The following is a 72,089-nucleotide window of genomic DNA, read 5'->3' as shown; positions in this document are numbered from 1 at the left end:
GCATTCTTCATCAAACATGAATATAGAGTCCTTCTCCAGTAATTTGCATAAGGGTTTAGCAACTTTGGAAAGTCCTTGATAAATATTCGATAAAAACCGGCATGGCCCAAAAAGCTCCTAACACCCTTTATAGATGTTGGAGGTGGGAGTTTCTCAATAACATGTACCTTTGTTTTGTCTACCTTGATCCCATGTCTCGTTATCCGATGGCCTATAACAACTCCATCTCGTACCATAAAATGACACTTTTCCCAATTGAGTACGAGATTCGTTTCTTTGCATCGCCTTACTACCTTAGTTAGATTGGCTAAGCAATCATCGTAAGTATCTCCGAATACTGAAAAATTGTCCATAAAAACTTCCAAATATTTATCAACCATGTCAGTAAAAATAGACATCATACATCTTTGAAATGTAACAGGTGCATTACATAAACTAAATGGCATGCGTCTAAATGCAAATGTATCGTACGGGCAGATGAATGTCATTTTGTGTTGATCTTTCGGTGCTACTGTAATCTGATTATACCTTGAGTAACCATCGAGAAAACAATAGTAATCTTGTCCAGCGAGTCTATCCAGCATTTGGTCCAAGAATGGCAAAGGAAAGTGATCTTTCCTAGTCGCCTTGTTGAACTTCCAGTAATCGATGCAGATTCTCCATCTCGTAACCATTCTAGTTGGTATCAACTCATTCTTCTCATTCTCTATGATCATGATACCTCCTTTTTTGGCACGCACTGGCCCGGGCTTACCCATGAACTGTATGAGACGGGATAGATGATACTTGCATCTAACCACTTGATGATCTCTTTTTTTACTACGTCCTTCATGATGGGGTTCAGTCTCCGTTTTCCATCGATCGTCCCTTTTTTGCCATCTTCCAGGATAATCTTGTGCATGCATACAGATGGACTAATACCGCGAATATCGGCTATGGTCCATCTGATGGCCTTCTTGAATTGTTTCAGAACTAAGATAAGTTTCTCTTCTTGCTTAGTGGTCAATTCTGCTGAAATAATCACAAGCAGAGTAGAAACATTATCTAAATAACTGTATTTTAAATGAGAAGGTAATACCTTAAGTTCTAATTTAGATGGCTCCTTGATCGACGCTTTTAGTTGATAATAGTCCCTCTTTTCTAACTCCAAAGATTTAAAACAAGATTGTGGATTAAATCCCCTTTGATTAGCTTCTAGCAAAGCAAAGTATTCATCCTCCTCTTCATCATTTGGAGGATCCGATGTCAAAATTCTTTCCAGTGGGTCCTCAACACAGTTGAGTTCCTTCTCCACTATTAAATCCTCTAAATCAGACACTACAGAGCAATCATCCACTGTGTAAGGAAATTGAATAGACTTAAAGACGTTAAATGTTACCTGATTATCCTGAACACGCATAGTGAGCTCGCTCTTCTACACATCAATAAGGGTCCTTTCAGTTGCTAGGAACAGCCTTTTTAGGATGATTGGTACTTTTTTTCTGCTTCAAAATCTAGAATTACAAAGTCAGCAGGGAAAATAAACTTATCTACACGTACCAATACACCCTCCATTTTTCTTTCTGGATATGCTAAGGATCGATCTACTAGTTGAAGCATAACTGTAGTTGGTCTAACTTCTCCTATCCCCAACTTCCAAAATACTGACATAGGCATCAAGTTGATACTTGCACCTAAGTCACATAATGCCTTACCACAATATGTTGCTCCAATGTTGTACGATATGGTAAAACATCCAGGATCCTTCAATTTTAGGGGTAGTTTGTCTTGAAGATATGCACTGCATTCCTTCGTCAGAGCTACCGTCTCAAATTCTCCAAGTCTTCATTTCTTAGACAAGATATCTTTCATGCACTGGACGTAGTTCGGCATTTGCTCAAGTGCTTCAACCAACAGGATGTTGATGTGAAGTTGCTTGAGTACGTCAAGGAACTTCTTGAATTGAATCTCCTGCTTCTGTTTCTAAAGTCTTTGAGGCTAGGGTAGTGGTGGTTTCATTACTGGGACTGATTCAGGTTGATTCATCTTTGGCGGCAATTCTGCATCTAACAACGTTGTTAGTTGTTCAGAATTAGCTAGTCTTGAGGTTACTTTGTCGGGTTTTGTAGATTTGGTTCTGGTGAAACTAGAATTTCAACACTTGGTTGAACTTCTTTTGAATCTTGAGTGCAACTGGCTCCTTTTCAACTTCAACAGTGTTGGGCTCTGTAACACCCCTTACCCGCATTCCCGATCAGAACAGAGTATAAGGTATTACTAAATTTTTAAAAAAAAATTAGACAACATTTCTGCTTATTTTTGCTTAAACCTCCTGCAAGTTTTCAAACACAATTCAATATTCCAACCAAGTTCAGTTGTATAAACATACACAATTTAACCATTAATAAACACTACATTTTAAATCGAACCATAACATATATTTACATGGTGACGCCCCATTACATAAGTCGTCTATACATGCCATAATTTCCGGAATACTAGTAGCAAAATACCCAAACGTGGATGATAGTGTAGATGATTGTCTGACTCCGTCCCAATTCCGAGTTGATGGAAATCACTATAATCAAGGGAAAAATAAAAATGAGTAAGCATATAGCTTAGTAAGTAAACATATGACAAATAAATAAATTTCTCACATGACTACACCATAGTATAAATTTATTCACAAATAAATTTCATTGTTTGTGTAATTTCCAGCAAGCTGGTTTTCTGCATCATGACCACTAATTTATTTTTATCTGGAGGTACAAGGCTCAAAATTGAATTCCGTAAATTTTCCCTGAACCTAGACCCATATATCTTTCTATCATAAAATTTTCAGAATTTTTGGTTGAGCCAATTAGTACAGATTATTCTTTAGATCTTCCCCTGTTTCACTTCCTGATAGTCCTGACCTCCCCTTACAAAAATTCACATAACTCTCTGTAAAAGTTTCAAAAAATGTTCTAGCTTGTTTCTATTAAAAATATACTCAAAAAGGAATCCAGGCATATATATTGCAAGCCATAATTATTTTTTTATAATTTTTGGTGATTTTCCAAAGTTGGAACAGGGGATTTCGAAATCAATCCAGCCCTGTCTCAGTAAAATTCAAATATCTCCAAAAATACAACTCTTTTGCTTGCTCTATTTCTTTCATATGAAAATAGACTCATTCAGCTTAAATTTTATATATTGTTTAACCTCTAATTCATTTTTCACCATTTATGGTGATTTTTCATATTTTCCCAACTGTTGTCATTCAAAACAATTTTGCATTCAAATTGTCTCTTCTTGTATTTTTGATTTTCCTCTCATCTTATACATGGGTTGATTAAGTATCAAACCAATATTCCTCCCATAAACTTGTCCACCACATATATGAATATTCACCTTCCCAATTTAGTCGTTGAACACTCAGAATGTTAACCGTTATCGGTGGATTCCGCACTTAGCAACCACCAATGAATCGGGAAATCAGCACACAGCAACCCCTTGGGGGAATCAGCACTTAGCAACCCCCTTAACATTTCAGATGCGGTGGAATCAGCACTTAGCAACCACCAATGAATAGGGAATCAGCACTTAGCAACCCCTCGGGGGAATCAGCACTTAGCAACCCCCTTTCACATTTAAAATACGGTGGAATCAGCACTTAGCAACCACCAATGAATCGGGGAATCATCACACAGCAACCCCTTTATATGCAATATGCTCCGGCCTATTCCGAGTGTTCAACCAAAAACCGTGTTTTGCAAACCCTTACCACCTTTCCCAATTTAACAACATTTTTGGAATCTTGCCAAACATTTATTTTATATTCAAATAAATCTCAACACATATCAAATAATATCAAAATAATACATTAAGTCACATGTTTACTTACCTCGGTGCAAAATATCGTAATTTTGCAATTCAGTCCACTATCTTTTCTTTTCCTCGTTTAAGATAATCTTCCCGTCTCTCTTGATCTATAATAGCAAATTTAACTCGTTTAATGTTCACATTTATTAAAATAATCCTCTACCCAACTTTTTGAATATTTACAATTTTGCCCCCAAACTTTTACATATTTACATTTTTGTCCCTAAGCTCGGAAATTAAACTTCATCACTTATTCTTAGGTTTTATGACACGCTGAACATTTTCCCCTTCTATGGCAACATCAAATTCTCACTCTAACACATACTTTTGAACATTAACTATTTTTACCGATTATGTCAATTTACCCGTTGTCGTTTAAAATCGCTTAGAAAAAGTTGTTTAACATAATTTCTAGCTTCATATTCCACCATAAAACAGCAAAATAAACATATTTCACCTATGGGTATTTTTCCAAATATGAACCATAACACGAATTATTGATAGAATAAGCTAAATTAAGTTACTGAGACTCCAAAAACGTAAAGAACATTAAAAACGGGGCTTGGAATCACTTACTATTGAGCTTGGAAGCTTAAAACCCTAACTATGGCTTCCCCCTTGCTGATTTTGTTCACCATGAAGAAGATAAGCACATTTTGCCATCTTTTTCCCTTTTTAATTCTTCTTATTACTAAATGACTAAAATGCCCCCATTTAAAAAAAATCTATTTCACCCATTTCTTATGTCTATTTTTGTCCATCAATTAACTAATGGTCTAATTACCATATAAGGACCCCAAATTTATAATTTTATAACAATTAGACACTTCTAACATGTAGAACTCAACTTTTGTACTTTTTACAATTTAGTCCTTTTGACTAAATTGAGTGCCCAAACGTCGAAATTTTCGAACGAAATTTTTACGAAATTTTTCCGTAAAATTTTAGACCATGAAAATATAATAATAATCATATTTTCTCTTGTCAGATTTGTGGTCCCGAAACCACTATTCCGACTAGACCTAGAATCGGGCTGTTACAACTCTCCCCCCCTTAGGGATTTTCGTCCCCGAAAATCTTACCGGAAAAGAGGTTTGGGTACTATTTCCTCATAATTTCCTCCGGTTCCTACGTAGCCTCTTCCATTCCATGTTTTTGCCACAACACTTTCACTAAGGCTACACTTTTATTCCTTAACTGTTTGACCTCCCGAGCCAGAATTTTTATCGGTTCCTCCTCATAAGTCATATCTGGTCGAACCTCAATCTCTGTAGGAGAAACTATATGTGAAGGATCTGAACGATAACGTCGCAACATCGACACATGAATTACATTATGTATCTTTTCCAACTCCGGTGGTAATGCTAACCGATAAGCTACAGGGACAACTCTTTCAATAACTTTATATGGTCCAATAAAACGTGGACTCAATTTGCCTTTACGACCAAATCTCAGAATCTTCTTCCATGGAGATACTTTCAAGAACACTTTATCACCTAGTTGAAACTCAATATATTTCCTCTTTAAATTCGCATACGACTTTTGCCGATCTGAAGCAGCCTTTAAGCAGTCACGAATTATTTTCACCTTTTCTTCAGTTTCTTTCACCAAGTCGACTCCATGAATCCGGTTCTCACCGAGCTCAGTCCAATATAAAGGAGTTCTACACTTACGCCCATATAATGCTTCATACGGTGCCATTCGTATACTTGACTGATAGCTATTGTTATAAGCAAATTCAACCAATGGTAGATATTTCTCCCAACTGCCTTCCAATTCTAAAATACAACACCGGAGCATGTCTTGAAGAACTTGAATCACTCTTTCTGATTGTCCGTCAGTTTGCGGATGAAACGCAGTACCGAAATTCAATTTCGTACCCAAGGCTTTCTGCAACTTTATCCAAAACCTCAAAGTAAATCTCGGATCTCTATCCGATATAATAGATTTAGGCACCCCGTGTAATCTCACTATATCAGCAACATATAATTCCGCCAACCTGTCAAGTGAGTAATCAATGCGTATCAGAATAAAATGGGCTGACTTTGTCAATCTATCAACAATTACCCAAATAGCATCTTTCTTCTTTGGAGTTAAAGGCAATCCTGTCACAAAATCCATCGTAATATTGTCCCACTTCCACTCTGGAACCGTTACCAGCTGAAGTAAACCCGATGGTACTTGATGCTCAGCCTTCACTTGTTGACAGATTAAACACTTTGATACAAATTCTGAGATATCCGTTTTCATTCCCGACCACCAATACAACTTCTTCAAATCATTATACATTTTCACACTACCTGGATGAACTGATAAATCACCACTGTGTGCCTCACATAAAATGGTCCGAATTAGCTCATCATTTCTCGGTACATATTCTGTCCCGGAACATTAGGCAGTCATCTGAACCAATTTGAAAATCTGAATCAATGCCTGCTTCACACTGAGCTCTTCTGGCTTGCAATTTATTGTCTTTCTTTTGAGCTTCCCGAATCTGCTGAAGAAATAACGGTCTAACTCTCAATTCAGCCAAAATTGAACCATCATCAGATAAAGTTAATCTCGTACTCATAGCTCTCAAAGCAAATAAAGATTTTCTGCTCAAGGCATCAGCAACCACATTAGCTTTCCCGGGGTGATAATCAATCACTAGCTCATAGTCTTTAATTAGCTCGAGCCATCTTCGTTGCCGCAAATTCAAGTCTTTTTGGCTCATCAAATACTTCAAACTCTTATGATCAGTGAAGATTCGGTACTTTTCACCATACAAATAATGGCGCCAAATTTTTAAAGCAAAAACAATAGCAGCCAATTCTAAATCATGCGTCGGATAATTCTTCTTATGCGGTTTCAGCTGTCTTGAAGCATAAGCTATTACTTTGCCCTCTTGCATTAACACACACCAAAGACCATTCAACGATGCATCACTGTAAATTACAAACTCTTTCCCTGATTCAGGTTGCACCAGCACTGGCGCCTCAGTCAACAATGCCTTCAATTTCTCGAAACTTTGCTGACATTTATCGGTCCATTCAAATTTGACATTCTTCTGTAGTAACTTAGTCATAGGAGAAGCAATCATCGAAAATCCCTTGACAAAGCGTCTGTAATACCCAGCTAAGCCTAGAAAGCTTCTAACCTCGGTCACATTCTTTGGTGGTTCCCAATCAACAATTGCTGAAATTTTGCTTGGATCAACTCGAATACCTTCACTTGAAACTATATGTCCCAAGAATCCAACCTCACAAAGCCAAAACTCACTTTTGCTGAATTTAGCATACAATTTCTTTTCTCTCAGAATCTGCAATACAGTTCTCAAATGTTCTGCATGCTCAGATTCATCCCGAGAATAGATTAAAATATCATCTATGAACACCACCACGAACTTATCCAAGTACGGCCGAAAAATTCGGTTCATCAAGTCCATAGAAATAGCCGGAGCATTAGTCAACCCAAAAGGCATGACCAGAAATTCATAGTGTCCATACCTCGTTCTAAAGGTGGTTTTCGGCACATCAGACTCTTTAACTCTCAACTGATAGTAACCAGACCTCAGATCGATCTTGGAAAACACTGTTGCCCCTTTTAATTGGTCAAATAAATCATCAATTCTCGGCAAAGGATACTTGTTCTTTATAGTCACCTTATTGAGCTGACGATAGTCAATACAAAGTCTCACAGAGTCGTCCTTCTTTTTCACAAATAACATAGGAGCACCCCAAGGAGAAAAACTCGGTCTCACAAATCCTTTATCTGTCAACTCTTGTAACTGAGCTTTTAATTCTTTCAACTCAGTCAGAGCCATCCGATACGGTGCAATAGAAATTGGTGCAGTACCAGGTAACAAGTCAATAGAAAACTCAACTTCTCTATTCGGAGGTAACCCAGGCAATTCCTCTGGAAATACGTCTGGAAATTCACAGGCTACCGGCACTGATTCAAGCTTCGACCCAGTTATATCAATATTCAGCACATAAGCAAGATAAGCTTCACATCCTTTTCTCAAGTATTTCTGAGCAGACATGTGCGAAATCATCATAGGCAATTTATTCGGCTCCTCTGTTTCAACCCAGAGAATTTCACCATTTTCATGCTTTAATTCAAGGATTTTTTGTCTACAATTTACCTTGGCATCATGCAATATCAACCAATCCATCCCCAAAATAACATCAAACTCATCAAATGGTAACAACATCAAATTAGCCGGGAAACAGTGACCTTGAATCATCAGGGGACAATTCTTGCAAACCTTATCGACTAAGACACATTTGCCTAAAGGATTTGATACTTTAACTACAAATTCAGTGTTTTCAATAGGAAATTTCTTACTAGATACCAAATTCACGCATACATATGAATGAGTAGAGTCAGGGTCAATCAAAGCAATAACATCAATATCATGAAGAGAAAATGTACCAGTAATCACGTCGGGAGATGAGGCATCCTCTCGAGTGCGTATGGCATAAGTCCTGGCAGGCGCTCTAGTTTCTGATCTTCCAGCTGCATCTTTTACCACACTTTTACCACTAGTTTTGCTCCCCACGTTTCTCGGTGGTCTGCCTCTACTGACAATATCACCCGATCCAGTTCTTTGTAATTTTTCTTCCTCTATTCTTTCAGGGAAATCTTTTACATAATGCTCTTGAGAACCACACCTGAAACAAGCTCGTTTAAATCCCCAACACTCACCAGTATGTCGTCTGCCACACTGTTGACATTCAGGTCTGGTGTTTCCTACATTGCCCACACTTGCCACTGAGGTAGCTCGAGTTTTAACTCCGGAATATGACCTCCCTTGGTCTCTGCGTGAATACCCAACTGAACCAGTTGGTCGTGGATCCATCCCTTTAAACTTCTTCGGTTGGGATTTAAATATCCTGCCCATTGACCTCTTTCTTACATCTCGAGCTTCCATCTCCGCCCTTCTCTTTTCTCTACTCAACTCTTCAGCCTTGCAGGCCCGATCAACTAATACCACAAATTCTTTTAACTCTAAAACCCCAACATGCAATCTGATATCTTCGTTTAGCCCCTCTTCAAATCTTTTACACATAATAACCTCTGTAGGTACACATTCCTGGGCATATTTACTAAGCCGAACAAACTCCCGTTCATATTCTGCCACTGACATTCGGCCCTGTTTCAATTCGAGAAACTCCTTGCGTTTCTGATCAATAAACCGCTGGCTTATATGTTTCTTTCTGAATTCCTCTTGGAAGAAGTCCCAGGTAACTCTTTCTTTTGGAACCACCGATATTAATGTTTTCCACCAACGGTATACCGAATCCTTCAATAAAGACACAGTACATTTCAAACATTCCTCAGGAGTACAAGATAATTCATCAAATACCCGAATAGTATTTTCAAGCCAAAACTCAGCTTTTTCCGGATCATCATCAACATTAGCCCTGAAATCTTCAGCCTATGCTTTCGAATTCTGTCAACGGGTGGTTTACTTGATCTCACCAATTCAGCAATTCGTGGAGCTACGGGGACCGGTTGAGGAATAGGAAGGGGTGGAGAAGGTGGAACATTCAGATTTACACGGACATATTCTGTATACCAATCACTCATCATCCGGAGGAAGGCTTCCCGAGCCTCATCCTGTCCATGTGTCTCATGTCTACTCTCTTCATGCGCGGTCGCTTGTGCGGGAGTCGGCGCGTTACTTTCAACATCATCTGCCACACTTCGGTCAAAGTCCATTTACTATATAAAATAAAATTTTAAATAGTCAGAAATCATCACACTATCACAATATATTTATGGCATGTATAGACTGACTTTCACACATATTTTATTGGTCCGAGAATCGACTAAACTGTAGCTCTGATACCACTAAAATGTAACACCCCTTACCCGCATTCCCGATCAGAACAGAGTATGAGGTATTACTAAATTTTAAAAAAAAAATTCGACAGCATTTCTGCTTATTTTTGCTTAAACCTCCTGCAAGTTTTCAAACATAATTCAATATTCCAACCAAGTTCAGTTGTATAAACAAACAAAATTTAACCATTAATAAACACTACATTTTAAATCGAACCATAACATATATTTACATGGTGACGCCCCATTACATAAGTCGTCTATACATGCCATAATTTCCGGAATACTAGTAGCAAAATACCCAAACGTGGATGATAGTGTAGATGATTGTCTGACTCCGTCCCAATTCCGAGTTGATGGAAATCACTATAATCAAGGGAAAAATAAAACGAGTAAGCATATAGCTTAGTAATTAAACATATGACAAATAAATAAATTTCTCACATGACTACACCATAGTATAAATTTATTCACAAATAAATTTCATTGTTTGTGTAATTTCCAGCAAGCTGGTTTTCTACGTCATGACCATTAATTTATTTTTATCCGGAGGTACAGGGCTCAAAATTGAATTCCGTAAATTTTCCCTAAAAATAGACCCATATATATTTCTATCATAAAATTTTAAGAATTTTTGGTCGAGCCAATTAGTACAGTTCATTCTTTAAATCTTCCCCTGTTTCACTGCCCGACAGTCCTGACCTCCCCTTACAAAAATTCACATAACTCTCTGTAAAAGTTTCAAAAAAAGTTCTAGTTTGTTTCTATTAAAAATAGACTCAAAAAGGAATCCAGGAATATAGATTTCAATCCATAATTAGTTTTCTATAATTTTTGGTAATTTTCCAAAGTTGGAACAGGGGATTTCGAAATCAATCCAGCCATGTCTTAGTAAAATTCAAATATCTCCAAAAATACAACTCTTTTGTTTGCTCTATTTCTTTCATATGAAAATAGACTCATTCAGCTTCAATTTCATATATTATTCAACCTCTAATTCATTTTCCACCATTTATGATGATTTTTCATAGTTGCACAACTGCTGTCAGTCAAAACAGTTTTGCATTCAAATTGTCTCTTGTTGTATTTTTGATTTTCCTCCCATCTTATACATGGGTTGTTTAAGTATCAAACCCAATATTCCTCCCATAAACTTGTCCACCACATATATGAATATTCACCTTCCCAATTTACTCGTTGAACACTCGGAATGTTAACCGTTATCGGTGGATTTCGCACTTAGCAACCACCAATGAATCGGGGAATCAACACACAGCAACCCCTTGGGGGAATCATCACTTAGCAACCCCCTTCACATTTCAGATGCGGTGGAATCAGCACTTAGCAACCACCAATGAATAGGGGAATCAGCACTTAGCAACCCCTCGGGGGAATCAGCACTTAGCAACCCCCTTTCACATTTAAAATACGGTGGAATCAGCACTTAGCAACCACCAATGAATCGGGGAATCAGCACACAGCAACCCCTTTATATGCAATATGCTCTGGCCAATTCCGAGTGTTCAACCAAAAATCGTGTTTTGCAACCCCTTACCACCTTTCCCAATTTAACAACATTTTTGGAATCTTGCCAAACATTTATTTTATATTCAAATAAATCTCAACACATATCAAATAATATCAAAATAATACATTAAGTCACATGTTTACTTACCTCGGTGCAAAATATCGTAATTTTGCAATTCACTCCACTATCTTTTCTTTTCCTAGTTTAAGATAATCTTCCCGTCTCTCTTGATCTATAATAGCAAATTTAACTCGTTTAATGTTCACATTTATTAAAGTAATCCTCCACCCAACTTTTTGAATATTTACAATTTTGCCCCCAAACTTTTACATATTTACACTTTTGTCCCTAAGCTCGGAAATGAAACTTCATCAGTTATTCTTAGGTTTTATGACATGCTGAACATTTTTACCTTCTATGGCAACATCAAATTCTCACTCTAACACATACTTTTGAACATTAACTATTTTACCAATTATGTCAATTTACCCGTTTTCGTTTAAAATCGCTTAGCAAAAGTTATTTAACATAATTTCTAGCTTCATATTCCACCATAAAACAACAAAATAAACATATTTCACCTATGGGTATTTTTCCAAATATGAACCATAACACGAATTATTGATAGAATAAGCTAAATTAAGTTACCGGGACTCCAAAAACGTAAAGAACATTGAAAGCGGGGCTTGGAATCACTTACTATTGAGCTTGGAAGCTTAAAAACCCTAACTATGGCTTCCCCCTTACTGATTCCGTTCACCATGAAGAAGATGAGCACATTTTGCCATCTTTTTCCCTTTTTAATTCTTTTTATTACTAAATGACTAAAATGCCCCCATTTAAAAAAAAATCTATTTCACCCATTTCTTATGTCTATTTTTGTCCATCAATTAACTAATGGTCTAATTACCATATACGGACCCCAAATTTATAATTTCATAACAATTAGACACTTCTAACATGTAGAACTCAATTTTTGCACTTTTTACAATTTAGTCCTTTTGACTAAATTGAGTGCCCAAACGTCAAAATTTTCGAACGAAATTTTTAAAAAATTATTTCGTAAAATTGTAGACCATGAAAATATAATAATAATCATATTTTCTCTCGTCAGATTTGTGGTCCCGAAACCACTATTCTGACTACACCCAGAATCGGGCTGTTACAGGCTCTATTTCCTTTCCACTCCTCAATGCCAACGCTTTAAAATGTTCTTTCCCCAGATTTCTTGGATTCTCCGTGTCACTAGGTAGAGCACCTTATGGTCAGTTCCTAGGTTCAGTAGCAAGCTGGCCCACTTGATTCTCCAAATTCCTTAGAGTAGCGTCGTTTTTCGCCATGTATGCCTTCAATAGATTCTCTAAGCTATTGGATGGTTTTGCTTGGGTTGGTTTCTGAACTTATTGGGGAAACTAGGATGCTGAGTTGGTCTAGGTTAGGCGTGAGTGTTACTGGTTCTAGAGCCTTGGTTACTCCAGGAAAAAAATGGGTGATTTCGCCACGATGAGTTATCAAAATTGGATTGTAGTCCTTGCCTCCCTTGGTTTTGGTTTTGGTTCCCATGTAATAAATGGATTCGGGGTTCGATGGACATTCTTCAAACAAATGTCCTTCCCCATAATACACACAGGCTATATTCTCAAATTGGTTAGGTGGTTGGGTTGTAAAACTGTTAGACCCATTAGTGGTAGGATTCTTAAGCATTGAGGATATTGAAGATACCTGAGATGCAAGTGAAGTGAGAGTGTCCACTTCATGTATTCCAACGACTCGTCTGCCTGACGCTGCTCGATTGGTTGGCCATTGATAATTGCTACTGGCAATCCTCTCAATAATTTCATAAGCCTCATTATAAGACTTAGAAAGAAGAGCACCATTATAAAAGGCGTCCACTACCATCTTCATGTGAGTGTTGAGACCACTATAGAATGTCTCAAGTTGAATGCAATGTGGGTCTCCATGATGAGGGCACTTTCATAATAACTCTTTGTACCTTTCGCATGCTTTATACAGGGACTCATCATCCATTTGTTGAAGGAAGTGATCTCATTCCTCAACTTGACATTCTTGCTCGACGGGAAATACTTCATGAGGAATCAATTGGCTAACTCTTGCATGTAGAAATAGAGTTCGGTGGTAATGAGTTCAACCAGGCACGAGCTCTGTCCCTTAGCGAATATGGGAACAGCTTCAGTCGTAATGCATCTTCGAGTACTCTGGCTAACTTGAAAGAATCGCTCACTTCCATAAATAGTCTTAAGTGAAGATAAAGATCTTCAGTAGGCATTCCACTGAATTGGCCCACAGTCTGAAGCATTCTGAATATGACTGGCTTCAGCTCAAATTGTTGTGCCTTGATTTCAGGTCTCATAATACCCAGATTAAGATCATTAAATACTGGCACGTCATATTGTCGTAAAGCTCTATCCCTATCAACAGCAATAATGATTATATTCTTAGCAAGGTTTGCTCCATTTCCTTGATTCATATTCTCAAAGTTTATATCTTCAGTCCTTCTCTGGTTCGCTTGTCTTCTTCGCTGTCGAAAGGTTCATTCTATTTCATGGTCCACGGGGAGTAAGTCGATAATCTGGTCAATACTCATAAACACCTGAAATAATCATAGAAAGATTAAGTAAAGATTTAAACAGGAAAATAAATAAACCAAAATGTAAAAACAGATTCACAAATAATGGCTATTTTTTTAAAATAGTCCCCGACAACGGCGCCAAAAACTTGGAATGACGAAAATGTGAGTGTGTACACAGTCGCAACAAGTAATAAAGTGACAAGTAAATGTCGAGTTATCGTACCCACAGAGACTATAAAAGAATTATTTATGAGAGTAAGTTTAAACAATTTGGTGAAAGAAAAATATTTGGATTTGGGAAATGATTAAAAACTAGAAACAAAGTAAATAAAATAAAATAAAGTTCTAATACACGATCTCAAAAGCTGATTTTAATCAAGATGATATAATTGTATTGGATTAATTACATTTCCTTACCTGATAATCATTAAATTTATGCTTATACTTATTACTAATAAATCACAGCAACTCGGTAATTCACTAACTTATGAACATATTTACAAATCAAAAATCCATTCATCTCTTGCACATATTCCTATGTCAATTCGATCGATAAAACAGATTTATAAAGATAAACATGTTATTGCACACATATACTTATTAGATTAAACAATCTCTTGCATATTCCTATGTCGATTCAAACGATTAATTCAACCTAATAAGCATATAAAAGACTATGTGAGGTAACATAGTATCCTTACCTTGAAACAGTTTAATCACAATAATCTTGCAAGTTATGCAAGGCATATGTATCGCCAAATACAATGCTAATCTAATCTTCAGCTACCTTAGAAGAATTAAACATGCACTGATTAAGTATTGTGTCCATTAATTACAATTTAAATATGTTTAAATAATTAATTCTTTAGTTATCTTACAACTGTAATGCAAAAATAACTTAATCATGGTTTTACTTAATCAAACATTTTACCGAGGCCTATAATAGCATGAACATAAATTTAACAAATCAAGAGGACGGAATGAAATCAACCCAACACGAATCAAATTCAAGCTAAGTTGATTAAATTAACCATTCAAATAGCATAAATATTCATATATATTTTCATCATAAAAACAAAAAAAAAAATTAAAGAGATACGGAACAAGAATCAAATCCGGTGATTATTCGTGGCTTAACAAGATTGCTCCGTTCTTCCTTCTTTGTTGTCCTTGTTGGTAAAGGCTATTATGAACACTCAATTGCTGCTCCAAATTGGCTGAATGAGACCTCTTTCCCAAGAGGAGAAATCGACACAAGAGCAAGGAACTTTGAATGGGAAAATGGGAGAAAAAATTGAGAGAGGAGAGAAAAGTTGTGAGAGAAGAGATGAGAATGAGGGATGATTTGAATGGGCAGCAAAGAGGGTTTATATAGTTGAGGATGGCTGCTAAAAATAGAAAATTTCAGCAGCCAAAGAGCTCCCTCATGGCCGGCCATCCTACATGGCAAAGTTGAGACTTTCAACTTTGCTAAAATTAGCTTGGGGCAAATCCGGAAAGGCTTAATTTAAGGTGAGGTTTGAATGCAATTTGGAATTCTTGCAAGGGCCTTTTTGCTGCTCATTTAATCAGCTAAAAATGCTGATTTGGCATTTGAACGGTTCTGGGCTGCCCAATTGGTGGCTGGTTCGGTTTACTCAATTTGGTTCAACTGGGCCCTTTTTCCATAATTAATTAAAATTAATTTATTTAGCCCAAATTAAATTGGGAATAAATTAAAATTAATTATATTATGAATTAATACACATATTTGGACCGTCTTAGGTTGGATATTATTTTTCCTTGTTACTTCGAATTGCTTCTCGGTTTTGTTATTCTAACGGTGTCTGTCGAGTCAATTTTCTCCCTTTGTACGAATCTGTCAAAAATAAAAAAAATTGTAAAATTTACTAAAAATTAACATGTTCAAATTTTTAATACAATTTAATTATTTTATAAAAAATAATTATTTTATGACAAAAATTATATGGAAAATGCATGGTTTTAAGTAAAACTTGGCATGTAAAAACACATAAATTTTCGTGTCTCCAATTAGCTCACTTCGGTAATCCCTATCAACTGTCGCTTCAGGTTCATCGTCAATCAACTAGCTACTATCCCAGCAGAATCTTTTGATCTTCCACTCAAATAAGGAGTCGGCAAAGACTACTTATCTTTTGATCTCATAGTCAAGACCGATTGGGGGTGAAGGTGTTCACGGATAGGTCATACCAATTTTGGGTTAATTCCCACCTTTATCACTTCCTAAGGTTGTCAGGCCTAGGGTTTTAGGTTTTTCCTTTCCCAAACAGCTGATCTGTGGAGTAAAGCTAAAGAATAGTTAACAGTTTATACCTCTACTCGGTAATCCCCCATAGAAGGATTAGTTACTCATGGTTTTCATAAACAATATAGAAACGATATAAAGATTGAACACGCAGAATGAATCGAAGTATAAAGTTTAAGAAAACGTCTAATTTGTATTAACAATTGAGTCCACAAGTTTAATTTTTTCCACAAATCATATCTCTTGAGATAAACAAAAAAACAACTTTAAAAACAAATCTAAAAACCCAAGAATAAAGAAAAGCCAAACTGAAATTAAAAGAGAAATTCTAAACTAAGTAATCGGTGTTCATAACATGTGACAAATGAGCCTATTTATAGATTTCAGGTGGTCGTTGTCCTTAACGCTAGCTTAGTTGACGTTCCCGAGCTTTAATTTTGATTGTGTAGACTAAAATGCCCCTGGCTTGTGTTTAATTCCTGTCCAGAGTCAATTTCACAACACACTAGGACTTGTGCCGCCACATAGAAGTCAGTATATTTCTCTTGGGATATCTTTAGGGGTATGTCGCGACACCCTTAGCCTGTGTCGTGACATCGAAGGCAGTTTCATGATTTCTCCATTTTGCTCCTTATGTTCCGACATTGATCATTCTGTGTTGCAACATAGCCGCCAGTATCAGTTTATTACGCCTTCTAGTAGTCTCCTACGCACTTGCAAAGTTTATTAGCTCACCTTTAGGCCTCGTTCGGCTCCTAAAGTCAATAAAATACCCAATTTGCACATTTTATTAACTTTAACGAAAACTTGCAAAAACATAATTAATACCCAATGAAAATTCCTGCTTTCAAGCTCCTAAAGTGCGAAAATTAGTTTAATCTACTACACCGAATTATGATAGATAATTTTCTAGGGTATTATTGCCTCGAACTTCCTCTTCTCCATGCTACGTGAAGTTTTGGTCACTTGAGCTTTGTTGCCTTGTTTAGATGAGAATGAGTCAAACTTATCAATTTCTTTGGCTAGTACCTTCTCTTCTATAGTCAGAAAGTGTATTGGCTCTACTACAATTTCATTCAAAATCGATTTAAGCTCCATGTTAGTGGTTACTTCTACTGTTATGATTGTTTCTACGTCAATTGGATTGGAGATCACTTCAGCCATATTCAATTCATCCCCATGATCTCTTGTTCCAAACTCTTGTTGACTATTATTCTCTAATTTAGGGTGGTCAACAATAAAACAAGGGTCCTCTGAATTAAGGTTGGGAACATCATGCACGACCTCTTCCCTTGGAGGTAGCCCTTCAGATTTCTCTTGGAGCATTTTCCTCATCTGTTCCATTATGTCTGACATGTTTGATAATCTTTTGAAATTGGATGGCTTAGTAGTTTCACATGAAGAAATCTTATGCATATGACAAAGAGATTCATCTAAGTGTTTGGATATATCATTGTCTTTTTTGTATGATTGGCTGTCTCTAGCATACCAACATTCGGAGTAGAAATCCTGCACAAAAGATGTGGAAAAGTGGTATCTGCAAGTATATAGGTCAAGTTGTAATATGGTTATAACGGAGTAGGTGAGTACTCTGAGGATCATATCCAAAGGAGGCAAGCACTAAATTAATTATAATTTAAACATAAACAAATCTATTTAATACTTTAATCAAATTAAAGTACGAATAATTAAAAGAAGGGTTTTTGTATAAATTATAGTAAAATTAATAAGAAAGGAAATAAAAGTAAATAAATGAATGAAAAACAAGAAATCAAAATACGTAAGTACATATCAAATCTGGACATTGGTGATTAGCTCGCCTGGAAATCTTATTCTACTATCGTCTCGAACTTTCTTATTCAATCAACTAGTCAATACCTTAACAAGATCTTCCGATACGTCCACTAAAATACTGAGTTGGTAAGAACTACTTATTTTCCACCTCACAGTCCAGACCGATTCAGGGTTAAGGTGTTCATGGATAGGTCGTACCAATTTTGGGTTAATTCTCACATTGATGACTTCCTAGGGTTGTCAGGCGTAGGGTTTAGGCTCTCCCTTTCTTGAATAATTGATCTGTTAAGAAATCCCTACAAAATATTTAATTATTCATACCTCCACTTGCTAATCCCCAAAAGGAGGATTAGTTCCTCATTAGATAACACAATTTATTGAATTTAAATAAATGTAAGAAAACATAACTACATTCTACTAAAATAATCATATTCAAGCTCTTCAAATGTGAAAACTAGTTTAATCTGCTACACCGAATTACAGTAGATCAAACTACCCCACACCTAAGTCACTGCTTGTCCTCAAGCAAAACAAAAAAAAAAAACAATAATTGAAAAGACAACCCTTAAGTAAGTATAGTACAAGTGTTAGCTTTGGAGCACATGAATAGGCGTTTTATATTCGAGCATAATCCTGGCATGAGATATAACTAACTTACCATTTTTTATATCAAACACCTAAGTTTAGTACATCACAAAGCATACAAACATTAAGGGTCTCTAATGTATGAATCCATAAAAAAACTATGCAAGTAATTTGATTATCCTAGCAGAATACAAACAGTTATGAATGCAATTATTCATTATGATTTCGAATTGTTAATAAATCTACCTAGATCACATAGGGCTTTTCGACTTGTAACATCCTGGAGCTTAGGAAAGGTATGAATTTCAAGAATAGGAAACATCAAATATTTTCAAGCACGAAAATAGTTTGGCACATCATATTGTCCCCTATTCTCCCCCTTAGTAACATTTTCCCACTCACCGCCTTATAACTCATTCTCTCACCTTCCTTATTTCTCCACATAGGAATTCACAACCTAATATAACAATCATAGTTAGCTCAGAAGTTTTTGTGCACTAATAAATGAGATTTTCTTCTTTTGTGACTGCCACATTTCTTTTCTTTTTCAATACATCTCGTTCACAAATGGTTTTAATTTTCAAGTACTTTTTCTACTCATTTTTATTTTCTTCATGAATTTTTCTTTTTTTGCACATATTGGCTAACCTATAATTACTATATCACACTGATCCCTCTTATTTCACTTTATTTTTACAAAATCCACCGCAATGTATCTACTTATCCCTCAATAGTATGGCCAGACATCTATAGTCGTGCAGTTCAGGACCATCAAAAAAGGATAAGTACTACAACACTTCTAATCCGCATCCATCGCCAGAATAGGGTTATGGAGCATTACCATAAAATTTTAACTTACAACATTCATTTCCAAACATTAGATAAAACATACCATAATTCATTCAAATACATGCATATCGTCCCTTTTTCGAGCCATCAGGGCTTTAAAAACACGTTATAAACGACTGGGGACTAAATTAGAAAAAATCAAAAAGTTTAGGAAAAAGTCAAAAAATTTGAATTATTAGGGGTCACACCATGTGGACATTCGAAATAGGGACACACGACCATGTTCTAGCCTGTGTCCGTGCCCGTGTAACTCTCTGACTTGGGTCACACGGCCAAGCCACATGCCGATGTGCTAGGCTGTGTAACTCTCCAAATACAACCTTTAAAAACCTACAAGGGACACACGGCCATGTCACTTGGCCCTGTGTCACACACGGCTGAGACACACGCCCCTGCCTTAGGCCTTGTGAACAAGAAATAGGCTAAATTCAAGTCATTTCATTCACCCAATTCAAGCACATCCTTACAAGCCATTTGTACATATGACCAAGGTATTAAAACATGTTCAAACATACATAAAATGAACAATTTCAAATGACCAAATTTCAATTCAACAAATATAGACACCTCAAACACATACATTAAACATAGCTACAAATGTGCATATTTAACCATTTATCCATTAACTTGTTTCCATATCAAAACATATCAAAATGACCTTACCCTTCGGACCACTTCTCACATGCATCAAAATCATTTAAATGTTACCAATCTAGCCATTTCAGAATGGTTCTAACAACCAACATATATACATACCAAATTAATGTCCAAATGGTCATAATTCAACCAAACATATTTGATTAAATTCTATATCAAAATATGACATAAATGATCATTTTGCAACCATACCAACACTTACCACTTTGGCCACAAACCATACATCAATTTGACCTTATAAACACCAACCATTAAGTATTAAAGTGCGAAAAGCACACCAACCATCAAAGCATCAAAATAGCATAAGTTTCACAAATTCAAAACAACATTTCATGTGAATATCACACACAAGCATACCAATTTGGCCATTCAAAACATATCATCACTAAAACATTTCAACATTAGCCATCAAGTCCAAAAATGACAAAATGTCATCTATCATAAACCATATTTACGAGCCAAACATAATGGCCATATCATCAAGCACAAAACACCTATACATGCCATTATAACCATGACTTAAAAACATTAAAATCTACCGGTAAAATCGATGATAGTGTGATGGATCTCCGACTAGCTTCCAACTCGATTCGGCTTCTGATAATCTGTAAAGTAAGAGAAAGATAACTATGTAAGCAATGAATGCTTAGTAGGATCGTATAAACCATAAACATAATATTACATTTCAATAATGAGATTTATAGGTTAAATATAAACCTTTTTAACTCTCAATTTAGTGTATTTATCCACGACATATGTAGATTCATCCATAGCATAAGTAATTTGCTCACATATAAATACATCATTTATCACATTAAACCTTTTATAACATCATATTACATCCCAATTACATACTTACCATTTCATTCCCTTTTCTTACCCGTTTCATATGCATAGTACGAGAATAATTATAAACATTAATCATATCCACAAGCTTGGCATAAGCCTACGCACATCAACAACACATGTTAGTTCATTTAAACATGATTCATATGAATTTGACATGGATAACCATTATACTTGAGCATGATCCAATTGGATTTATCATCCATCTCAGCATAACATATTTTCCATGTAGCTCACGATTTTAAAGTCTTTCATACATACATGTCTTGGTTCATATAGAAATCTTATCATATCCTTGTAAATTCATGCCTGTTGAACCGTTTAGAATACCGTTGGATACGTGGGATAGCTCACACAAAGTGTGTTAAACATATAACCATAGTTTTCCTTTCCTTTACATATATGCTCACACGAGCTGTGAAATGGGCCTGTTCACATGAGCTGCCGACCGAAACGTAGCTACATGATACTACTCCACAAGCTATCGAGTTTCCGCAACAAATGTCAGAACTCAGCCACCAATAGGACATTCAAGACTAGCACTCGAAATATAGTAACCTGGGTCTGCTCACATAAGCTGTCGGTTGGAACGTAGCTACATGGTGCTGCTCCACAAGCTGTTAAATATCCACAACAAATGTCGGAACTCAGCCACCAATAGGAAATTCAAGACCAACACCCAAAACATGGAAAACCCTAATGACATGTCATTTGTATCCTACAAATTTCTAAGGTTCAAATGGGGCTTGATAATCGTCACACGTCATTGGACTTACGTCGTTTCATGACATGATAAATTGTATAATAACATATACATATATTGATTCATTTTCAATAGAATCATATATTAACATTCAATTTAATCAACATTATACATAATATAGTTCATACGAATTTACCTGGCTAAATTGCAGAAATGTTAAAGTACAGGGGTATTTTGGTAATTTTTCATTTTCCTCGATTTTCCACTCGGTCTTGATCTAAACTAATAATTTCATTAAATTTATTAATTTAGACAGTAAAATAATGTATTTTATGAAATTTAGTTATTTTTGACATTTTTTATAGAATTACCCCTAACATTTTACTTTTATTCAATTTAGTCTATGAGCCTAAATCATTAAAATTAACCATTTTTATTGCCAATTCATATCAGTTGTATATTCTTTGCACCATTTCAACCAATTTTTGCAACAATTTCACATCAAATTCTTGTACTTTTATTATTTTAATAATTTAGTCCCTAATCAATAAATTCATCAAATATCACTTAACAAAATACTTTTAAATAACAACTAATATTTCAAATTCATCATTTGGCATAAATAATCACTAGATTCATCAATGGCAACATTCAAAATCTTTAACAGTTTCAAAATCGAATGTATGGTCTAGTTGGACCTAGTTGGAACGATCTTAAAAACATAAAAATTAAAAGAAATGGATGAAAAATGGATTACAATGAAAAGTTATAGCCATATTCGAACCTTGACGCATTTCCATGGTGAACTCAGTGGTAAAAAAATTCAAAATGAAGAAGAAAACCTAATGTTTTCTTATTTTAACATTATTATATTATTTTAATATTAAAAATACTGTATAAAACATATAAAATTAAAAAAAATTAAAACTTAAATTTCCCACCATCTTAATAATGGGTAACTTTTAAACTAATAGCGATTGACTTTTTCAACTTTTATGATTTAATCATTTTCGCTTAATTAACTATCGAAATGTTAAAATTTCTTAACGAAACTTTAATACCATGTAACACCCCTAACCCGTATCTGTCGCCGGATTAGGGTTACGAGGCATTATCAAACATAGCACGATTAACACAAATATAGAATATTCTTAATTACTCAAGAACAATGCTACTTTTATAACTTTGACAAATTTAACTATTCACAATTAGATTTAATTACGAAATCATAATTTACAAAATCAACACTAATAATTTATATATTTTTTTCAAACAACTTACATTGAAACAACAGAACATATTCCATACTTGTCAAATTCAAATAATACGAGTACAGCTTATAAATTTAATCTTATAAATAACATCATGATATGGCATATACATACTTTAGTTTTCACAATGCAATGCACAAAATGTTCTGTTCACATTTAATATTTAAATGCGCAAATAGAAAATTATGTTATATCAAATTTGCATTGTTTTACTTTAAATGCTAAATGCACATACTGAACCATTTCTATTAAAACAAGTGCATTACTTATTAACTCAACCAAATTTAATTGATCTAGATGTATTTGAATATATATATTCATCTATTATTAAACTTATGTTTTCATATTTTCAATTTACAAATACCTATTCCGCACATATCGTATTCGTAATTAACCTATGCACAAATTCAAAACTCAATAATCCAATGTTCTCTTTTCATTAACCACACATAAACATTCAATTTTTCCATTCTCATGTCATATAATTATCAAGCCAAATATGTTCACATACAAGCTTTATTATTTATCACTAATCACCAAATCACTATAGCCAAACATATTAGTAAATCTCCATTATATGTATACGAAAACCGAATGCGTATACACCTAATTATTTATACTTAAATCACTACCAAAGGTTTATATTTCATTGCCTTACAAAATAAATATTTCATATCCTATTTTATACTTATATACTATCAATTAAATTTAACCCGTGCATAACATTCATTTATATAATATATTTCATGAAATGCTAAACCACAACCAAAATATGCATAATCTATAATTCAAACCAAAACCGAGCAAAGCAAACTAATTAAGCCATATTCGCATGGCTTTAATACATACACATTTAAATTTAAACAAAGTTAAATACCGTAGTTATTTGATAGTGTGACAAACATTACTAACGAATCCCCGAGCTCGTAACAACCTTCAAAATCTATAAAACCAAAGTAAACAAAAATACAAAGTAAGCTACCTTAGCTTAGTAAGTCTTTAGCAATTCATAAATAAAATATAAATCATATCATTCCTTAAATAAATTTACTAAACCGCAATTACCACTTATAAATACTATCGAAACTTTTATTAACCTCAATACCTTTTATTCATAACAATTAAACATGATATAAACTTACAAATTTGTACCTACCATTCGCACATAACCGAATATGTATACTCATCAAATACATATATATACATCAATATCCTTTACTTTATTTACATTCAATCAATGTACTTACCTAATATCAAAAAAGATGTAAATAACACATACCTGATTATTATAATTTCATAATCCATTTGTTGTTATATTAACAAAGAACTTACTAAACACATATTTTAAAATGATTCACCGACATGTAACCTGCTAGGCTTGAAGCCTGATTCAGAACACCGGTATTAAGCCTGTGATGCGATCCCGGCCTGGGATAATCGAGTCGTTTCACAAGTTTGCCCGATCGTCGACGAGGAGAAGTTCTAGCAGCCAAAAAGGTGTAAATTTGTTTTAAAATTTACGGAAGCTTACAAAGTGAATTTTGAAATGATAGAAGGTTTAGAAAGATGTACGTTCTGTTTAATAAAGGAATCAAAAGATAGTTAATTTGGGATAATTTGTAGGAATGGAAAAATGGACTTAACTCCAGAAACAATTCAACACTAAAGAGTGTCACCCCAGTTTCTATTTGGTTAAGGTGGATTTGCGAAATTGTAGAAGGGTTGAACGCCACACCAAAATAAAGTGATAAGTTCAAGAAGAGAACGATAGACGCCACTAGCTCGCTAGATAAGTCAGATCGAAACTCGTACGAATTTAGAGAGGAGAAAACTCACTCTTTGAACAAAGTTCATTCAATAATCTGGCAAAAAGTTCCTTCACAAAATGAAATAGCAAACTATTTATAGACTAGGTACTAGCTAGTCGAATGGTCATCTTCATGGCTAAGCAAATTAAACTAGAAAATTCTAGAATTGAAGCATTAAGTTGCTATAGCTAAATTCAGCTGATTGAAGTCCAATAGGCAGCTTCTAGACTAAGCAAATGAACTTGGAATGCTTGGAAAGGTGCATGACAGCAGCTAGGTTCGACCAATGAGCTTAAATGAGCTCATTAAGATGCAACTCTTGGCTGAAAAAATACTAGCATTAAAGGAGAACGTGAATAGCCAAAATAAGTGTGAAAAGTCAGCCTTGAAGAGTCCTTTAAGTGTGAACATGCCCAACCGAATAGTCATTGGTGTGAACTCCAAGTGTGAACAGCATTATGTTGTTTTGTTGAGAAATGAATCAGCTGAACATTCACTTGCATGTATCGCCAAGTTCGTTTGTATCTAGGGTGCATGCATCTTGCTTAAATACTCTCCCACATTCAGCCAACCTACAAAAGAGATGAATCAATTTAAATTAATTCACATTCAGCTGAACATAACTAAAAACATAACCTGGACAATTTAAATACACATAATTAAAACTAGACACAATTAATTAAGTTAAGACACAATTAATTCGGTTGGAAAATACATATTAAAAACATGCAATAACAAAAACATATTTATAAGCTGTAATATTTAAGACAACTTAATAACATGCAATAAAAACACATTTAACATGAATAATTAAATTTGTCCAGATTTTAGACCAATTAAACAACGATTATTAATTGAGATGTGTTTAACTAATTTAACTAACTCAAATAATTATTCCAACAGCTATATTAATTTCTAAATGAAATTGAGCTGAATTTGAGCTGATTCAAGCTCATTGAGCTAAAATGGAGCTTAGTTCAGCTCGCAACAAATTGCAAACAATGCTTAGAGAGCTGGTCGAAAAATCGAAACTGGGCAATTAATCGACGACTTTAGTTTTTCCTTGATCCAACTCCGATTTCTTTGGTTCTTGATCTAAATATATTCAAAATGAACTAGTTTAAATATTATACCATTCAATTTAGTCCAAAAACATATAAATGGGAAAATTACCATTTTACCCTTGACATTTTACACTTTTTGCAATTTAGTCCCTATTACATAAAATGCAAAATACACAAAATTTGAACACACTATGCTAGGGCCGAATATTCCTAGTGTTCATAAATGTCCACATATTTCATTTATTTCACATTTTAGTCCCTAAAAAAATTATTTTCACAATTTAGCCCTAATTACTCAATTTCACCAAAAATTCAAAGACAAAATATGTTAATCTTTCACACATATTTCATAATTCATCATCAACTATCACAAAGCTCAAGCATTCATCAATGCCATATCTCAAAATCACCATCAAATTCTAAAATTAAAGCATGGGTCTTGTAGTACACAAAGCAACGATCTCAAAAACATAAAAATTTTCAAAAACCGAACAAAAATGAACCTTTAATTAAGCATGAACATGGCCAAAACATTTCTTAAGCTTTTATGGCTTTCTTTCTTCTAACTTTCAGCTAAGGAAGATGATATAACCTTTATTTTATGTTTTAACTATCATATAATATAATATATAATAATTTACTAATTTCACCTTACTTAAATAATTATAACATATATTTATATAAAGGTTAGTTTTGTCTTTAGCCACCCACTATCTAATTAGTGGTCTAATTGCATCTTTAAGCCTCCCAATTAAAAAGACAACAACAAATAGATGCTTTTAGATTTAACCCCTAAATTTTTCATTTTACACGATTAAGCCCTTTTATTAAATCGGACACTAAAACGACGAAATTAAAATAAGAAAAATTTGACACAATTAAGTTCACTCATAATAAACACACAAAATATTATTAAAATATTTTTTGACTCGGATTTGTGGTTCTGAAACCACTATGTCTGATTAGGGTCAAAATTGGGCTGTTACATACCACCTTAATGGAAATCTGTAAATATTTATAAAAATATTTACAGATCAGTTTATAGAAATAAGGTCCCGATACCTCATTTTCTAAAACCACTTGACTTTAGGGTCTTACCACTTGAACTTAGTAAATCGTTTATAAAACATAAATTATCAATTCAAAAACCTTTTTAAAACCATATTTGACTTGTAAATATTAAATAATAATATTTACGAACTTACTCGTCGTATTTGGTGGCCTCGAAACCACTGTTTCTGACACCACTAAAAAACGGGTTGTTACAAGTATAAATTTATATTTTGGCTCGAGTGTTTTATTAGTCCGTAGGGCATTACCTGATTTATGGTGTACAGGTCTATTCATCTTGGTTTAAGTTTACCAGGAAATAATTTTTTCCTTGAATTGAATAATAGAACTTTTTTCCATGGAAAAATTTCTCAACTTCAAGTTCTTGTGTCATGCTGGAGTTTGCTCCTTTCTTTGTACATCTTAATGTTCTCATAAGCCATAAAACGAAATTCTGCCAACTCTTGTAATTGGAATAATCTTTCTTTCTTTGCTAACTCTAGATCTAAATTTAGGTTTTTTATTGCCCAATATGTTTTTTTTCATTAGTTGAATTGATAGATGACAATTCTTCCCGTAAACCAACTTGTGAGGAGACATACCTAATGGCGTCTTATATGCTGTCCTGTAAGCCCATCGTCCAATCTTGCTACCCAATCTTTCCTATTTGGGTTCACTATTTTTTCTAAAATTTGTTTCATTTCACAGTTAGAAACCTCTGTTTGACCATTAGCCTAAGGATGGTATGTTGTTGTCATTTGGTGTCGTACACTGTATTTGGCCAAAGCAGCCTCGAATTTTTTACTGCAAAAATGAGATCATTCATCACTTACAAATGCATGCGGGGTTCCAAATTGGGCAAAGATATTTTTTCTCATGAACTTAACTATTGATTTTGTGTCATTAGTGGGTAAAGCCACAGGCTCGACCCACTTTAAGGCATATTCAATAGCTAATAGAATGTTCTAGTTCCCAAAATAACTTGGCAATGGTCCCAGGAAGTCAATCCGCCAAACATTGAATACCTCCACCTCAAGTATCGATGTTTGCAGAATTTCATCCCTTCTTAATATACTCCAAGTTCTCTGACATTTGTCACATTTTTGTACAAACTCGTATGCATCCTTGTTCATGGTTGGCCAATAAAACCCAAACTGAAGTACTTTTCGGGCTATTCTTTTTCTGCCAAGGATGTATGGCATCCTTGTAAAATATCAACAACGTCTTCTTACTAACTGGTCAATACATTAGCGAAAAACATATGGATCGTCCCATATATAATTTTGCACTTCATACATAATTATTTTCTTTTGTTGCCATGAAAATTTTGGTGGAAAGATGCCCCTAGCAATATAGTTTACATAATTAGCGTACCATGGGGCACCATTATTTTTGGACCTTGCTTTGTGGATATCTACCCTGAACAATTGTTCATGAACAAAACTCTCATTTATTTCTTCAGATTCCATTTGTTACGTGTCATTCTCTACATTGGTTAAATGGTTTACAATTTGATTTTCTTTTCCTTTCCTATCCATTATCCATAAATCAAACTCTTGAAATAGTAATACCCAGCTCATTAACCCAGCTTTCATTTCCTTTTTCTTTATAACATAGTTAAATGTTGAATGATTAGTGTACACATAAACTCTGTTAGCCATCAAATACGGTCAAAATTTCTCACAAGCAAACATAACAACTAACATTTCCTTTTCAATTATAGTGTAATTGCACTGTACTGAATTGAGTGTTTTACTTGCAGAATGAAAAGCTCTGAATAGGTTACTTCTTTTTTGTCCCAGCAATGCCCCTACAACACAATCACTAGCATCACACATTATAATAAAAGGTTTTGACCAGTTAGAAGTATTAATTATAGCAGCAGAAATAAGTTTTCCTTTTATTACCTCAAAAGCTTTGATGCATTCTTGGTCAAATATGAGCAGTGTCTCTTTCCAGAGTAATTAATTTAATGATTTAGAGAGTTAAGAAAAATCTTTCATAAATCGCCTGTAGAACCCGTCATGACCTAGAAAATTTCTTACTCCACGGACTGTTGTAGGATTTGAAAGGTTCTTAATAACCTCAATCTTAGCTTTGTCAACTTCCAAGCACATTCCTGATATTTGATGCCCTAAAATCAATCATTCTTTGACCATGAAATGACTTTTTTCCTAATTTAATACAAGGTTGGTTTCTTCACATCTTTGTAAGATTTTTTTAAGATTTTCCAAACATTCTTTAAATGAATCTCCATATAAAAAAATCATCAATAAATACATCCAGACCTTCTTCTAACATGTCAGCAAAAGTAGCCCCCATACATCGCATAAAGGTTGTTGGGGCATTACAAAGCCCAAATGGCATTCTTTTGTGTCACATCCATTTTCCTAATTAATTCAATTTCATAAAGAAGATGAATCTGCTAGCTCTTATGTCTTAAAATTATTCGCGCATTATGAAAAATAAGGAAGTGTTGTGGCTTAGTGGTAGGAAGCTCCTTAGCTATCTTTGAGGTCTTTAGTTTGAATCCCTTTGTGCACATATTTTTTTATATATAATATTTGCACATTTTTAGCAAGTGATAGCTAGCCTTGCCATCCATCTATGTTACCATATAGGGAGGATTCTATTACTCCATTAGCGAGACAAACGTGCCATTTTAGAATGAAACACATCCCCCTTTTCCCTCATTATCTCACTCCTTTGCCAAAAGCTCTTCTCTTGCCATAAGCTTGTGGTATATTAAACCTGGTCATGGTTCACCAAGCTACACCACCCCTTCTGCCATCCATCACCCACATTTGCACCCTAGTCTCTATCTTTTCATTTTCTTCCCCTCTTTTTTCTTCCTTTTTGGCCAGCACAACCACCACCCATTTATTTTCACCACCGTGAGCTTATTTGCAACACCACCTCACCATCGTCGTCAACCAACATTCCCTCACTTTTCCCTTTGGTTTCCCCTTCCATCTTCCACCATGCACCATTGTGAACCACCGTGTCATCGCCGTAACCACCGAAGGTCACATTCTCCTACACTGATTTTCTTCTTTTCCCTCTTTTTCTCTTTTCTTTCAATTAAAAGTGATCGAACCCTCCTCTGTACTTGTATTTTGCACCACTATCGAGCAACTACTATAACACCCCTAACCCATATTTGTCGTCGGTATAGGGTTACAAAACATTACCGTAAAAACATAACTTAAATCATTCATTTTCAAACATTTCATAAATCATATCATAATTCATCCAAACACATTCATATCATCCCTTATTCGTGCTCTCGAGGCCTTAGAAACACTTTAATAACTATTCGGGACTAAATAGGAAACATTTTGAACTTTATGGAAAAAGATAAAAAATTTTACACTACAGGGTCATACGGCTGAGACACACGGTCGTGTCCCAGCCCATGTCCATGCCCTTGTAACTCTTTGACTTCAGTCACATAGCCAAGCCATACGCCCGTGTGCTAGGCTGTGTACCCTTCAAAATACAGCCTTTAAAAACCTACAGGGGACACACGACCATGTCACATGGTTGCGTGTTACACACGGCTGAGACAAACGCCCATGTCTTAGGTCATGTAGACAAGAAAATGACGAAAATCAAGCCATTTTCCTCACCATTTAAAACGCGAACCCACGGCTGAGATAAATGCCCATGTGTTAGGCCGTGTGGACAAGACAATGACCAAAATCAAGCCATTTTCCTCGCCCTTTAAAACACGAACCTACAAGTCACTTGCACATATACACAAAGCTTTAAAATATACCTAAAACATTCATAATAAGACCAATTCGAATAACCAAATATCATTCAACCAATATGCCATATAAGGCACCTCAAAAGCAAGCACTCAACTTAACTACATATATGTATAATTGGTCACCTTGCTACCATTATTAAACATATCATACTTGACTTATACCATGTCATTATAACTTATCATTTGAACCATTGTTTTCATGCATCTCAAATACACATATACCTAACTTATATATATATTTGACCATAACTCATCTATATATATTTAGCTTAATTCCATACCAAGTTATACCATAATAGACTGCTTGCCAAAATTACATTCAAACATACCAAATGGGTCATAATTCAACCAATTATACTTGACTAAATTTCATATCAAAACATGCCCTAAATGATCATTTTGCAAACATGCCAACACTTATCACTTTGGCCATAAAACCATGCGCCAATTTGATCATATAAACACCAACAATTAAGCATCAATGTGCGAAAAGCACGCCAACCATTAAGGTATGAAAATAACATAAGTTTCACAAAATCAAAGCAACATTACATGCCAATATCATTAACTAAACATTAGACATAGTCCACTTATACATGCCATTATAACCATTACCAAAGCACCAAAATCTACCGATAACATTGATGGATAGTGTGATGGATCTCCGACTAGCTTTCAACCCAATTGAGCTTTCGATAATCTATAAGGTAAAGGAAAATAAAAACGTAAGCAATGAATGCTTAGTAAGCTCGTATAAACTTTAAGCACAACATTTTATTTCAATAATAAAGTTTATAGAATAAGCATAGACCTATGCCAATGCCATAAGATTCATAAATCTATATGATCATCAACTCACAAATGAGTAAGTTCATTAAAGTCGCATATATTTATCATTCATAACATGATAGGATTTTATCGGACATAATGTATAATCATCAACCTTTCTATAAGATTATGCACCTTTCAATTTACTTACTTTCCATTCTATTTCCAATGCTTATCATAAGCCTAAACGACATTATCAATTCCTGATTTAGTGTATTCATCCATGATATAGCTATATTCATCCATAGCATACATAAATTTCTCACAAACAAGTACATCTTTCAACTCATTATTCCTTTTTCATCATATTTCATTTCAACTGTGAATTTACCATTTCATTACCTTTCCTCACTCGTTTCATATGCTTAACACACAAGATATAAGCATAACATCACACATGATTACAAGCTGGCGCATTTAACATAGCTTTTTTGGAATCAACTACATGATAAACCATTTCATAAGAAATTAAATACTATAATTTATACTACCTTTTCATGTACATAAGCATATTACCACTTGAACACTTACTATTTCAATGTATTTCATTAAGACTAAGCATGACATAATGCAATCATAAGCTTGGCACAAGTCTAAGCATCATCCACAACTCATGTTAGAGCATCAACTCATAAATCACTTGAAATAATATAAGGGAAGTCATATACATGAGCAACATCATTTGAAATCTTCAATTTCATGAGCATGAACATACTTTCATTGAACATTACCTTTTCATTCCTTTTCATAAATCCATGACATAAGTCTTTTGAATACTTATCGTTCCTTCCCTTTTAATGCCTGTTGAACCACTTAGAATAATATCGGATACGCGAGAAAGCTCATACAAAGTGTGGTAAACATATAGTTGTAACTTACACGAGCTGCAATATAGGCCTACTCACACAAGCTGTTAGTTGGAATGTAAGCTACACGATGCTACTCACACAAGCTATCGAGTATCCACAACCAATTCCGGACCTCAGCCATCAGTAGGACATTCAAGACCAGCACCCGAAACATAGTAACATGGGTCTACCCACACAAACTATCGGTCAGAACGTAGCTACATGGTGCTGCTCACACAAGCTGTCAAGTATCTGTAAAAAATACCGAAACTCAGCCACCGGTAGGACATTCAGAACCAGCACCCGAAACATGGTGTAACAACCCGTTTTTAGTGAAATTAGAACGATGGTTTTGGGAAAAAAATAATGTAAAAATATTTATTTAACTATTATTTTAATGTCTATAGCATGTTAGTATTACTGTATAAAAATTTCATTAAGAAATTTTACCGTTTTCATGTTTAATTTAATAACGAGGACTAAATCGCATAAAGTGCAAGAGTGGAGTTCTAGTAGCTAAAGGTAAGTGTTCTTTAGATGTGAAATTATAGACCTTGAAATAATAGGAATGTGAAAATTATGGATTGTGCAATTATAGGAAACTTTTTACTGAGACAAAACTTTAGATTGTGAGAGCGATAAATAGTGAAACTCATATAAAAGCGACAAAAATGAAAATTTGATTGAAAAAATAATTCAAGTGGTAACGATAAAATTTATCTCTTTTGACAGGAATGAGGGCACGTGAGGAAACGGGTCAAGGAACCCAAATTGACTCATCTACATCTTTGGTGTGAACCCTTAAGACTTTTGTGGAGAATGTGGAGTGAGCACTTACTATTGATGAGAGTCAGCAAGAGCCAGCAAGAGCCAGCGAACGAGGCTGTATCGCAGGTCATGTTACGAGTTTTGGAATGAGCGGCGAGTGCCCAATCTGGTGTTAATAGTCTTGGCACTATTGCTAAGAGGCTCTGATCGAGTACGGTTGAAATATTCAGGGGCATTGCTAGGACAACCCCCACTTTAGTCGAGTATTGGTTGGAGGCTACAGAGAGGATTCTCAATGATATGGAGTGCACCCCCAAACAAAAGCTTAAGGGGACTGTTTCATTACTAGGTGATAAGGCCTACTGCTGGTGGCAAGCTATTGTGAGAGGTACCCAAGCTAATTATTTAATATGGGATTTTCTGGAGGGATTGTAGAAAAAATATGTCGGAGTGAGATATGTGGAAGCCAGGAGGCTTGAGTTCATTGAGTTGAAGCAAGGTAATATGTCTGTAGCCGACTACGAGACAAGGTTCTTAAGGCTCAGTCACTATGCTCCAGAAATGGTAGCTGATGAGCAAGATAAGTGTGTTCGATTTGGATTTGGGCTTAGATTTGATTTGATGATGCAAGTGGCTCCATTATAAGGTAGAGTCTTCAAAGCTTTGGTAGATAAGAACAAGATCTGTACCGAGGTTTGACGCATTGAGCCCGAACAAAAAGAGCAAGTGAGAGCTCCAGCAAAGAGTGATTCCAGTCCTAGTGGACAGGCTCAGCATTCAGTTAAACGAGCCAGAGATAATCAAACTTGCTTGTACTTTCTAGTAGTAGGGAGTAGGATCCAGAATTGTGCCACCTTTGGAAAGAGAAATCCAGGTGCATGTTGGAGAGGCATGGGTGGATGCTTAAAATGTGGGTCACTGGACCATAAGATTCGAGAATGTCCTCGACTGAATGAGCAGGTACAAGCAGAAGGCTAGAATCATGCACCGAATTAGAGAGCTGGTCAGCAGCCACAACAAGCTCAAGGACAGAATAGAGGAGGTAATGTGGGTCAGAGACAGCGAGCACCGGGTCAGGGTGCTAATCAAGTTGATACGAGGCAGCCATCACTTGTGTATACAGCTATGCATCGAGAGGATCGTGATGTGGCCAATGTGATAGTAGGTACCTTTAGTATTAAAGAGATTCCTTATTTTGCATTGATAAATAATGGTTTTACTCATTCGTATGAATCTTGTATGATGGCTAAGAAATTGAGTATTCGTGTAGAAGAAATAGTTAGTGATATGACAGTACTTAGTCCCTTAGGACAATCTGTACAAGTGAACAAAATCTATAAGAAATGTCATGCGCAAGTGCAAGGTGAGGTGTTTTGTGCCAACCTTATGGAACTACCCTTTTGAGAATTCGATCTCATATTGGGAATGGATTGGTTGAGCGAGCATCGAGTCATCTTAGGCTGCGACATTGAACGAATTAATTTGAGGACTACTTCTTGGAGTGAGATTATTGTGATTAGGAAGCGTCAGAACTATCTTACAAATGTGATTTCTGCCTTGGTAGCAGAGAAGTTGGTAAGTAGGGGGTGTGATGCCTACCTAGCATACATCTTGGACACAAATGTGGATATACTGCATTGCAGAACATTCGAGTAGTGAAGGAATTTCGTGACTTTTCCTGATGGGCTGCCTGATCTACCTCCTAAATATGAGGTCGAGTTTGGAATTGAGTTGCTACCTAGGACAACACCAATGTCCATTGCACCCTATCGCACGACACCTAAAGAACTAAAGGAGCTTAAGGCTCAGTACAAGAATTGTTGGATTGTGGATTCATAAGGCCAACTGTGTCATGTGGGGAGCTTCAGTCCTTTTTGTGAAAAAGAATGATGGATCTATTAGGCTATGCATCGAATACCGTCAGCAGAACTAGTTGACTATGAAAAATAAGTACCTTTTGCTGAGGATCGATGACCTATTTGACCAATTCTAAAACGATACGGTCTTCTTTAAGATCAAGCTGAGGTTGGAATACTATCAGTTGCAAGTGAAGGAGGTTGATGTTCAAAAAAATACTTTTAGGACTCGGTATGGGAACTACGAGTTCTTAGTGATGCCCTTCAGTCTTACGAATGCTCCTGTTGTGTTCATAGACTTAATGAATAGAGTCTTTCAACTCTATTTAATACTCCGAAAATTACTACAGTAAGAAAGTAAGATAATATCCTTGATATAGTAAAATAAGGAAAAGTTTTGTTGCCCAAGAGTAAATACTCAAAATTTGAGGGGTTAAAGTGTAAACACAAAAAATTAGAAGGACCAATAGTGTAAATATTTTAAGGTGGAATACTCTAGAAACTAAGGAAAATGGATGAATTAGGATCAAATTGAAAATGTGAAGAATTTTGAGGGATTAAATTGTAATTTTACCAAATTAAGTGATGACTCAAGGGTGGAATTTCAAAATATTATAAAGGGTAAAATGGTCAAATACAGAAAGAGAGAATTCTAGAAGGTAATGGTGATGTTTGTGATATTTTAAATTAATTAATTAGATAAATGTTATTTAATTAATATTTTATTAAGATTTTTAGTATTATTTTATTATTAAATGATTAATATAAAATGGAGGAAAAATGATGAAAAAATTATCATCTTTCCATGCAACCAACGTTAGAAGAGAAGAGAAGAAAGAAAGTTTTGCTTTCTTTACAATTTGTTCCTTTCACCAAAAATTCACTATTTTCACCTGGAAATCAAAAGAATTTTCATAGCTTCCACGAGAGAAAAATAATAAGGAGACAACGGGGAGCTAGAATGTCAAGTTAGATTCAAGAAATAGAAGCTGGAGGAGAGAGAAAATCAAGTTAAAGATTGTAATCAATAGCACAAGGTAAGAACACCAAGATTTCAATATATTTTTAAGTTTGTTATTGTTGAAAAAGCATGGAAATGATGTTATAGTAGAATTTTCTTAAATAAAGTATTATGTTCCTAATATATTAGTGAAGGGAAATAAGTGAAAATGATGGAAAATATTATAGAAAAAGGGAATTGGGGAGTTATAAACTTAGTAATCAACATCTTGCACTAAAACAGTTTTGGACAGCAGTAATAGGTTAACTTTAAAAAAATCACCATAAATTGTGAAAATAGAATTAGAGGATGAAAAAAATATGGAATTAAATCTTTTTAAGTCTAGTTTCTCATAGAAGAAATGGTGTAAGTAATGGAATTTTAAATCATGAGATATAATAAATTTTGTGAGACAAGGTCAGAATGAATTCGGGTTCCTTTGTTCTGATTTTGGAAAATCATAAAAAATTGAATAAAAATAATTAGAGACTTAAATTTCTATTTTTAAAATCCTGAATAAGTATGTTTTCAATAGAAACAAATGGAAACATCATCCAAATTCTGTACAAAGAGATAATTAATTTTTTGTGAAGAGAGATCGGAACTGTCAAATAGTGAAACAGGGGAAACTTTAAAGAATAAACTGTACTTATTGGCTAAACCAAAAATTGTGAAAATCATATGGTAAGAAGATATGTCAGTTTAGTTTCATAGGAATTTAGCCGATCTTAATTTGGAGTTCCGTAGCTCAAGATATAAATAATTTAGTGACCATAACTCAAGTGGACAACTTTGAATTAATATATAAATAAATGGTGGAATTATAGATAATGTTACATATAAGCATATTATAAATTAAGGATGTGGAATGTAGAGGAGGAGGAAAATAAATGATTATTAAACTAGCATGAGTTCTCATTAAAAATGACCAATTTGCATGTTTTAGGTTCAAGGACTAAATTGAAAAAAAATAATATTTTAAGGGTAAATTGGTAAAAATGTCAAAAAGTGATCAAATTGCATGAAATGAATTGTTTTATTATTTAAATTAATAAATTGAATGAAATATTAATTTATATCAAGGTTGGGTGGAAATTCGGGAAAATAGTAAATTACCATAATGTCCCTAAATTTTGGTATTTCTACAATTTAGCCTAGTAAGTTCGTGTAACTTGAATTATATTCTTAAATGATTGAAATATATATTTTGGATTGAGAAATTGATTTGGATTGTGAACATGAGAAATTGTGAATTGAATGAAATGGAAATGAAGCTTTGAATTACATGAGTAAATATCGGGTTTCGTAGGCCCTATTTGTTATGAACATAATATTTCGAGGATATGTTGTAAAGAATTATAAAAGCACGTTATTAATTTAAAAGTTTTAATTTGGATGAAATTTTGTAACTTGGTTTAATACGTATGCAAAAGTATGTCTTCTGGTAATGCCTCGTACCATATTCTGACGTCGAATACGGGTAAAGGGTGTTACAATGTGACATCGCCAGATTCGGTCATAACGTTTAGACTAGGTTTGGGGTGTTACATTTAGTGGTATCAGAGCTATGGTTTAGTCAGTTCTCAAACTAACTTAGCGTATGTGAGTTTAGCTATACATGCCATATTATTACTCGTGATAATGTAATATCTTCTGACTCCAATGAAATTATTTTGTAAGACAGAGATGACTTCTAACCGAGTTGTTTCCAATAATGCTAAAAAAATTTATATTGAGGTGATTGAAATGTGTTTATAATGAAACGAAATTTAGAAAGGTATGAATAGAAAATTCATGATAAGTATGTGTTAACATTGAAGTAAGACAACCATGAGTTGAGAAATGTAGAAACATAGAATAAAATGAAAGTTTATATTGTGATATGCTTATCTGCGTTTGCTTGGCGCGCATATGATGTTATGTGCTCAACATATTTGATTAAGTAAATATACTCAAATAGATGGAATGTATGTTTATGTACACTTGCTTGAATAAGTGTAATCAGTATGTTTATATGATAGAATCTTATGTTTAATTGTTAAATTAGAAATAATATGATGTTTATTTTATGTCTTTTCTATTGAACCATGAATATTATAATAGTATGAAAATTGAATTGAAAGATCAAATTGAGTAGAAGACAAGAATGAGTACTTTCGTTCAATGGTATGTGATGAATTGACGGAAAAGACCATGGTTGGACCGTGGCAACATGTGATATGTGATTTCTGTATTAGACCATATCTGGGATATGACATCAGCGTGCGATCTCGATAAGACCATGTTTGGGACATGGCGTTGGCGCCGAGATGAGAGGTCCCATGTAAGACCATGTCTGGGACATGTCGTTGGCACCGAGATGAGAGATCCCATGTAAGACCATGTTTGGGACATGGCATTGGCACCAAGATGAGAGGTCCTCCGTAAGACCATGTCTGGGACATGGCATGGGCACCGATATGAGAACTCCCATGTAAGACCTTATCTGGGATATGTCATTGGCAGTATAGGAAACATCCCATGTAAGACTATGTCAGGGACATAGCTTTGGCATGTTATATTCAGATAAGAGACCTGAGTATCCTTAGTATTCCAAGCAATTCAATGGGCTAGTAAAGAAATTATATTTCATGAAAGTTCAGGTAAAAATATGATAAATAGATTCAGGTGAGTATAAGGATTAAGAATATTTCAGTTATCAGTTGAGAAAAGAATTTCAATAATGAAGGAGTAAGTTATAATCATGAGTTGTTTAAGCAAGCAAGTAAACAAGTAAGAGAGTAAATAAAAGAAAAGTTAAATTTGATAAGACAAAATATTCAGGTATGATACCTAAAATAATGTATGTATTAATTGGAAGTTTTTTTTAGTGAATGGAAAAAGTGAGGTTCGTGATAATAGAATTAGTCAGAGAAATGATAATTAAATGGTAAAGATGTTTGTGTGTGAAGGTTACAGTCGAAATGAACATGATGATCTTTTCTGGATATTATATATATTCTTTTATTCTCAGAGATATGTATGTGTAATTGTTCAGTTCTGATAGAGTTCTTATATTGTGAGAATGTTAGCTAATTATAATGTTAGACGAAAGCCCTGTTGGTCTGGTCAGTTTATGACAGGTTATTGTTCTGTTTTGCATGCATATTTAGAAAGTGTATTGTTTTGCTACAAGAAATATTGTGCTGATGACTAAATTGCAAAACATGTAAACGTGATATGTGAAGTACATGATATGGATTACTAGTAAATTACGGATGAATAATGAATTTTGAAACATAATACATGTATTAAAGGTAGAGAATATATAAATATACGGATTATTGGTACAAAAATTAAATTGTAAAGCATGTAAACGCATTATGAGAAAAGTGTAAAAGTGATATGCATGCATGAAATAACTTTCCCAAGTAGACGAGATTAGAACTATTAGGATATTAAGGGAGTTTAGCGTGCTGTCTGATTATTAGCACATCGGTGCACTCTGATTATTAGCACATTTATGTTCTCTGTATAATACTTTAGTGCTTTCTGTTTAATAATGCATAACAATGCACCTCTGTATCAGTTATGTATATCCTAAGTATTTTGTTTAATCTACTGGGCCTTTGCTAAAAAAAAAAGATAAATAATTTTTGTTACAAGGTAAATATTTACCTCTGATTCATGTTTGAAATATTGAATTAAAAATAAATTGTGAAATGAAAGGATAGAGAATGAATACAAATACTAAGCTAGATAAATATGTACAGAAGGGAACTATAGAATGATAGAGATGACTTTAAGAAAACTAAATGAAGAAAGGACTTCTAGTTATGAAGAAAGAGAGGAAATAAGAACTCGATTAAGTAAAAAGAAGAATATTATTGAAAAGGAAGTACAAAATGATATAAAAACTAGAAATGTTAGTGATAAGAATGGATAGAAAAGGATAATTGAAAGAATATAGAAATGATGAAGTTCATGATCAAAATAAAACAAGGAAATTTCGAGGACGAAATTTATTTTAAGGGGGACAGAAATGTAATACCCCGAAAATTACTACAATAAGAAAATAAGATAATATCCTTGATATAGTAAAATAAGGAAATGTTTTTTGTCCAAGAGTAAATACTCAAAATTTGAGGGGTTAAAGTGTAAATATGAAAAAGTTGAAGGACCAATAGTGTAAATATTTTAAGGGTGGAATAATCTAGAAACTAAGGAAAATGGATGAATTAGGACCAAATTGAAAAGGTGAAGAATTTTGAGGGACTAAATTGCAATTTTACCATATTAAGTGATAATTGAAGGATGGAATTTCAAAAGATTATAAAGGGTAAAATGGTCAAATAGAGAGAGAGAATTCTAGAAGGTAATGATGATGTTTGTGATATTTTTAATTAATTAATTAGATAAATGTTATTTAATTAATATTTTAATAAGACTTTTAGTATTATCTTATTATTAAATGATTAATATAAAAGGGAGGAAAGATGATGAAAAAATTATCATCTTTCCATGCAACCAACGTTAGAAGAGAAGAGAAGAAAGAAATTTTTGCTTTCTTTACAATTTGGTCCTTTCACCAAAAATTCACTATTTTCACCTAGAAATCAAAAGAATTTCCATAGCTTCCAAGAGATAAAAATAATAAGGAGTCAATGGGGAGCTAGAATGTTAAGTTAGATTCAAGAAATAGAAGTTGGAGGAGAGAGAAAATCAAGTTAAAGATTGTAATCAATAGCACAAGGTAAGAACACCAAGATTTCAATATATTTTTAATTTTGTTATTGTTGAAAAAGCATGGAAATGATGTTATAGTACAGTTTTCTTAAATAAATTCTTATGTTCCTGCTAAATTAGTGAAGGGAAATAAGTGAAAATGATGGGAAATATTATAGAGAAAGGGAATTAGGGAGTTATAAACTTAGTAATCAACATCTTGCACTAAAACAGTTTTGGACAACAGCAATAGGTGAAATTTAAAAAAATCACCATAAATTGTGAAAATATAATTAGAGGATGAAAATAATATGTAATTAAATATTATTAAGTCTAGTTTCTCATAGAAGAAACGGTGTAAGTAATGGAATTGTAAATCATGAGATATAATAAATTTTGTCAGACAATGTCAGAATGAATTTGGGTTCCCTTATTCTGAGTTTGGAAAATCATAAAAAATTGAATAAAAATAATTAGAGGCTTAAATTTATATTTTTAAAATCTTGAATGAGTATATTTTCAATATAAACAAACAGAAACATCATCCAAATTCCGTACAAAGAGATAATTAATTTTTAGTAAAGAGGGGTTGGAACTGTCAAATAGTGAAATAGGGGAACTTTAAAGAATAAACTGTACCTATTGGCTAAACAAAAAATTCTAAAAATCTTCTGGTAAAAAGATATGCGAGTCTTGTTTCATAGGAATTTAGTGGATCTTAATTTGAAGTTCCGTAGCTCAAGATATAAATAATATAGTGACTATGACTCAAGTGGACAACTTTGAATTAATATATAAATAAATGGTGGAATTATAGATAATGTTACATATAAGCATAGTACACATTAAGGATGTGGAATGGAGAGGAAGAGGAGGAAAATAAATGATTATTCAACTAGCTTGAGTTCTCATTAAAAATGACCAATTTGCATGTTTTAGGTTCAAGGACTAAAAGTAATAAAAGTAATCAAATTGCTTGAAATGAATTGCTTTATTATTTAAATTAGTAAATTGAATGAAATATTAATTTATATCAAGATTGGGTGGAAATTCGAGGAAAATAGAAAATTACCAAAATGTCCCTAAATTTTGGAATTTTTGCAATTTAGCCTGGTAAGTTTGTGTAACTTGAATTATATTCTTAGATGATTGAAATATATATATTGGATTAAGAAATTGATTTGAATTGTGAACATGAGAAATTGTGAATTGAATGAAATGGAAATAAAGCTTTGAATTACATGAGTAAATATCGAGTCTCGTAGGCCCTATTTGTTATGAATATAATATTTCAAGGATATGTTGTAAAGAATTATAAAAGTACGTTAATAATTTAAAAGTTTTAATTCTGATGAAATTTTGTAACTCGATTTAATACGTATGCAAAAGTATGTCTTCTGGTAATGCACCGTACCCTATTCTGACGTCGAATACGGGTATGGGGTGTTACAATGTGACATCACCAAATTCGGTCATAATGTTTAGACCGGGTTTGGGGTGTTACACCCTATCTTGATCAATTCATTATAGCCTTCATCGATGATATCTTGATCTACTCCAAATCTGAGTTGGAGCATGAGGAGCACTTGAGGTTGGTCCTTCAAACCTTACATGAGAAAAAGTTATATGCGAAGCTTAGTAAGTGTGAGTTTTGGCTTCGAGAGGTGATGTTTTTGGGACACGTAGTATCTGCTGAGGGTATTCACTTGAATCCAAAGAAAATCGAGGCTATCTTAGATTGGTTGCAACCTAAGAATGTTAGTCAGATTAAGAGTTTTCTCAGACTTGCTAGCTATTATTGGAGGTTTGAGGAAGGATTTTCGATGATTGCAGATTTGATGACTAAGTTGTTGAGAAAGACTACACCTTTTAAGTGGATTGATGAATAGCAAGATAGTGTTGAGAAACTTAAGTCAATTTTGACTCAAGCACCAGTGTTAATTCAACCTGAGTCTGGGAAAGATTACATGTTCTATAGTGATGCATCACATTCTGGTCTTGGATGCGTGCTGATGCTAGACAGAAAGGTTGTAGCATACGGTTTGAGGTAGCTCAAGCGACATGAGTGCATCTATCTGATGCGTGATTTGGAATTGGCTGTTGTGGTATTCACACTTAAGATTTGGAGGCACATCTTTATAGGGAGAGATGTGTCATCTATACAGATCATAAGAGTCTTAAGTATCTCCTCACCCAAAAGGAGTTGAACTTAATAAGAGGCATTGGATCGAGCTTCTGAAAGATTATGACTGTACCATCGAGTATCATTTGGGTAAGGCTAATGTTATGGTGAATGCATTGAGTAGGAAGTCTATGTCAGAGTTGAGGCAATGTTCGCTAAGTTGAGTTTATCTGATAATGGTGGCTTGCTTGCAGAGTTACAAGGGTGACCAACTTTGATTGAGGAGATTAAGCTGAAGCAAATATCAGATTCGTCATTAAAGCCTCATGTGAAGCTTGTTAAGGAGGGTAAGACTTCAATTTTTCTTATAATTTTGAAGGAATCTTGTGTTATCGTGGAAGATTCTGTGTGCCTTTTGATTTGGAGTTGAAGCAGTATATACTTCGAAAAGCGCATAGTAGTTCCTATGCTATGCATCCTTAAGGTAGTATGATGTACAGTGATCTTCATGAGCAGTATTGGTGGCCAAGATTGAAACATGATGTGACACAATTTGTGGCTAGATGCTTGATGTGTCAACAAGTCAAGGCTGAACACCAATTTCCTTCGGGTTTACTCCAACCTATTTAAGTTCCTTAGTGGAAGTGGAGCATGCCACCATGGATTTTGTTGGTAGATTACCATTGACGTTGTCCAAGAAAGATTTTATTTGGGTGATTGTGGATCGATTTACGAAATCTGCCCATTTCTTACCTGTGTGCACTGGTTATTGATTGCAGAAGTTGGAAAGGTTGTACATTGTTGAGATTGTGAGACTTAATGGGGTACGAGTGTCTATAATTTCTGATAGAGATCCTCGATTTACATTAAGATTTTGGAAAAGTTTGCATGAAGCACTCAACACAAGATTGAGTTTCAGTACTACTTATCATCCACAGTTTGATGGGTAGTCTGAGAGGGTTATTTGGATTCTCGAGAATATGTTGCTAGGTAGTGTAATCAATTTCTTAGGTAACTGGGAACAACATTTACCGCTTATAGAATTTTCTTATAATAATAGTTTTTAGTCGAGCATTCAGATGGTTCCATATGAGGCACTATATGGGCGCAAGTGGAGGACACCTTTGTATTGGACAAATATGGGAGAAAAGAAAGTGTTGGGACCAGATTTAGTTCAAGTGATGCAAAACAACGTGAAGATTATTTGGGATCGGTTGAAAGCTACATCAGATCGATAGAAGTCTTACTCTAACTTGAAGAGGAGGGATATTGAGTATAATGTGGGTGATAAAGTCTTCCTTAAGGTTTCACTTTGGAAGAAGGCATTGAAATTTGGTCATAAGGGGAAGATGAGTTCAAGATTCATTGGACCTTATCCCATCATTAAGAGGATTGGACCAGTGGCTTATCAATTGGAGCTATATCCAGAGTTGGATCGTATTCACAATGTGTTTTATGTGTCCATGTTGCGATGTTATCAATCAGACCTTTCTCATGTGATTCCAGTAGAGGATATTGAGGTCCAATCTGATTTGAGATTTGAGGAGGAACCGATATAGATCATTGATCGTGATGTTAAAGTTTTAAGAAGGAAGTAAGTTCCGCTTGTGAAAGTGTTGTGGAGAAATCATGATTCGAGTGGGGCAACTTGCCAACCTGAAGATGCGATGCGGCAACAATATCCTCACCTAATTCCATCAAGTAATTTCGAGGAAGAAATTTCTTTTAAGGAGGGTAGAGTTGTCACATCCCATTTTCTTAATTAATTTAATTTAGTAAAGAGGATGAATCTGCTAGCTCTTATGCCTTAAAATTATTCACGTATTATTAAAAATAAGGAAGTGTTGTGGCTTAGTTGTAGGAAGCTCCTTGTCTATCATTGAGGCCTTTAGTTTGAATCCTTTTGTGCACATATTTTTTTATTTAATATTTTCACATTTTTAGCATGTGCTAGCTAGCCCTGTCGTCCACCAATGTTACCATATAGGGAGGATTCCTTTGCTCCATTAGCAAGTCAAACTTGTATTTTCAAAATGAAACACATCCCCCTTTTCCTCCTTGTCTCACTCCCTTACCAAAACCTCTTCTCTTGCCATAAGCTTATGATACATTGAACCTAGTCATGGTTGACTAAGCTACACCGCCCCTTTTCCCATCCATCAACCCCATTGCATCCTAGTCTCCATCTTTTTCATTTTCTTCCCTTCAGTTTTCTTTCCTTTTGGCCACCAAAACCACCACCCATTTCTTTCCACCATCGTGATTTTATTTCTACCAACACCTCACCACTGTCCTCAACCAACATTCCCTCACTTTTCCCTTTGGTTTCCCCTTCCCTCTTCCACCGTGCATCACCGTGAGCTGCCATGTCCACCGCTGCAACCACCGCAGGTTACCTTCTCCTCCACCAATTTTCTTCTCTTCCCTCTTTTTCTCCTTTATTTCAATTAAAAGTGACCAAAGCCTCCTCCATACTTGAATTTTGCACCACCATCGGACAACTGCACCCTCATAGCCAGACCATAGTTGAGTCGCCGTCGTCGAACCACCACCTTTCCTGGTGATCAATTTCTTCCTTTTTATTTTCTTTTTTTCTTGCCAATTACCCTAGTGACTAAAACAAATATTTTCTTATATTTTATTCAATAATTTTAGATTCTCCAACCATCGATTTCACTCCATTTTTGTTCCTTTGATCATCTCGTAATGAAACAAGTTTAAGTGGAGTTTGAGATTGAAAATCCTTTGTCTTGAAATTTTGTGACATAACCGAATGGTATAGGGCCTAAAGAATTAGTATCTTAGTTTTATTATTTCAAAAATTAGTAGTACTAATATGATCTTGTCTTAACATGAAGAACTGATTAACAATCCTCCGTGAAATCAATAAGGAATCATCGCAAGAGTGATGAATCCGTGCATTTGAATTTAGAGTAAGTATTGGTAAGATTTTCACATTAAATCTCATAATAAAAAGCCATGTTATTCGAATATATCACGACGAAAATAGGTTAATCGTGTGTTCAAATTTGCGATCAAGACTAGACATAAATGAAACGTCTACAAGGGAGCAAACAATTTAGATCTACATTAAGGTGTGGGATTCAACTCTCGTTTTAAGTGAAGTTTAATATTACTATTTAATTAAAATTTTAATTAATTAATTAATGTGTGAGTACCTTACCTACTCATGTGGAGTTGAAGAAATCAATTGAAAAGGAAACCAACTAAGTGACCTCAACTATTAAGTGTTGTGAAAATCCATGATTTGTGATATGTGATGTATGTAATATTGATCTCAACTCTATGTTATGTGATTTATTGCTAGATTGATATGTGATATGTGTATATGTATGTTCAAATACATGTTTTAATATAAATATGTATATTAAAGCATGCTAAAGTGAAACCTATGTGATATGTGAAAATGTGAGCATGATACATGCATATGAGTAAAAACTGAGAAAAATGAGTTATGTGCTTGAATATGTGAAAAAATGTGAAAAGTGAAACATATGTGTTTAAATGGCCATATCACATGCTTGGGGTGGGATTGTGAAAGGAGGAAGGTATGTGGCAGCTTAACTGTAATTATGTGGTCGTTATCGGCAATTATGTGGTGGTTTATCCACGATGTGCTATGTGATTGCTCGTCGGTATCAATGTGGTGGTTCATCAACGATGTGCTATATTACCATTTGTCAGTATCTATGTGGTGGCTTGTCCATAAACTATTGTGTTATTCGATTGACGAGTTCTGGGGAACTCGATATTGGTGTGTAGCTGTAACAACCCATTTTCAATGGTGTCGAAAATAGTATTTTCGGGGCCACCAAATTCGATGAGTAAGTTCGTAAATATTATTATTTAATATTTACAAGTCAAATGTGACTTTTCAAAAGGTTTTTGATTTGTTAATTTATGTTGTTTAAGCAAATTATTAAGTTCGAGTGGTAAGACCCTAAGGTTAAATGGTTTTAGAAAATGAGGTATTGGGACCTCGTTTCTATAAACTGTGCCATAAACATTTTTATAAATATTTACAGAGTGTCATTAAGGTGGTATTAAAGTTTCGTTAAAAAGTTTTAACGTTTTGATAATTAATTAATTAAAAAGTACTATATTGTAAAAGTTGAAAAAGTCATTCACTATTATTGTAAAGGTGTTAATTGCTTAAAGAATTATAGTTGGATGGCCTTAATGGGTAATTTAACCATACCTAAGATAGTGGGACGGTTGGATGCTTTAAAATCTTTTAATTTTATATGTTTTATAAGTTAATTTTTTATTATTAATAAAATAAAGGGTTAACAAAATAAAGAAAACAAAATGTTTTCTTCCCCATTTGTCTTTCACCATCGAAGATTGCCATGGAAAAAGAATGGGAGAAGCTTCAAACTTCGACCTTGCTTAGGATGGTGAATGTGAGTCTGTTTTAGCCCTGTTTCTTTTAATTTTTATGTTTTTGAGATTGTTGCAACTAGGTCCAACTAGCCCGTACCTTCGATTTTGAAATTGTTAAATATTTTGAATGTTTCCATTGATGAACCTTTTGACTTTAGATATTAAATGATGAATTTGAAATGTTGGTTGATATTTAAAAGTATTTTATTAAGTGATTTTTGATGAATTTTTTGATTAGGGACTAAATTGTTAAAATACTAAAAGTACAAGGATTTGATGTGAATTTGTTGCAATGATGGGCTGTATTGGATTCCATGAGTCTTCGACAGTTTTGGGTAAAAATGGTTAATTTGCATGTTTTAGGCTCAAGGACTAAATTGAATAAAAGTAAAACTTCAGGGGTAATTTTGTAAAAATGTAAAAAATACCAATTTGAATGAAATACATTATTTTATTATCCAAATTAATAAATTGAATGAAATTATTAATTTAGATCAAAATTGAGTGGAAAATCGAGGAGAATAGAAAATGATCAAAATGCCCATGTACTTTGACATTTTTGCAATTTAGCCAGGTAAGTTCGTACGAATTGTATTATGTATAATGTTGGTTAAACTAAATGTTATTATATGATTTTTATTGATAATGAATCAATATATATATGTTATTATAAAATTTATTATGTTTTGAAACGACGTAAATCCAATGAAGTACAACAACTATCGAGCCCCATTTGAACCTTAGGATTTCGTAGGATACAAATGACATGTCATTAGGGTTTACATGATTCGGGTGCGGTCTTGAACGTCCTATCGATGGCTGAGGTCTGGCATGTGTTGCGGATACTCCACAGCTCGTGTGAGCAGTATCATATAGCTGCGTTCCGACCCACAGCTCGTATGAGTAAGCCCATTTTCACAGCTTGTGTGAGCAAACTTATACACAACTCGTGTGAGTATATATGTACAAGAATTGATGAATTACAGTTATATGAGTTAGCACACTTTGTGTGGGCTATCTTGGGTATCTAACAGTATTCTAAACGGTTCAACGGGCATGATTTGAAAAGGAAATGGTAAGAGTTCGATACGAACTAAGACATGTACACGTATTAAAGACTTTGAAATGGTGAGTTACATGGAAAATATGTTATGTTGAGTTGGATGATAAATCCAATTGGATCATGCTCAAGTATAGTGGTTCTCCATGTCAAATTCATATGAATCATGTTTAAATGAACTAACATGTGTTGTTGATATGCTTAGGCTTATGCCAAGATTGTGGATATGATTGATGTTTATGGTTATGCTTGTATTATGCATATGAAATGGTTAAGAAAAGGGAATGATACGATAAGTATGTAATTGGGATGTATTATGATGTTATAAAAAGTTTAATGAGATAAATGATGTATTCATATGTTAGTAAATTTCTTATGCTTTGAAAATAAATCTATTTATGTCATGGATCAATACACTGAATTGAGAACTAATAATGTTGTTAAGGCTTATGATAAGCATTGGGAACAGAAAGGAAAGTAAGTAAATTGAAAGATGTATAATCTTATAGAAAGGTTAATGGTTATACATTACGTCCCATAAAATCCTTTCATGTTATGAATTATATAAATGTGACATTTATGAGTTTAGTCACTTACGATTTGGTAATTATGATTTGGTAAATCTTGAGACATTAGTATAGGTTTATATTTAACCTATAATTTCATTATTGAAATGTAATATTATGCTTATGGTTTATACAAGCTTACTAATCATTCATTACTTATGTGGTTTTCTTTCACTTACTTTTTAGATTATCGAAAGCTCGATCGGGTTGGAAGCTAGTCAGAGATCCATCACACTATCCATCGATTTTACCAGTAGATTTTAATGTTTTGGTTGTGGTTATAATGGCATGTATAGGTGGACTATGTCTAATGTTTAATCGATGAGTTTGATATATATATCATTTTGGTGGATGATTATGGTATGAAATGTTGGCTTGGATTTGAGGTACTTAAGTTACTATTGATATCTTGTTGGTTAATGTTAATATGGTCAAATTGGTGTATGTTTTGAAATGACCAAAATTAGTATGTGTTAATGTATCTTTAAATGGCCAAGATGGTATAGTTATTATGTATCAATTATGTTATGTTTTGGCATGAAAACAAGTTAAGTGATAATTGTTTAAATAGGCACATGTATAGGTGTTTTGGTTGATATTATAGCCATTATGTTTTGGCTTGTAATTATGGTATTTTGAGTGATTGAAATGGTTGTTAGGTTGATATATGTTTTTGGACTTTATAATGGTTGATATCTTGGCTTATGGTGCTTGATTGATGGAAGATGGAATGGTAGTTAAAAATGTGTGTTATAAGTTGTCCTTTGATATGCTTGAATGTGGTTATTTGGTATAGGTAGTGTAGTTGAAATTTATGGCCATTTGTGCTAATGCTTGTTAATGAACATTGAATGGAAAAATTGGTATAATGAGTCTGACTATAATATGTGAACATATAGATAAATGTTGGCATGAAATTGATTACAAGCTAGTTGTTTTGTGCCTAAATTTTGCATCTATAAAGTACATGTTAGTTGTTGTGATTGAGGTGCCCTTTGGACATATTGGTTGTATGAATATATGTCTTATTAATTGAGCTAGGTTATACATGTTTTAAGTGCAACTTGAAAGCTTGTTTATATGTGGAAAATTGATTGTAGGTATTTGCATGAATGGGTGAGAAAATTGGCTTGGAAATGGCCTATTTTTCGTCTATAAGGCTAAAGACACAGACATATGTCTCAGCCATGTGTGACACACGGCCGCTTACAAAGGGTTGTAAGTCAGACAATTACACGGCCTGACACACGGGCATGTGGCTTGGCCATGTGACCCAAGTTAGTGAGTTACACGGGCACGAACACAGGCTAGGACATGGCCATGTGTCTCTACATCGAATGTCCACCCGGTCGTGTGACCCTTATAGTTTGAAATTTTCATTTTTTTCCAAAAAATTTTAAATATTTTCGATTTAGTCTCGATTTGTTTTTAATGTGTTTTTAGGGCCTTAAAGGCTCATATAAGGGACAATATGTATGTTATTGATGGAATTTGCTATGATTGATGTTGTGAAGTAAATGATTTATGTTAATGATAGTTTTGAAATGTAAACTTTGGTAATGCTTCGTAATCCTATTCTGGCGACGGATACGAGTTAGTGGTGTTACAGTAGCGGAGATGGATAGGAAATCCTATATTTGTGCATTGTTCATAAGCATTCCATGTTTGATTCAATAAATGAGGTAATATGTGAATTTTGTTAAAAATGCCTTGTGATATTTTGATGTGTTATGTTTTAAAATAAGTGTTTGTTTTGATCTCACACTGAGCCTTTTAAAGCTCACCCATAGTATTCGTATGTCTCAGGTAATCTTCATACTTAAGGCTCAAATTTGGATCTTTGAAGGGGCTTTTTGAACTTCTTTTGGACTTTTATTATTAACTTTAAATTAGGTTTGTTTAAAAGGTTTAGGGACTTTAAATTTTATATAATGAATTGTGGTAAGGGACACTATTTTGATTTAATAAGGTATTATGCATGAATTGTTTTTATGTGATTTCTAATTGACCAAAGAATGTTTCAGTGATTATTAGCCGCTGCAAATATGGGTTTTAAAAAATAATTTACATTTTTAAATAATTTTTAATTATATAGGAACACATAACTCTAAAATGAATAGTACAAGATGTTTTACAAAATCAAATGTTTTCAAAAGGTACGTGAATTTTATGTTAAAAATCATTTTGGACATCTTTAAGGCTCATTTAATCGCTCAGATTGGGCCATAGTGTCTAGGCCCGATTTTAGGGATTATAGTTTGAAAGAGCAAGTACGAAAAGGACACGTGAATGTAGTGTTCTCTTGATCATCCAGATGTATTGGGATTTGATGGTTTCCTGAGTACCCATCAAGGAAATAGTAATAATCCTTTCCTACAACCTATCAAGCATTTGATGAATGAAGGGAAGTGGAAAATGAACTTTTTTTGTTGCATCATTCAACTTTCAATAATCTATGCATACTCTCTAACCAGTAACTGTTCTTGTTGGAATCAATTCATTCTTATCATTTTCAACTATTGTCAACCCACATTTCTTTGGCTTACACTATGTAGAATTAACCTTATCACGCCCTGTATTTTATCTATTATTTTATGTTAGTTCATGTCACAAGGGACTTAATAGCCTAATGGTTAAGTGTGTGAATTAATTCTAAGTGGTCCCAAGTTCGAGACCCCACAAGCTCACCTTTTTAATTAAAATTTTGACAACTTTAGCTAAGTGTGAACACCCTTGCCGTCCAACTCATGTTGCCATACTAGGGAAGATTCTTTCATTGATTACAAGGTCAACATTCCCACTTTTCTCCCCTTTTCACTTCCATTATCCACTTTTGGTGCCATTATCCCCTTAACTTTCCAAAACTCCTCCCTTACCTTACCTTGGCCAGCCATGCACCTAGACTTTTCATTTTCACTTTTCATTTTTTCTCTCCTCCTCTCCTTTAGCCGCCCCTCCTCCTTGTTCCTTCGCCTTTCTATCATTTTTCTTCCTTTTCACCACCTTGGACACCACTTTATCCTCATTTCTCCTCCACTCCACCACCATACAAGGATGTTGCACCACCATCACAGCACCACCTTTCCCTCGTCGCCACCATCGCCATCGTATCGTCGCACCGCTGCCATTGGCCACCACAAAAGTTCCCCATTTTTCTTTTTTTCTCCTTTGCTCGTAATCAATTTTCTTGAGCATCCATTTTTAATTTTTTTTATTAAAGGGTTACTTCCCATTCTATTTTCTAATTTCTATTTTACATCTTATTATTTTCTAATAGGGCCAAATCCCCCTTTTTAGTCGGTTCATCATGTGAAATTGTGAAGCCCCTATCCTTTTGATTTTATGTAAGTGTAGAGTATCCTACGTTCATGATATTCTCTCGTGCCTTTATTTTCAATTTGGATGATTCTAAAAATTCATTTTATCGTGCTTTTTTGAAATGAAATTAGTAAATCCTAGATCCGTACCCCACTGGTTGGAAGAGTGTGTTTGTTAGTCAATTGAGTAAGTAATCTAATTAATCATAAAAAAATGAGATTTCTTCATTAAAAAACTTTAATCTAATGTGAAAAGGAATTTGTTCAATTTTAAGGATTCTAGATTCGATCTCCTCCTCTAGAGTGGAAACGGAGTTGCTGCTATGGGAGTTGCAAAATCAGGTGTGGGGAGCTATTTGATTTAAATAAATAATATTATAAACAATCAATATAAAATGCTTATATTTGAGAAATATTTAATTGATGTTTAAATAAGTTTTTGAATTGCGATATTGGGCGAATAACTTAAGTATTCATAAGGATTGATAAAATCTAATAAAAGAGGATTCCAATTATTTATTTCTGAAACTTCAAATCTGTGTTGTTGATATGTGATTTGGTGATTTTTCTGTTACATGTGATAATACGTTATTCCTAATACTCATGATATGTGATATATGGAAATTTGAATCTATATGTACAATAAACGTGAAATGGGATCATTGATGATTTGATTCGCATGTTAAACGTGTTGATATTTTTATATTCTGATTCACATGTTATGTATGCTATGAATCTAACTTTGACTTGCATGTTGAGTAGGCCATTATTTTTTATTCTGATTCGCATGTTAAGCATGCCACTGTTATAAATCTTATTAAGATCTGAATTCGCATGTAAAGCATGCCTACTGAAAATATGTTCTATATGCCATATCACTTGAATGGGGATTGGAAAAATATGTACAGGGGAAGTATTCGGCAATATAACTTCAAATTTTTTGGTAGCTTGACCACAATAGTCTGTATCTGGCAATATATCTGTAAATTACCTGGTGGCTTCACAACAATATTATATTTTTGGCAGCTTGACTGCACTATCTGGTGGCTTGTCCACATTATTGTTGTGCTATTAGATGGACGAGTTCTGGGGAACTCATTATAGTGTATAACGGAGATGGGTTGGATCTATTTCTGAAAATCTGCATTGATTTCTGAAAAAGTGTTGCATTGGCATCGTCACTATGCATTCTGATACATGTGATTTTGCGACTTAATGTTTTGTATGTTTATGATCAATTTACACTATTTATGTTTTGTGTTAAATTCTACTCTTATGAGTTGTAACCCACATTGGGCTTTTTAAGCTCACCCATTTAAATTCAGATTTTTTATATAATAATCAAGGTTATGATGGGCTTCTAGAAAACTATATTCTTGGTATTTGTTATTTTGGGATACGTTTAATTGTTTTGGAATTTGGTTTTGGATTTGGACTTTCTTTTGGACTTTTGGATGGTTTTGCATTACGTATGTTTTTAAACTAGTACTTAAGAGGTTTTTATCAAATAATAATTAACTGATGAATTTTTCACAATAAGGTTAATCCAACTCAACGACAGTGTTTTCCAACTTGATACTCTGTTTTCTAAACTCAACACTACTTGCTCACGAAACTGATGGGTTACAAGTTATATTATATCTACATTTTCAAAATCACGAACGAGTTTTTAAATGAATAAAATGTCCGCTACAATGTTTTAACTGAAAAACTACGTTTTTTGAAATCTATCAATACTTGAATTTTTTTCTAAATGATAGATGATTTCGACGAACTCTTCAAAAGGAAAATTATAGACAACATATGGCCTCTTTTAAAGAAAATCAAGAGGACCTTTTAAAATTAAAGACGATTATTGAGAGAAAATAGTACTAACGTCCAGAGTGTGAATGCTGCAACGAAATATATAGATTTGAGGCGGTGTCTGCAAGTATATAAGTCAGGTTGTAATATAGTTTGTTTACAACGAGACACTTGGTAAATATTCTGAGGATCATACCTAAGGGATTGCAGTTTGGGGAAAACTATTATAAAGCCAATTATGGTAAATAATTATTAATCTACTCGAGTCATAAATTAGTAGTGTTAATCAAGAAGCAAGATGATAATAATAATAATAAACTAAATAAATTTAACTAAACCTAAATCTATTCCTATGTTCTTGTATTGACTTTTCCTATTCCTTGTTTTGACTACGCCAGTTCCTTTTAGCGTAGATCCAATTGTTTACCTAATTAATTATTGAAGTAAGGTTCTAATCAATTAACCAGTCGATACCCTATCAGGATCTTTTAATATTCCACTAGAATAACGAGTTAACAAGAAGTACCTATCTTCCAACCTCACAGTCTAGACTGTTTTGGGTTTAAGGTGTTCACAGATAGGCCATACCAATTTTGGGTTAATTCTCACCTAAATGAATTCTTACTGTTGTTAGGCCTGGGGTTTATTTCACGTTCTTCCTTTCTGATGTGATTTCGATCATATCATGTGACTCAACAAGAAACACTCGGGATTGGCCCAAGCACGGGGGGGCCAAAAGTAAAATGACATTCTTCAAATGAATTCTTTGTTTGTTATTTTCATTTTTCTGATCTAGCATGCTAGATATTATTATTTTATTTTATCCATAGATTTTATCATGCATTATATGTTTAAGTGTATGATGTGTTATTCTATTTTTATGCGTGAGATTGTGTCATATGTTCATAAATACATGCGTGTGAAGTAATGTTCTAATTCTACTTTTAATCATAGTCTTGTTATATATGCGTTTTGAGTCCTTTTTCTAAAAGTATGTCATATGTGCATGTACATTCCTGGTAGAGTATATTTATGTTTCTATGCATGTGAGTCAAGAGTCAAGTGACAAATTTTTGTGCTAAATGTCTTAGTCGTATGTTAGAATGAATTTTGCAAGCATTTGATGACTATTTATATGTGGTGCAGGTGTTTATTCGTATGGTCTTAGGATGACCATTCATTATCCAATGCATGCATCAAAGAACTATCTAGAATGATCAATATTCAAGCGTTTAAGGCTAATTCATTTTTGACTCATCATAAGGTATGCCAAGTTCATGTTTTTAGCTTACTTAGTGAGGAAGAATTCATGAACAATCAAGGGAAATGTGCCCATAATTTCATCCATTCAATGAAGTGCATGAGGAACTTTTCAACTTAATGCATGTGCATGGATTTTAGAAGCCTTTTAATTGCTCAAGATGAATCAACACTTACTTAAGGGTTAAGTGTTCATGCACATCCAAGGGGGCGAACAACATTAATTTTGGCCATGCATGCATCCACCAAGTTTAGGAACCATTTTTAATGACTCATGTGTAAACATCTTTATGTCAAGTATGAACATGATTATGGTTTGTGTAAACACCATTAGATGCTGAATTTTATTAGTCACTTAGTGTTCTATAAATAGTTCAAGTTTTGTCATTGTAAAGAAGAATTCATTTTTAATATAAAACTTATTTTGTGAGAATTTTCTCTCTCAGTTCTTAACCGAACTTCTAAACTTATCAAACTCTTACGATTTTATGACATTCACCCTTTGTCTTATCATCTCGTAACCCATCCCACGATGTGGCGACTTCTACCAAACCAAGATTCGAGTGTTTGTAAAATTTATGAGGTTCAGGTTCCTCTATAAATTCAATTTCGTAAAACATTCAAGTGTTTAGGGTCCAGGTTTCCACCATCCTTTGAGCCTATTCAAGAAAATCCTTCCTACACGATATTTTTTGAACTTTTTGAGTCTTGAGAAATCACATCACTTTTTCAAATAGTTGATCTATTAAAAAACTCTATCAATCAAGCGATTGATTAAGTTAAATTAATTGAAACATGCAAAATATTTAGAAAGCACAAATTGATTCTAATATTTACACAAACATTCATCTAACAATGTTAAAGAATGAAATATAAAGAAGAGAATAAGGAAAAGAGATGCTCATGGATTTATCCATGAAAGCGTGGTTTCAAAAACATCTCCCATCGTGGAAGCCTCACTTCAAAATAGGATGTTCCAATTACAAGAAAATAAAATAACCTATGTAAAAACTAAGAATGAAAGAAAAACCTAAGAATAAAAAGCCTAAAACTTTTTCTTTAAACTGATTATAATGGCCTTTATATTGGCTAAACTCGAAATATTAAAGTGCCTAAATTATCCTTGAAGTCCTTAAAGTTTGACCGGGAAAAATAAACCTAATTTCCCTCCCAAACATAATTAAATTCTGCATGAGTTTTTGTGTTGTGTAGGGGTTGGTTGCAACATAGGCATGCAGTGTTGCAACATCAGAGTCCAATGTCACGACATCGAAGGTCAGTGTCGTGACATCGAAGGTGGTTTTGCTCCAAAAATTGGTTTTAGCTTCTATATTTGACATTGAGACATCAATATTGTAATGCCCTAAATTTTTTATTTTGGGAATGTGTTTGTTTGCCTAATAATTTAGTTTGATGTGTTGGTTAAGTGCCTTAGGGGTATGCTTTTGGGCCCAAGATCAATTCCTAAGTTTTGGAATTTTTTTCCTATTAATTTTGGCTTTAGGTTTGGCTTGGGTCTTATGGCTTAAATTAATTTCCTTGTTGAATTATAACAACGATGAGCCTAGTAGTTCAATGGTTAAGCATTTGGTTTCTCCTTTTTCCTGAGTTTTAACCCCGTTGTATGCAAGTGAAGAATTTTTTTTGTTTTGGATTTAGCTTTAGAGATATAATTTCATTTGAACTCTGATTTGAATTGATTAGATTTTGTGGGTTGGAATTTTGATAAAATATTATATTATATTATTTATTTACTTATTTTGATAGTTATCAAATTTTGAATAAATAAATAAATAAATAACAAAAATAGACAATGACCCTAAGTGTGCTCTCTTCCCAACCGCCCACTTTCTTTGCTTTTCTTTTCACACATTTCCTTTGTTTTTCCTGTCGTTTTATTTTGCATTCAATTTCCTTCTTTTTGTTTCTTGGTTATGCTCTTTCTTTTCTTTTGATTACTCTTGGTCACTGCCATTATTCTTTTGCTTAGATCATAACTAATCTTTGGGTTCTTCGTAACTAATCTAACTTTAGTTTGATTCTTGAGGAAGGTCGGTTGTAGTTGTATAATTTTTGTGTGAATTTTTATGGGTACTTTTTGTGTTGTTCAATTACGCAAAGGGCATACGAATCCCAATCCTCCAGCAGAGTAGATTCGATTGTTTAGTGTTGTTCGTGGAAGTAAGTATTTGGAATCCATTAGGGGCTGTATCTTCGATTTAGGGAGGTTATTTTTTTTATGTTTTGCAAATTAATTCGTGTAAATTGATGAATGAATGTAGGTTTTGGGTGTTCTAGAAGTGTGAATATTCTAACAACGATTAGGTGTGTGAAACTGTCCAAAAACACCCTAGAAATTCAGCTAAAATCGTGAAATAGAGGCTGTTTCAAAACTCCTCAGTTTCCACATGGTTATTTGTCTGGCCGTGTGGTGGGCCGTGTAAAGCACACGATCGTTTGTGGTTTTTATAGACCATGTGTTTTGACCGTGTGTAGCACACAGTCGTGTGAGATTGTATAGCCTGTGTGGTTAGGTTGTGTAGGGAACACGGCTATGTGAATCTTTAAAGACCGTGTGGGTGACCCGTAGACCACACGAGCTAGGCTTTTCGGCTGTGTAGGCCTTTTTGGCCAATTTTAAGGCCCAATTAAGGGTTGTTTAGGGAATTCAATATTTGGGTATGAGGAAATTGTAAGGGTCGAAAAACTATAAGTTTACTACTTAAGTTCGTACAAGTAGCTTTAAAAACATGATAAATATGTTAAACTAAAACTAAACTATACGATATGTTGTGTGTAAAATGAACTATGCATGTAAGCATGTCAAGTAACATATGCTATATGTATGTATGCCATCTGGTTATGATTATTATATGTATAAGATATACATATGATATATATATGTTTGGGGTGGGGTATGTTTTGATGTAGGAAGGGTATATGGCAGTACTTACTGCAAAGATGGTGGCTAGACCGCAAGACTATACGTATGGCAGCTCAATTATGTGAGTGGCGTACCGCCACATATTGGTGTGATTGGATAAATGGACTCATGTAGTCCAATACGGTGTGATTGGCTTGACGGAGATGGTGTGTAGTGGATGGGGGTAGGATATGTTATGCATGTTATGATTTGATATGATATGTTTGATATGACATAGCATGATATGCTACGGTATGATAAGCTATGTTCCTTAAACATTCTAATATCATACGAGTTATCTGAAACAAAGCCATTATGTGATATTCTGATATATATTTGGTGCATAGGAAAATGTATGTTTATGAAATATGGGCCAAATCACACAGTGGGCTATAAGCTCACATTTAGTATGTTTCCTTTTAGGTAATCCTCTAACCTAGCATTGGACGATGATACTAGAGACTCGAGTTTTACATTTTGATTTAGTTATTACGGATTTGTTTTATTTGTTTTAAATTGGACATTTTGGATGGTTTGTTTAACTTTCAAACACTTTACGTTTTATTCAAAATGATAGAACTAAAACTATTTATTACGCTTAAGCTCAATCGGATAACGACAACAATTTAAGATAAGTAAAATGAGATCTAATTTTTCAACCACTGAAAATTAAAGGTTTTTTTCACTGCAGAGTAAATTAAAATTTTTCATGGAAAAAAGTTTTGATACAAGAATATGATGTGGGAATTTAACTTTAATTTTTGAACATTTTTAAGCTTTGAAGTTTTTGAAGGGTTAGGATGTTTTTTTTCAATCCACCGAATTGGGTTTTTTTTGCCCAAATTAATTGTTTGTTACTTTCATTTAAGCATTATAACCTTCACAATCAGATCATAACATCTAGGCCAAGTTGAGGGTGTTATATTTGGTGGTATCAGAGCTAGGTTACTAAACTTGGCTATGTGTTTTTGGGTCCAAATTATTATTTCTAAGAAAATTTTTGTTTGAATTGGAAATTTATTAAAATTAATTTTGAACTTATGGATAAGTGAAATTGAGACTTCAATGTCAGTCCATGTAAGTGCTTTAAAATTTAGTTATGCTATAAAGATTCTTTGTATGTGATATGAGCATTTCACCTGAATAATTCCAGCCCTATTCATTCAACAACAGAATTACTCTTGTTTTTCTCTGTAATTTGACACTACATTTTATTTACCATATAAATTTTTGTTTTTAGAATTTGATTTCATTAATTCATTATATAAACATCCTATTCAACCTGAGAGTATTTCATGCTATTTAGTATAGTTAATAGGATTATAATAACTTATTCAATCTCTTACTAATTTTCGATCCCTGTGGAGACGATACTTACTTATCACTTTACTACTTGAATGACGTGTACACTTACATAATTGCATTAGTTACTTAAGTGCAACAATTACTGAACGACTTTGGTCTAATGGAGCTGAATTATTTAACGGTATTATTGGAGTCGCCACGACTGTGGCAAAGTACTAGTTGGAAGCCATTGTGAGAATCATGAATGATTTAGATTGCACCCTTGAGCAGAAATTGAAGGGGGCAATATCCTTGCTTCATGTCGATGCATACCAGTGGTGGTTCACTGTTCAGGAGGGCACTGAGCCTGATCAATTATCATGGGATTACTTTTGAAATGCATTTCAGGGTAAATATGCGGGTGCAAGCTATTTTGAAGCCCTCGGAAGTGAGAGTTCATAAATTTGACTCAGGTAGATAGATTGATGGTCGAGTATAAGGTTGAGTTTTTGCGATTGAGTCGGTATGCCTGAGGACTTGTTTATAATGATTCCGAGAAGAATGTATGTTTTTAGGAGGGCTTGAGATATGATCTCAAGGTTTTGATAGCTCCTTAAAGGGAGCGGGTTTTTGGAGCCTTGGTGGACAAGGAAAAGATAGCTGATGAGGTTAAGCCACTGAGTGCGAGTAAGGGGACTGATAGAAAAGTCAGAAACAAGAGGGATTTAGATCCTTCTAGTTCTTCTCAGTGGCCCACAAAGTAGGCCAGATTTGATAGACTTCCGCAGGCAAAGCCAGTTGCCAGAATTGAGCTAGTTGCCAAAGCTAAGTAGGTTCTGGTATGTTGGTATTGTAATAGAGCCATCCGAGTAAGTGTTGAAGGAAGACTGGGGCTTGTTTTAGATGTGGTGCAATTGGGCAAAATATCAGTGAGTGTCCTCTTATGGTTGCACCTAGGTGGACTTCGGTTTAAGGTCAAATTTTTCCTCTGAGGCTTAGTCAACAACTGCAAGGAGCCGGGGTCGGATATGAGGTGATAATGGTGGTGGTCATGGTCAGAGAGCATCGGGTAGAGGTGCAGGTCAGGCTGAGGCTAGGCAACTAGCCTTGGTTTATACGTCGAGGTATCGTGAGGACAGAGATGCGGTGGATGTGATTGCTGGTATGTTCATTATTCATACACTACCTTATTTTTCTTTAATTGATTATGGTTCTACACATTTTTATGTATCTAGTAGTGTTGTGGGAAATTTTGGGATTGTGGTTAAAGACACTAATAATGAATTTTCTGTGATTAGTCATTTGGTTAATTCGTTCAAGTTAAGAAGGTTTATAAAAGGTGCTCGCTTGAGGTTCAGGGATATATGTTCCCTGATGATTTGATGGAATTTCCTTTTGGGGAATTCGATTTGATTTTGGGTATGGATTGGCCAGTGAAGCATCGAGTTGGATTGGAATGTGAGTCTAAACAAGTGACTTTAAAGGTTAGGGATGTTTTGGAAGTTGTGATTGTGGGTGAGCGTCGGAATTATTTATCTAGCGTAATTCTGCTTTAGTAGCTAAAAAGCTAATTCGTAAGGGTGGTGATGCATATTTGGCTGATGTGCATGACACGGTCAATGTGGGTTCAATTGTGGACTAGATTCGCACTGTTAAGGACTTTCCAAACATTTTCCTGAGGAGTTGTCAAGTTTTCCTCTAGATAGAGAGGTGCAATTTGGGATTGAACTACTCCTGGGTATTGCTCCAGTGTCCATCGTGCCATACCGTATAGCACTAAAAGAGTTAAAGGAACTTAAGTACCAGCTTCAGGAACTTCTAGATAGGGGATTTATTTAACCTAGTGTGTTCCCATGGGGGCACCAATTCTTTTTGTTAAGAAGAAAGATGGATCGATGAGAATGTGTGTAGATTATTGTCAATTAAAAAAATTGACGATAAAGAATAAGTATCTGCTTCCTAGGATTGATGATTTATTCAATCAATTCTGGGGGGCTTCTGTGTTTTCAAAATTGATCTTTGGTTTGGGTATCATATGTTGAAGGTTAAAGAAGCTGATGTGCATAAGACCGCCTTCAAAACTTGCTATAGACATTACGAGTTTCTTGTTATGCCTTTCAGATTAACTAATGCTCCGGCAATGTTCATGTATCTCATGAACCGAGTCTTTCAGCCATATCTAGACCAGTTCGTCATTGTGTTTATTAATGACATTTCGGTCTATTCTAAGACCGAGGAGGAGCATGACAAGCATATTCGTATGCTTCTTTAGATTCTTCGAGAAAAATAACTCTATGCTAAGTTAAGTAAATACGAATTCCAGTTGGGTGAGGTTATGTTCTTGTGGCATGTGGTTTCTGCTGAGGGTATATGGGTGGATCCTAATAAGATAGAGACTATTCTAGACTGGAAGCAACCTTGAAATGTAACTATGCTTCGGAGTTCTTTAAGTTTAGCGAGATATTACCATAGGTTTGTGGAAGGGTTTTCCATCATAATAGCACCTCTTACTGAGTTTCAACAATCCAGCTTGGGTTGTTAATCAACAATCTAGCTTTGAGAAGCTTAAGTCAATTTTGACTCTGGCACTTGTTTTGGTTCAGCCTGAGACTGGAAAGGCGTTCGAAGTCTATACTGATGCTTCAGATACTGGTTTAGGTTGTGTATGGATGCAAGATGGTAAAGCAATGGCTTATGCATCCAGAAAACTTGAGTGACAAGAGAGTAATTATCGACTCATGACCTCGAACTTGTGGCGGTTGTTTTTGCACTCAATATTTGGAGGCACTACTTATATGGTGAGAGATGCATTATTTACATTGATCATCAGAGTTTCAAATACCTTCTCATTGAGAAGGAATTGAATCTTAGGCAACGTTGTTGGATCGATTTGCTTAAGGATTATCATTGATCAATAGAGTATCATCCTGGTAAAGCTATTGTGGTGGCCGATGGACTTAGTCGAAGATCTATGATTGATTTAAGAGCGATGCTTTCTCGCTTAAGTTTGTTCGATGATTATGGGATTCTGGCTGAATCGCAAGTTAGACCACCTTGGTTTGATGAGATTAAGAGTAAACTACTTTTGGATGAGTCTTTGGTTTGTCGGGTTCAACAGATAGATGAGGGTAAGACTATGAATTTTGGGTATAATAATGATGGAATTCTGTGTTTTCGAGGTCATGTGTGTGTACCTAAGGATGTGGAATTGAGACGGTCTATTTTGCAGGAAGCACATAGTAGTTCTTATGCTATGTATCCCGAAGGTAATCAGATGTATCATAATCTTCATGATTTGTATTGGTGGCCTGGGCTGAAGCATGAAGTGACTGAGTTCGTGTCTCATTGTTTGATGTGCTAGAAAGTAAAGACAGAGGACCAACTTCCGTCTAGAATTTTGCAACCCTTTAAAATTTCATAATACAAGTGGGAATAGGTAGTTAAGGATTTCTTTAGTGGGTTACCTTTGATACCCACTAAGAAGGATTCAGTTTGGGTTATTGTGGATTGGTTAACTAAGTCAGCCCACTTTATACCAGTTAGGACCAACTACTTATTGCAGAAGTTGGCAAAAATTTATGGTTTCGAGATTGTTAGATTTCATGGGATTTTGATGTTCATTATTTCAGATCGGGATCCCCATTTTAATTTTCATTTTTGGCAAAAGTATATGAGGCTTTGGGCACATGACTGAATTTTAGTATGGCATTTCATCCTTAGACTGATGGTCAATCAGAGAGGGTGATTCAGACTGTGGAGTATATGCTTCGGAGTTGTGTGATCGACTTTCGAGGGAGTTGGAAGGAGTTTTTGTCGCTAGCTGAATTTACTTATAATAACAACTTCCAGTCTAGCATTCAGATGGCACCCTATAAGGATTTATATGGTAGGAAATGTTGGACTCCCATTTTTGGACTAAGTTGGGAGAGAGAAAACTTTTGGGTCCTGAGCTAGTGGCTGAGATAGAAGAAAAGGTTTGGTTGATTCAAGATCAACTTAAGGTCACTTTCGATCGACAGAAGTCTTATGTGGATCTTAAGAGGCAGGAGATTGAGTATGAGGTGGGAGATCATGTCTTCCTTAAGGTGTCTCCTTGGAAAAAAGTTCTCAGGTTTGGCCGTAAAAGAAAGTTGAGCCCTCATTTTATTGGTTTGTATCGGGTTTTGAGACGTGTTAGGTCAGTTTCTTATCAGTTTGAGTTACCTCCAGAGTTGGATTGCATCCATGATATCTTTTACGTGTCTATGTTAAGATGTTATTGATCTGATCCTTCGCATTTGGTTCCAGTGGAGGAGATTGAATTGGGACCAGATTTGTCCATTGAGGAGGAGTCTACAGATTTTGGATCGTGAGGTTAACATTTTGAGAAGGAAGACCATTCCTCTAGTTAAGGTACTTTGGTAGAATCATGGTTCTAAGGAAGTCACTTGGGAGCTTGAGGATTTGATGCGTCACCAGTATCCTCATCTTTTTGAATCAGGTAAATTTTGAGGCTGAATTTTCTTTTAGGAGGGGAGAGTTGTAACACCCCAAATTTTTAAATTTTTGGAATGTGTTTGTTTGCATAATAATTTTTGTTTGATGTGTTGGTTAAGTGCCTTGGGGTATGCTGTAATAGCCTGATTTTTATTGATGTTGAAAATAGTGGTTCGAGACCACCAAATTCGACAAATGAGCTCATAAATTTTATTATTTAATATTTATGAGCCAAATGAGGTTTTTAAAAGATTTTTGAATTAGTAAGTTTGTGGTTATAAGGATTTATTAGAGTAATTGACTTAGAGAAATAGGTATCGAGACCTCAATGTTATAAATCGAGCCGTAAATATTTTTATAAATATTTATGGAGTGTAAATAACTTAGTATTAAAGTTTCGTTAGAAAATTTTAACATTTTGGTAGTCAATTAATTCAAAAAGGACTAAATTGAAAAAGGTGCAAAACTTGCTAAAGTGATTAAATAGTCTAAATAGTAAATAAAAGAGGACTAAAAGGGCAAATACACCCATATGAATGGCTGAGGCGGCATAGCATGAAAAAAATCAAGGATTTTATGTGAAATAAGGGCAAAATTGGAAATTTTTCCAAATTAAAGAGAAATAAATGGGAAAATGTAAATTCTAGACAAATTCATCATCATTTTCAGCTTAAAAATAACCATTGAAGAGGGTTTAAGCTGGTTTTTCATATTTTAGCTTCATGTAAGTTTAATTCTTGCTTTTTCCTTGAAATTTTTATGTTTTTGGACTTTTACAACTAGTTCCAACTTACTATTTCATTAGTTTTTTATTTTGTTGAAATTTTTGGAAGATACCATTGATAAGTTCATATGATTTTAGTTATTAGATGAGGAATTGAGATGTTGATGGGTATTGAAAGTAATTTTATTAAGGAATTTTGGATGAAATCATGTTTTAGGGATTACTTTGTAAAGTTGTTGAATTTATGTGAAATTCTAAAATTTCATGGAATTTATGGATTGCTATTTATATATGTGAAATTATTTAGGCTTGTAATAAGGAATAAATTACATAAATTTTATTTTCTGATCCTAGGGACGAAATCGTCATTTAGTAAAAGTATAGGGGCAAAATAGTAATTTTGCCTAAGATGTGACTTGGATAGAATTGAATGTAAATTGTATTAAATTGATGTTAAATTTACTCATATAGATCCAAATACATCAAATACAAATCTAGATCGAGGTAAAGAAAAAATTGACGGATTAGTAGACATCAATGCACAAGCACTTGTTGAGCTAAGTTCGTGTAACTAAATTGTGTATATTTATGTGCTTAAATTTTAATGTTGAACATGTGAATTGTATAAATTTCATGTATGTGTATATAATTTACCTCATATCCGATAATTCATGATAAATGAATAAGTCCCAATAAAATGAATGGAACTCGATTGGATATAGGGTTTTGTTTCCCGAAATGGTAATGTTCCAGCATTTGTTGCAGATGTATCATAGCTTGAAAGAGTGTCCTGTTACAAGCCCTCTCAAGCTTCCCGTTATAGTGTTCTTGCAAGCTTCCCGTTAAATTCTTTTCAAAGCATCCCGACTGGTTGTGTTCTGCATATGTTGTAGACACACCCACGCTCTTATAGGCGTTCTGCTTATATGTTCTTTGTGAACCTCCTGTTAAAGTGCTCTTCGGAGCTTCCCTTAGTCTCGCTTGAACTTCTCGTTATATGGCTATCCGGTGCTCTCTGTTAAACTACTTTTCGAGCTAAGGTTTTGCGCCATGTGGTCCTTTTTGGCCAAAAAGGCTCGATTAAGGGTTGCTTAGGGAAGTTGATATTTTGGTTCGAGAACTTTGTAAGGGCAGAAAAACATGATAAATATGTTAAGCTAAAACTAAGCTATAAGTTATTTTACGTGTAAAATGAACTATGTATGTAAGCATGCCAAGTAATATATGCTATATCTATGTATGCCATCTGGTTATGATTATGATATGTATATGTTTGGGGTGGGGTATGTTTTGATGTAGGAAGTGTATCTGGCAGTACTTATTGCAAATATGGTAGCTAGACCACAAGACTATACGTATGGAAGTTCAGTTGTAATTATGTGAGTGGCACACTGCCACATATTGGTGTGATTGGATGGATGGACTCATGTAGTCTAATATGCTGTGATTGGCTAGATGGAGATGGTGTGAAGTAGATGGAGGTAGGATATGTTATGCATGTTATGATTTGATATGATATATTCGACATGACTTAGCATGATATGCTACAGTATGACAAGCTATGTTCCTTATGAATTCTTATATGATACGTGTTATTTGAAATAAAGGAGTTTTGTGATATAATGATATATAGTCGGTACATAAGAAAATGTATGTTTATGAAATATGGGCCAAATCACAAACTGGGATATAAGCTCACGTTTCGTATGTTTCATTTTAGGTAATCCTCTGACCTAGCATTGGACGGCGATACTGGAGACTCGAGTTTCACATTTTGATGTAGTTATTAAGGATTTGATTTTTTTGTTTTAAATTGGAAATTTCAGACTTTATTATGGTTTGTTTAACTTTCAAATCTTTTTGTTCAAAACGTTAGGATTAAAATTGTTTATTACACTCAAGCTCAATCGAATAATGACACCAATTTATGATAAGTAAAATGAGATCTAATTTTTCAACCAATAAAAATTTAAGGTTTTCTTGGTGCAAAATAAATTAGAAGTTTTCATGGAAAAAAGTTTTTATACAAGAATATGATGTGGGAATTTAACTTTAATTTTTGGAACATTATTAAGCTTTGAAGTTTCTTAGGGTTTAGGATGTTTTTTTACAATCCGTTGAACTGGGTTTTTTCCCCAAATTGATGTTACTTTTATTTAAGCATTGTAACCTTCACAATTCGACCATAATATCTAGACCGGGTTGGGGTGTTACAAGTATGTTGGTGTCGTGACATAGGCATCATTTTTTCCCAAATAAACATCTTTAACTCCCAACTTGACTTACAAGACCATGTAACCTTATTTAGATATATAAAAAGTAATAAAAACTACTAGAAAGTATAAATTACTACTTTAAGTATGACAACCTAAACATATACTAAAATTCTTTGAATTACTATTAAACAAGCTATAATTATGTCGACGTTTTATGGCAGATCAAAAACTCATTCACTTTAGGAAATAGCATAAACAATTCCTGCAAAATAATTTTTTTTTTACCACTTCCTTCATAGCTGGATTAAGTCGACGTTTTGCATCCACTACTGATTTTTTCCCTTATTCTAATCTAATCTTATGTTGGCATGATGTAGGATTAATTCCCTTAATATTATTAGCAATTGTCCAACCTATGGCTTTTTTGTGTGTCTTTATGACGCTTAATAAAGCCTTTTCTTGTTCTGAACTAGTAGTGTATTTTGCTCTCCCAAATATCTATATTTTAAGTGCTTCGACAACGGTTTTGAGTCAAATTCTTTAATAATGGACGATATCATTTTTGTTATGCTAAAAGCAATTTGTTCTACTTGTCTTTTACTTTGTTGCCACTAATCTAGATGAATCGCTGTCTGAGCATTCACTTGCTCATTGTCATCCCATTCTTCCTCTGATTCATATTCATGATTCACCAATTCTATTTTAATGGACTCCAATTTATTGCGCTTTTTCTCCTCTAATTTTTTTCCATTTACTCTACTTCTAATTCTCGATGTATTCCCTAGGAAAATTCATTTTCATTGAATCTTCCTAATATTTCCATTACTTCCTTCCTAGTTTTCTTCTTGATGCTTCCCCGAGTCATTATATCAAACTTACGCCTGTTCTAACTATTCAGTCCATCATAAAAATGTTGAATTTGAACTGGAAAATATAAGCCTCCACCTGTAACGCGTAGGTTTGTGCAAGTGTAGACAGTCGTTTTCAAGTAATAAGTAAGTATCGAGTTATCGTCTCCATAGAGATTATATTTGTGCTAAGTCACTTAATTTGTAAAATTATATTAACAATTTGGTAAATAAAAACACAATATAGTTGAGAAGTAGTGATTAAAATATATTAAACTAAATGCAATGATCCCTAAAGTCAATTATCCTAAGTATGCAAACTATATGAATGAAATATATTTTAGTAAAATTAAACACAATTTGCAACAATTATAACATAAATAAACTAGGATAATTACTTTAATTAAACTCAGTTTATAATCAACACGCTTAATAACATTCGGAAAAACATTCCATGGCAACTCGATCTTTCATGAGTTTGGAAACCACATTAGGTCCTTTTAGAATCCTTTACTTAGTAATTATGCATTTTACTGATCCTTATTTACTAAGGGTTTCTTAGCATTCGTGTGAGGTAACTGGGACGTGTCAGGTTTGAAACAATTTAATCTCACAAATCTAAAAACTATGCAGATAACAGAGCTTGGTCAGAGTTGTTATGCAACCTACAATTTAATCGGGTCAGGATCTAAATTGAGCATGCACATTTCAATTATGTGTCCATTAGCCGTCGTCTGGTCAGGATAGCTCAGCTAATTCAGGTGCATTTCAATCATGTATGAACGAAAAACAGACTTGATTTTAATTGAAAACATGACCGATTGAGGCACAAACATTATAAGCATGAATCAAATAAATATTATTTTATCAAAGTAATCATCCTAGCTTAAATAAAATTAAGCTAGCATTGTTGTAAACAAGAATGAAGAACACATAGCAAACATCATTATATTAAATTAAAGAAAATGAAGATTAAACTCAATTCAAATTGGCTGTCACCCAAGACTCTGACTGACCAGGCTTCGCTTCTTTGCTTTGCTCCTTTGCTGGTGGTTCTCCAAGGTGGCCGACCAAGGGTTCTTTAATAGGGTAATTTTCCTAAAGATCCTTATGTAAGGATGATGATAGGCGTGAGGGGGAAAGACAACTAAGAGAGTTGAGAGAGGAGAGCATGATGAATGAGTGAGGGATGCTTGAAAAAGTAAGAAATGAGCTTTTATTTATAGGTGAGGCAAGGGAGCTAGTTTGCTAAAAATATGAGTGTCCATCTTTTGAAACTTCTTCCAAGGATGACCGGCCATGAATTGAGGAAATGTGGCTGATTCTGCTTGATTCTTGGTCAATTTGAGTGCCACCACAAATCAAGACTAAAATCATTGCTCGTCCCGAGTAATGTTCATGCACAGCACAAGGACTTGCTAAGGTAAATTTTGCTAAGAGTGTAAGTAGCATCAATCTTCGTCTCATAATCATGCATCAATAAATTCATGCTCATAGATCTTCTTTATTAACAAGTAACTCATATACAAACATTTTGAAAATTTTATTCTAAGTTTCAAGATATGCCAACATGAATCATAGTTTGCATGTATGTCATAGCCATAGATAATATTCTTCGTTCAACACAATTTCTTATCAATCAAGCAAAACAATCATACGGCTTATTTATGATCTTCATATGTTGAACTTAATACTTTCTCTCCACTAATGTAGGTGACATAATTATCAAATCAATAGGTCTTTTATAAGGTGGTAATGGGGCTCGGTTAAAGGTAGAGATTTTAAGAGATGAGACATTTTGGTTTCAAAATCTTAACCTTGAACTTGTCTTAGATTTCTCGAAATTCAACCTTTTTCTTCAAATGAACCTTTGGAACTCCCCAAAACTTATTTTGAACTCATACTCATATATTTTCTTTTTGGAGACTAAGAAAACTTTTCTTCACTTTGTCTCTTTTTCTAAAGCATGATCACATACATCTTCTGAAAATTTCCCTCAAATGTTAATTACCAAGGAAATTTTAGTTAAGGCGGTGCACAAAATTAAGATAACTTCAAAAGATAGAGATACGGCTTGTAATGTAGGTTTATTACAATGAACAGGTCTTTAAGCTCAAAATTATAGTTTCAAAGGTCTAATATAATAAGGTGGGCTTGAAAAGGCTCAAACGATCCAAAGAAAAATGGTGCCTATATCATTTTAGATTTTGAGTTCTCCTAAGATTTCGCCTCAAGAAAGTTACTAAGTCAATTCTAAAGATATAAACCTTCATGCATGTTTAAACTCAAGAGAAAGTAAGTTTTCATGGCAAACATTACTTAAGACTAAGATCATAAAAACATTTCATTTTTCATGATAACATACAATCACTTAGATAAAATCATCATTCATGCTTGCATACAAGCTATCTTATTAAAAAGAATTTCTCTAAACATTCATTTATTAAAACATACTTATGAAAGAAATGATTTGAAACATACTTGAAAACTTTAAAATTTTGAGCAAAAAAATTTCAGTAATTATTTGCCTTACCCCCATTAAAAAGAAGCAATGTCCCTATTGCAAGAACAAAGTAATGAATGAAAACTGAATACCAGGCAGGGTTGTAAAGAAAGAGATGTGAGTCAATAAGACTGCTTAAATACCAAGTCTTTCCCCATAACCCAATCCTAGTCATGTTCATTCACATTGCCACATCACTTAGTCTTTTTCTTTCTAAAGAAGTATTTATTCATGCTTGATATGTTTTATTTTGCAGAAATTAAATCCTAATTACTAAAGAAATAAATTCCTAAAGACCTAAAAACAATTAAATAAATGACAAGACAAGAATCCCCCCTTTTATTTTTCTGACTCATTCCCCTTGTTAGTTTGCATCTCCAGTATCTTCCATCCATGTCTCAAAGATAGCATCTAGGAACTCAGGAACAAAAATGTTAGAGATATTCTTAAAAGTATTTTGAATTGAATCATCCCTAATTTTTGCATATTACCAGTAAGTTTGTTGTTGTTTGTGCATGAACTTGCACATGTCCACATAATTAACAGCTTCGATTTCTTTGAAGTACTTGCAGGAGTCGGCATTAGAGTTGTAAATTTTGGTTCAACACTTAGCTTGACTGGTTCTTCTTCTAGCTCAACCCTAGGTTCAAGGTTTCCAGCTCCTTCAGCTGGTTGAAGACTATTTAGTTCCTTATCAAATTCTTCTTCTTCAGTGTCTGTAACTGAATCAGCTTCAGTTTCAGTTTTATTTGTTGACTCTTCAGTTTCTGGCTCAGTTGGTTCCTCTTGCTTGCCTTGGTTCAACTCATGCACTTTCTCTACTAACCTTTCAAGATCATGACTTGCAATGCACCCTTGGACATACTGCCCCTTCAGATTTGCTTGTGTTTTAACACGGGCCCTTAAGCAAAGTGAAGTGATTAATGATGGGAAATAAGCACTTCCTATCTTCTTTTTAGCACAGTCATAAATCTCCTTGAGAATAATTTTCCCAACATTAATAGATTTTTTTGTCAAGATTGCATATAACAAGAGCATCCATTCCATCGAGATGGTGGAACTGTGTGAGATAGGCATAAAACTAAAGCGAATAAAATAAAACCATACCTTTACTATTGGTTTTAAGTATTCTCTTCGACAAGAATGGATCCCATACTTTCTTATAATCCATTGGGATCCCGAATTTGTCACAACATCAAGCACTTGTTGAAAAAAATCCCAATTGATATTGTTCATCATAGGGTAGTACTCATCTTCTTCAACATCAGGTAAATTAAACAAATCATTGATGGACTTAGAAGTAAGAGGTACCTTTTTCTATCAAATGATGACTTCAGTAGCATCTTGCGTAGTCAAACTAGTATAGAATTCTTGAACTACTTCATCATCGGGAAGTGAACGAGCATTACAGAATAGTCCACACTTGAAAGCATTGATTATCTTTCTAATTGGCACAGGAACAACCATCACATCATTGCTCTTCAGGTTAAAACCTTTTTTCCAAAATCATAGGTTGATGCTTGAAGATTGAATCAAATCTCTCTTTCACTTCTTCATTGATCAAAATTGCACTTTTAGGAGTTGTCTTTAACGATCTAGTTCTTTTGCGAGACATGGTATTTTCTCAAAAATTCAGCAAAGTTTCTGCTTATAGGGTAGAAGAGAAATCGGCAAAAGAGGGTAGAACTTGTTTCGGCAAACCTTGAATGGCGAGGGAGTTACGATGGCAACATGCGGTAGTAATGGTGGTGTGCGACAATGATAACGGCTACGTGCGGCCGTGACATTGATGCGCCGGTGATTCTCTTGCGGCGATACTAGGTAATCTCAACAAAAGAAAAGAAAATGACTAGGGATTCTTTCAGGATTTGAGGTTGACGGCACAAAAAGGGAGATTTAGGGATTTTTATGGTGTAAGGAAATTGCTTTGAGGGATATGAAAATTAGTAGAATGGAGAGGCGTTTATATAGGGAAAATTTGGGCAACATGTAGCAAAAATTTAGCTCCATTAGGGTTACTTGGGCGGCAAACAATGGGTATGATGGCAAGGCATGGATTTTTTCCTCCTTTTTGCTATCTTGGACCTCAAACTCAGACTGTATTTTACTAAAAAATTGATTAGT

General features: G+C 34.3%; 1 long non-coding RNA gene and 1 other non-coding gene across 2 annotated transcripts; both read left to right on the top strand.

Moving 5' to 3' along the window:
- The first annotated feature begins 13,154 nt into the window (after positions 1-13,154).
- LOC121214316 (small nucleolar RNA R71) lies at positions 13,155-13,260 on the top strand. The gene has a single exon (XR_005909900.1). It is a non-coding gene; the product is annotated as a small nucleolar RNA R71 (small nucleolar RNA).
- Positions 13,261-51,704: 38,444 nt separating this feature from the next.
- LOC121213654 (uncharacterized) lies at positions 51,705-52,447 on the top strand. The gene is made up of 4 exons (XR_005909036.1): positions 51,705-51,785; positions 51,889-51,955; positions 52,061-52,115; positions 52,204-52,447. It is a non-coding gene; the product is annotated as an uncharacterized lncRNA (long non-coding RNA).
- Positions 52,448-72,089: the final 19,642 nt, after the last annotated feature.

Source organism: Gossypium hirsutum, chromosome D01, assembly GCF_007990345.1.
Source record: "Gossypium hirsutum isolate 1008001.06 chromosome D01, Gossypium_hirsutum_v2.1, whole genome shotgun sequence".
Taxonomy (NCBI): domain Eukaryota; kingdom Viridiplantae; phylum Streptophyta; class Magnoliopsida; order Malvales; family Malvaceae; genus Gossypium; species Gossypium hirsutum.
This window is presented reverse-complemented; position numbering and strand designations above follow the sequence as displayed.